Source organism: Mus musculus, chromosome 1 (assembly GCF_000001635.26).
Source record: "Mus musculus strain C57BL/6J chromosome 1, GRCm38.p6 C57BL/6J".
NCBI classification, from domain to species: domain Eukaryota; kingdom Metazoa; phylum Chordata; class Mammalia; order Rodentia; family Muridae; genus Mus; species Mus musculus.
This window is the reverse complement of record NC_000067.6, coordinates 117,769,614-117,841,702: the sequence shown is the minus strand read 5'-3', so window position 1 is coordinate 117,841,702 and position 72,089 is coordinate 117,769,614. Positions and strand designations below refer to the sequence as shown.

At 39.0% G+C, this 72,089-nt stretch overlaps 1 protein-coding gene across 1 annotated transcript; it reads right to left on the bottom strand.

Moving 5' to 3' along the window:
• Positions 1-38,343: 38,343 nt before the first annotated feature.
• Positions 38,344-60,568, bottom strand: B020011L13Rik (RIKEN cDNA B020011L13 gene). The gene is made up of 5 exons (NM_001372356.1): positions 60,473-60,568; positions 60,189-60,389; positions 58,696-58,822; positions 39,804-40,796; positions 38,344-39,635 (listed from the first exon to the last, which is right to left on the bottom strand). The coding sequence occupies exons 2-5, from the start codon at positions 60,201-60,203 to the stop codon at positions 39,292-39,294; spliced, it is 1,479 nt and encodes a 492-aa protein (NP_001359285.1). The 5' UTR covers positions 60,204-60,389; positions 60,473-60,568; the 3' UTR covers positions 38,344-39,291.
• Positions 60,569-72,089: the final 11,521 nt, after the last annotated feature.

Here is a 72,089-nt window from a genome sequence, read left to right as displayed (position 1 = left end):
AAGCAAGAAAATATGCCTTCTTCTCAGCACTTCATAGTGCCATCTCCAAAACTGAACATATAAATAGTCACAACACAGACCTCACAGATACATGAAGATTGAAATAATCCATGCACCTTATCAGATCACCAAAGACTAAAGATGATCTTAACAACAAAACCAACAGAAAGCACACATACACATGGAAATTGAACAATGCTCTACTCAATGATAACTTGGTCAAGGAAGAAATAAAGAATTAATGAAAATGAAGACACATCATTCCAATATTTATAGGACACAAGGAACGAAAAGGTAAGAGGAAAGCTCATAGCTCTAAATGCCTCCAAAAAGAAACTGAAGAGAGAGTGTACATGAAGCTTAACAGCACACATGAAAGCTCTAGAACAAAAAGAAGCAAATACACACAAGAGGAGTATAAGTCAGGATATAATCAAACTCAGAGGTGAAATCAACCAAGGATAAAAAAAAGAAGTATACAAAGAATCAACCATAACTGGAGCTTGTTCTCAGAGAAAGTCAACAACATAGATAAACCCTTAGCCAGACTAACCAGAGGGTACAGTGGCAGTATCAAAATTAATAAAATCAGAAATGGAAAGGGAGACATAACAACAGAAACAGTGGAAATTCAAAAAATGTCATCATCAGAATCTACTACAAATTTTATACTCAACTAAATTTGAAAATTTGGAAGATATAGAAAATTTTTTAGATACATACAAGGTGCCAATGTCAAAACAGGTTCAGATAAATCACCTAAACAGGCCCATGTCCCCTAAGAAATAGAAGCAGCCATTAATAGTCTCCCAACCCCCACCCCCCCAAAAAAAGCCCAGGACCAGATGAGTTTAGTGGAGGATTCTATGAGACTTTCAAAGAATACCTAATACCAATACTATTCAAACTATTACACAAAACAGAAATAGAAGGGACACTACCCAATTCATTGTATGAAGCCACAATTACGCTTATACCTAAACTACACAAAGAACAAATGAAAAAAGAGAAATTTAGGTAAATCTCTGTTATGAATATATATGCAGAAATACTCAATATAACTCTTGCTAACCTAATTCAAGAACATATAAAAAAGATCATTCACGGTGGTCTGATAGGATGCATGGGACAATTTCAATATTTTTGAATCTGTTGAGGCCTGTTATGTGACCAATTATATGGTGAGTTTTGAGGAAGGTACCATGAGGTGCTGAGAAGAAGATATATCCTTATGTTTTAGGATAAAATGTTCTGTAGATATTTGTTGAGTCAATTTGTTTTATAACTTCTGTTAGTTTCACTGTGTCCCTGTTTAGTTTCTGTTTCCACAACCATCCATTGATGAAAGTGGTGTGTTGAAGTCTCCCACTATTATTGTGTGAGGTGCAATGTGTGCTTTGAGCTCTACTAAAGTTTCTTTAATGAATGTGGCTACCCTTGCATTGGGAGCATAGATATTCAGAATTGAGAGTTCCTCTTGGAGGATGCTCTCATGCTCATGGTTTGGCAGGATTAACATTTTAAAAATGGCTATCTTGCCAAAAGCAATCTACAGATTCAATGGAATCCCCATCAAAATTCCAACTCAATTCTTCAACGAATTAGAAAGAGCAATCTGCAAATTCATATAGAATAACAAAAAACCTAGGATAGCAAAAAATCTTCTCAAGGATAATACACCCTCTGCTGGAATCACCATAGAGGAGAAAGTGGGGAAAGGCCTCGAAGATATGGGCACGGGGGAAAGATCAAAAATTCAGGTGACAGCAGATGCTGCTGAGGATGTGGAGAAAGAGGAACACTCCATTTTTGCTGGGATTGCAAGCTTGTACAAGCACTCTGGAAATCAGTCAGGCAGTTCCTCAGAAAATTGGACATAGTACTACCGGAGGATCCTGAAATACCTCTCCTAGGCATATATCCAGAAGATGTTGCAATTGGTAAGAAAGACACATGCTCCACTATGTTCATAGCAGCCTAATTTATAATAGCCAGAATCTGGAAAGAACCCAGATGCCCCTCAACAGAGGACTGGACACAAAAATGTGGTACATTTACACAATGGAGTACTACTCAGCTATTAAAAACAATGAATTTATGAAATTCCTAGACTAATGTTTGGACCTGGAGGGCATCATTCTGAGTGAGGTAACCCAATCACAAAAGAACTCAAATGATATGATCTCACTGATATGTGGATATTAGCCCAGAAACTTAGAATACCCAAGATATAAGATACAATTTGCAAAACACATGGAACTCAAGAAGAATGAAGACCAAAGTGTAGATACTTTGTTTCTTATAATTGGGAACAAAACACACATGGAAGGAGTTACAGAGTCAAAATTTGGAGATGAGACCAAAGGATGGACCATCTAGAGAGTGCCATATCCAGGGATCCATCCCATAATCAGCCTCCAAACGCTGACACCATTGCATACACTAGCAAGATTTTGCTGAAAGGACCCAGATATAGCTGTCTCTTGTGAGACTATGCTGGTGCCTAGCAAACACAGAAGTGGATGCTCACAATTCAGCTATTGGATGGATCACAGAGCCCCCAATGGAGGAGCTATATAAAGTACCCAAGGAGCTAAAGGGAACTGCAACCCTATAGGTGGAACAACAATATGAACTAACCAGAACCCCAGAGCTCTTGTCTCTAGCTGCATATGTATGAAAAGATGGCCTAGTCGGCCATTACTGGAAAGAGAGGCCCATTGGTCATACAAACTTTATATGCCCCAGTACAGGGGAATGCCAGTGCCAAAAATGGGAGTGGGTGTGTAGGGCAGTGGGGGGAGAGTATGGGGGACTTTTGGGATAGCATTGGAAATGTAAATGATGAAAATACCTAAAAAAAAAAAAGATCATTCACAATGATCAAGTAGGTTTCATTCCCAGGATTTAGGGATGGTTCAATATACAGAAATCCATCAATGTAAACAATATAAAGAAAAAAAATCACATGATTATTTCATTAGATGCTGAAAAAAGTATTTGACAAATTTAGCAAACCCCTCATGACAAAAGCCTTGGAAAGATCAGGAATTCAAGGACCATACCTAAACATAGTAAAAGCAATATATAGTAAACCAGTAGCCAACTACAACCTGAATGGAGAGAAATTTGAAGTAATCCCAAAAAATCAGGGACTAGATAAGTTTGTCCACTCTCTCTCTATCTATTCAACATAGTACTTGAAGTTCGAGTTAGGGCAATTAGACAACAAAAGGAAATCAATGGGATACAAATTGGAAAGGAAGATATAAAAATACCACTATTTGCAGGTGATATGATCTTAAGCTTAAGTGGCCCCCAAAATTCGTAAAGTTGATAAACAGGTTAAGCAAAGTGCCTGGGTATAAATTCAACTCAAAGAAACCAGCAGCCTTTCTCTACTCAAATGATAGAAAAGTTGAGAAAGAAATTAGGGAAATGGCACCCTTCACAATAGCCACAAATAATATTAAATATGTTGGTGTGACTCTAATCAAGGTAGTGACATCTTTATATGACAAGAACTTCAAGTCTCTGAAGAAAGAAATCAAAAAGATCTGAGAAGATGGAAAGATCTCCCATGCTCGATTTGGCAGAGTTAATATAGTAAAAATGGCCATCTTGCCAAAAGCAATCTACAGATTCAATGCAATCCCAATCAAAATTCCAAGGCAATTCTTCATAGATGTAGAAATAGTAGTTTACAAATTCATTTGAAATAACAGAAACCCTATGATAGTGTAAAGTATTTTCAACAATAAAAGAACATCTGGTGGAATCACCATCCCTGACCTCAAGCTGTTCTACAGAGCAATAGTGATAAAACCTGCATGGTATTGTTACAGAGACAGACAGGAAGAACAATGGAACAGAATGGAAGACCCAGAAGTGAACTCACACACCTATGGTCACTTGATCTTTGACAAAGGAACAAAAAGCATCCAATGGATTAAAAAAAATCCCAGCATTATATACAAATCATGGTGTTTCAACTGATGATCAGCATATAGAAGAATGCAAATCTGCCCATTATCTCCAGACAACCAAATAACCCTATTATAAACTTGGGGTACAAAGCTAAACAAGAATTTTTAACTGAGAAATATTGAATGGCTTGTAAGCACCTAAAGGAAAGTTCAACATTCTTTGTCATCATGGAAATGCAAATCAAATCAACCCAAAGATTCCCCCTAACACCAATGAGAATGGCAAAAACAAACAAACAAACAAACAAACCAAACAACCAAAAAAACCCAAAACAAAACAAAACTCAGGTGACATCAGACACTGGTGAGGTTGCGGAGAAAGGAGAACACTTTCCATTGCTTGTGGCATTGCAAGATGGCACAACCCCTCTGGAAATAAGTTTGGCAGTTCCTCAGAAAATTGGACATAGTATTACCTGAGGACACATCTGGGGGGAATTGCAGGCTGGTATTCAGTTTAGCTGAGGTCTGAACTCTGATGTTCATATTTCACCTGCATGACACAGTAGGCATTCTCTCATGCTCCTGGAACTCTGTCCCTTGCCTAAATTACCAGCTTCCAGAGCCCCCACATGAGAAGCATGGTCAGTAGTCACATGAGCAATGGCCCAAGCTTCTGCAATTCATGCTAAACTCCTCCCCAGTTACCTAGTAACAGTAAAGACTTTAAAAGGGACTGTTAGGCCCCCACCTTGCTCTCTTACTCCTTTCAATCTTCACCTCTCACTTCTCTCACTTCTCTCTCCTCTTCCCTTTTTCTTTGTCTTCTTCTTTCCTATCCCCCCTCTCTTCCCTCTTTCTCTGTCTTTCTCTCTAACCTTCTCTCTATGTCTCTGTCTCTTTCTCTGTCTCTGTCTGCCTGTCTCTGTCTCTCTCTCTGTCTCTCTGTCTCTCTCTCTTCTCTCTTTCCCCTGCATTTCTATAATAAATCTCTTAAACCATAGATAGTCTCTGCTCAATCTAGACCCGCTGATCAGTGTTGGGAACCTCTTCCCTTATCCGTGTCTCCTATAACTCCGGGGCTTTAGGAAGGTAGCTCCAGGGTCCCCAGTCAGGGCCTGCCCCTTCTCCACCACCTGCTAAGTGGGTTAATCCTTAGATCCTCACACAGGGCAGAGTTCAAAAGTGTCTGGCGGCTCTGCTTGAGTCCACCTGCCCAGAGTACAGGAACTCTGGCTGGAAGTTTGGCCCCTTTTCCTTCTGCTTCTCCCCCCCCCCTTTTTTTGTTCCCAACACCCATCTGTACCACTCCTAGGCCAATACACAAGAGATACTCCACCATGTAATAAAGACACATGCTCCAGTATGTTCAGAGCAGCCTTATTTATAATAACCAGTAGCTATTGTTATTCTATAAAAATTTAGCATTCAATATTAGATGTAGGTTCCTTATTTATGGAAAGTATTAAATGATATTTTTCAGGTATAAATGGATATGAATATAAAAGCTGAACAATTTTTTATGTATTAATTGGTTGTCAAAATACTCAATATTATTTAATATGTTTGATGTATAAATAGCACTGAAATAATAAAAGATTAAAAACGTAAATGTGTATTCATAGAAAGCAAGTATCCATCATCAAATAAAATAGAGAGACACTTAATGAAATTTTGCTAAAATCAGCAGCAAGGTAAGGCTGTCCACTCTCTTATTATCTTTTCAATATAATGCTTGAACTTATAGTTCAGCAGTAAGAACAGTAAGATATATAAAGGAGGTCAAGGAGACATAATTTGGAAATGAAGAACTTAAAACATTGCTATTGGAAGATGATATGATAGTATATGCAAATGACAACATGCCTCTATAAGAGAAGTTCTGGAGCTAAAAATGTGTTCAGTAAAATGGCTGCTTAAAAAATTACCTCAAAAAGATCAGTAGCCAACTTTTATTCAAATGATAAATGGGCTGAGAAAGAAATAAGGGAAATAACTCCAGTCACAATTGTCAGAAGTAAAGAAAATATCTTATTGAAACTCTAATCAAGCAAGGCAAATATCAGACATGACATGAAATTCAAGTCTCTGAAAAAAAAATTGAAGAAGTTTTTAGAAGATGGTCAGATCTTACATGTTCATGGATTGGTGTGATTAACATAGGAAAAAAGGTCATTTTACCAAAACCAATCTACAGATTCAATGCAATGCCTATCAAAATTCTGACCCAATTCCTGAAAGAAAAATTTGAATCTTCCTACATAAACAAAAAATCCCAGAATTGCAAAACTAATCCTGAACAGTTAAAGAACTTATGGAGAAATACCCATCCCTGACTTCAAGCTGTACTACAGAGCAATAGTAGTAAAATCTGCCTGGTATTGTTATAAAATGAAACAACTTGATAATAGAATCAAATGGAAGTCCCAGAAACGAATCCAAACAACTGTAGACACTTCACTTTCAAAAAGAAGTCAAAACCATGAGTGAAAATGAAAAATCATCATCATCACTCCTCCACTGCTGGTGGGATTGCAAACTGGTAGAACTGCTCTGGAAATCAATCTGAAGGTTCCTCTGAAAATTGCAAATAGATATACCTGAAAACCCAGCTATATACCACTCTTGGGCATATACCCAAAGGATGATCCACCATGCCATGGGGGCACATGCTCCAGTATGTTCAAAGAAGCCTTACATGTGATAGCCAGAACCTGGAAACAACCCAGATGTAGCACAATAGAAGAATGGATACAGAAAGCATGGTTCATTTACAGAATGGAATACAACTCAGCTATTAAGCACAAGAACATCTTGAATTTTTCAGACAAATGGATGGAACTAGAAAATATTATCCTGAGAGAGGTAACTCAGACCCAAAAGGACAAGCATGGCATATCCTCACAAATAAGTGGATATTAGCCAAAAAATACAGAATATCTAGTACACAATTCACAGACCTCAAGAAAGTTAATTAGCCAAAGGTCCAAATGAGGATGCCTTCGTACCACTTGGGAAGGAGAAGAAATCAATTTTGGGGGGCAGAGAGTGTGGGATTTGATTTGGAGAGAGGACAGGGAAGGGAAGGGGAAAACATGATCGGGTACTGGGGCAGGAACAGGACTGAATCCTTGAGGGCCAGCAGAAACAATGGAAACAGGCAACCCTGTGAGGTTGGAGGTGATGGGACCCTCTAGAATGCACCAGAGACCTTGGAGAAGAGAATTCCTCAGGACTCAAGGGGAGGGATATTGAATGTAATGCTCTATAGTGGGGAGAGAAAACTTGTAGAGTCCACCTCCCTTTGAGGGACAGGGCATCAAGTGGAGGGATACTAATGCCATGCCACAGTCAAAATCTCTGACCCAGAACTGTTCCTGTCTGAGGAACTGCAGGGACAAAAATGGAGAAGAGCCTAACAGAAAGGAGGTCCAGTGACAAGTGCAAACTGGGATCAAGTTCAAGGAGAGGCCCCCTAGGCCTGAAACTATTACTGATGCTGTGGTGTACTTGCAGATAGAAGCCAAGCATGGTTGCCCTTTGAGAGGTCCAACAAGCAGATCAAAGAGTCAGATATAGATACTAGCACCCACTGAATGTAGTGAAGCCAGGGATCCCCACGGTCCAATTTGAGAAAAGCTGGAAGAAGCTGAAGAGGAGGGTAGCCCCATGGGAAGACCAGGAATTTTTTTTAAAAAATTTATATTTTACTATAATCTTAGCATCATATTAATAAAAATTGGTAGTGAAATAACATAATTTTAATAACAATGGTTTTGTAGCTTACTAGGATTTTTAATCTTTCATAACTAAACAGAAATAAATTACCTATCTTATCATGTAGATATATCAAACATTATGTAGTTCAATTTCTAAGGATGTTCAGAGATGACTTTTAGGTATCATGATTTATTTTACTTAGGGTTCTACCACTTACCACGTAGCTCCACTGCTCCTGAATTGCATGGTTCTTCATATGATCATGTGTTGAAAGCTTGTCGAAGACACCTAGGTGTCTAATGTGAATTCATTTCTTTTTTTTATTAGATATTTTCTTCATTTACATTTCAAATGCTATCCCAAAAGTCCCCTACACCCTCCCCCGTCCTTCTCCCCTACCCACCCACTCCCATTTCTTGGCCCTGGTATTCCCTTGTACTGGGGCATATAAAGTTTGGTAGACCAAGGGGTCTCTCTTCCCAATAATGGCTGACTAGGCCATCTTCAGCTACATATGCAGCTAGAGACATGAGCTCTGGGGGTACTGGTTAGTTCATATTGTTGTTCCACCTATAGGGTTGCGAACCCTTAGGCTCTTGGGTACTTTTTCTAGCTCCTTCATTGGGGCCCCTGTGTTCCATCCTATAGATGACTGTGAGAATCCACTTCTGTATTTATCAGCCACTGGTAAAGCCTCACAGGAGGCAGCTATATCAGAGTCCTTTCAGCAAAATCTTGCTGCCTTATACAATGCTGTCTGGGTTTGGTGGCTGATTAACAGATGGATCCTGAGGTGGGGCAGTCTCTGGATGGTCCATTCTTTCGGAAGACCAGCAATCTTAACTGAACTAAACTGCCAAAATTTCCTAGACACTCAGCCACCAACCAGGTATGATACATCAGCTGATCTGAGGCCCCCATCATATATACAGCAAAGGACTTCCTGGTCTGGCCTCAGTGAAAGAAGATGTACCCAACCCATGAGACTTGAGGCCCCAGGGAGTGGGGAGTTCTGGTGGGGTAGGAATGGTAGGATAGGGACATCCTCTTGAAGATAGTTAGGGTGAGGGGAGGAGGTATGGTATGGGGAGCAGTCTACGAAGGGGATGAAGACTGGACTGTCCAAAAGGATTAAATTATTAAATAAAGAGAAAAAAAAAAAGAAAAATAGCAACCTCAATTAGAATATGAGATAATCATCTACTACTTTATAAAATATATATAATATGGTACATTTGAAATTTCCTCTATAAAATTAAAATGAAGCAAAATCATTTAGCATTCATGGTGTGGTAATCCTTTTATGCATTGTTCAAAAGAAACTTCTTAGAAAAAATTTACATTGAATAACTTTTCTAAGTACATTCAGGACTAAACTTCTCCCTGATTTAGAATCATCACATAACATGTTATTTCACTTCAGAGTACCTGGTGCTCTTCCTTCTGTCCCATTTCTATCAATAATCCATGCATCTTTGCTTTCTTTAAGGCAGGTAATTACCTCTGGTTTTGAAACACCAACACCTGTCCATTCAGACATACAGATTTGCCATTAATTGGAGCTGGGCACTAGCACATTATTGTGCCATGTAGGTGAGATGGAAAAGCATAAAAGATACATGAATGACTTTTTTTTTTCTGGTTTTGGTTTTTTTTGGTTTGGTCCGAACTGAGAAATCCCCTTGCCTCTGCCTCCCAAGTGCTGGGATTAAAGGTGTGTGCCACCACTGCCCAGCATGAATGAATTTTTTATAGTCACTTCCATCAGAATGTTTCAGAGTCTTTTTAAGTCAATCAACTTTAAAATTCTGAATTTCTTTTTAAAATGACATCATTAGAAAAAGAAGACTGTGTTAGTCACAGTGTATTCACATATAAATGCTACTGAATGCTTATTCCCAAAGCATATAAGACTGAAGGATCATTATGTTAAATGTAAAACCAAGATAGACGTATATAACATTTTAGCTATAAATAAGATAGTAACCAATAATTTTAAAAATTTAAGAGAGTGAGTCATTAATGGAAGTCAGACCAAAACACTAGTAAGAGTTTTAGACATCCGTAAGGCGAGTAGAAATTATGGAAGAAAAGTGTTCGTACCCACAGAAACCAGCTTGTTGTAATTCTCCAACATGACATCTCTGTACAAAGCTCTCTGAGCAGAATCCAGACGTTCCCACTCCTCCTTAGAGAACTCTAAAGCCACATCCATGAAGGTCAATAGAACCTGAAATTAAAATGAACAGTACCAAAAAAGAGAAGAAGGGGCGCTTCATACTCATCAAAGTTAAAATCTTTGACGATGCACTCTCAATTCTGAATATCTACGCTCCAAATGCAAGGGCAGCCACATTCATTAAGGAAACTTTAGTAAAGCTGAAAGCACATATTGCACCTCACACAATAATAGTGGGAGACTTCAAAACCCCACCTTCCTCATTGGACAGATCCTGGAAATAGAAACCAAACAGAGACACATTGAAACTAACAGAAGTTATGCTCGGAGTGATGTATTGAATGGAACACACGGCCCTAATTGGCCATCATTGGGAGGAGAGGCCCTTGCTCTTGCAAAGATTATATGCTACAATAGAGGGGAACACTAATGCCAGGAAGCAGTAGTGGGTGGGTAGGAGAGCAGGGTGGGGAAGCATATAAGAGACTTTTGGGATAGCATTTGAAATGTAAATGAAGAAAATAGCTAATAAAAATTTTTAAAAAGGAGAATTGGATAAGTACCATGCTAATTTGTGAAATAAATTCAGGGGGAACCTAGCATAAAACATGGTTTTAGTCTAAAAGTAAATAAATAAATAAATAAATAAATAAATAAACAGTCTTCCCTTGTGTCCATTGGCCAAGTTCTATAATTTACCCAAAGAATGATTTGTTTATTATAAAATTTGGTCTGCTATCAACAACTAGTATGTATTTCTGATAAATTATTTTCTGAATGAAAAGTGTTGTGACTTCTCTGCAAAGATTCAATATGACATAGTTCTCAACTTGTGGGTGATAACCTGTTTGGGAATGAAATGGCATGGTCCCCGAAATGATCTGATGGTAGTTGCCTAAGGCACCAGAAAGTAGAGATATTTACATTAGGCCTCATACAGTAGCAAAATAACAGATATGAAGTGTAAATAAAATAAAATTATAGTTGGGATCACCACAACTTGAGGAACTCAGTTGCAAGACTGCAGCAGTAGGAAAGCTGAGAATTACTGCAATAGGCACTCAGATGCAAGATTCAGTATACATGGACCTTTCTCACAGCCAAATAGTGACTCTACTGATTCTCTGTAGAAATCAACTATACATTCATCTTTGTTATGATATATATTCACCTTTGCTATCAGAAACTTTATAAGATTTTCAGATTATGTTTTCATTTATAAAAGTTATATTGAAAAAAAAACTAGACTGGAATAAGTAGAAAGATGTCTTAAGCACACCTAAGATTTGTAGAATTAATAATGCGAGTCATGTGACAAAATATTTCTGTAAATGTGAATCAGCATAGGGAAGGTTTGGAAGTTCTGACAATTGGGTTTTTCTGTAAGAACACTAAGCCATTCCCATAATCATGCACACCTTTACCTGACCCGAAGCCATCTTTCCTTTCTCCTTCAGAAGGGAATATCTCACCAAAGTTGGCCTTCCACATTCCAGAAATCAGTCTGTATTTACATGGAGCAGATTCTCCCTACTACTGAAGAGTAGAAAGCAGGAATCAAAACTGACCACACACTATGACTTGTCCCAGAAAAGAGATGCAGAAACAATGATCTTCTATAGGTAGAAAAATACAAAAGACTTTCGTTTTCTGCATTTAGGTGTTGTTTTTCCAGAAGATGGTGTATTTCTCTATAGACCTGGGTATGTGGCTGCAGTGAACTGCTAAATACATAGTATAGGCAGACTGGAGTTGTAAATGCAGGTTGAGCACAGCTTTCAGTTGAAATTGATATTCACCCTTTCTTTCCTTGCCTTTACCTGAGATGGTTTATCAAATCAGAATTGAGGCTTCTATTTGCAATAATTGCCAGAATCTGTGAGGTAACTGCAGCTGAAGGTATTCTGTGTAACCAATATAGTTGCCTTAGGCAAGAAAAACGAGGCAATCAGTGCCTGCTTCACCACTGAATCCACAGAAATCGTACTTTTGGACTCTACGTCCTGTTCTTTTTATTATTTTTTTTATTAGGTATTTTCCTCGTTTACATTTCCAATGCTATCCCAAACGTCCCCCATACCCATCCCCACAATCCCCTACCCACCCACTCCCCCTTTTTGTCCCTGGCGTTCCCCTGTACTGGGGCATCAAAGTTTGCAAGTCCAAAGGGCATCTCTTTCCAGTGATGGCTGACTAGGCCATCTTTTGATACATATGCAGCTAGAGACAAGAGCTCCGGGCTACTGGTTAGTTCATATTGTTGTCCACATATAGGGTTGCAGTTCCCTTTAGCTCCTTGGGTACTTTATATAGCTCCTCCATTGGGGGCCCTGTGACCCATCCAATAGCTGACTGTGAGCATCCACTTCTGTGTTTGCTAGGCCCCTGCCTAGTCTCACAAGAGACAGCTATATCTGGGTCCTTACAGCAAAATCTTGCTAGTGTATGCAATGGTGTCAGCATTTGGAAGCTGATTATGGGATGGATCCCTGCATATGGCAATCACTAGATGGTCCACCCTTTCGTCACAGCTCCAAATTTTGTCTCTGTAACTCCTTCCATGGGTGTTTTGTTCCCATTTCTAAGAAAGGGTAAAGTGTCCACACTTTGGTCTTCGTTCTTCTTGATTTTAATGAGTTTCACAAATTGTATCTTATATCTTGGGTATCCTAAGTTTCTGGGCTAATATCCACTTATCAGTGAGTACATATTGTGCGAGTTCCTTTGTGATTGGGTTACCTCACTCAGGATGATGCCCTCCAGGTCCATCCATCTGCCTAGGAATTTCATAAATACATTTTTTAATAGCTGAGTAGTATTCCATTGTGTAAATGTACCACATTTTCTGTATCCATTTCTCTGTTGAGGGGCATCTGGGTTCTTTCCAGCTTCTGGCTATTATAAACAAGGCTGCTATGAACATAGTGGAGCATGTGTCCTTCTTAGTGGTTGGGACATCTTTTGAATATATGCCCAGGAGAGGTATTGTGGGATCCTCTGGTAGTACTATGTCCAATTTTCTGAGGAATCGCCAGGCTGATTTCAGAGTGTTTATACAAGCTTGCAATGCCACCAACAATGGAGGAGTATTCCTCTTTCTCCACATCCTTGCCAGCATCTGCTGTCACCTGAGTTTTTTATCTTAGTCATTGTGACTGGCATGAGGTGGAATCTCAAGGTTGTTTTGATTTGCATTTCCCTGATGATTAAGGATGTTGAACATTTTTTCAGGTGCTTCTCTGCCATTCGGTATTCCTCAGGTGAGAATTCTTTTTTCAGCTCTGAGCCCCATTTTTTTAATGGGGTTATTCGATTTTATGGAGCCCATCTTCTTGAGTTCTTTATATATATTAGATATTAGTCCCCTATCTGATTTGGGATAGGTAAAGATCCTTTCCCAATCTGTTGGTGGTCTTATTGTCATATTGACAGTGTCTTTTACCTTGCAGAAGCTTTGCAAATTTATGAGGTCCCATTTATCGATTCTTGATCTTACAGCACAAGCCATTGCTGTTCTATTCAGGAATTTTCCCCCTGTACCCATATCTTGGAGGCTTTTCCCTACTTTCTCCTCTATAAGTTTCAGTGTCTCTGGTTTTATGTGGAGTTCCTTAATCCACTTATATTTGACCTTAGTTCAAGGAGATAGGAATGGACCAATTCTCATTCTTCTACATGATAACTGCCAGTTGTGCCAGCACCATTTGTTGTAAATGCTGTCTTTTTTCCACTGGATGGTTTTAGCTCCCTTGTCAAAGATCAAGTGACCATAGGTGTGTGGGTTTATCTCTGGGTCTTCTATTCTGTTCCATTGGTCTACTTGTCTGTCACTATACCAGTACCATGCAGTTTTTTATCACAATTGCTCTTTGGTAAACCTTTAGGTCAGGCATGGTGATTCCACCATAGGTTCTTTTATCCTTGAGAAGAGTTTTTGCTATCCTAGGATTTTTTTTATTCCAGATGATTCTTCTGATTGCCCTTTCTAATTCGCTGAAGAATTGAGTTGGAATTTTGATGGGGATTGCATTGAATCTGTAGATTGCTTTTGGCAAGATAGCCATTTTTACAATGTTGATTTTGCCAATCCATGAGCATAGGAGATCTTTCCATCTTCGGAGATCTTCTTTAATTTTTTTCTTCAGAGACTTGAAGTTCTTATCATACAGATCTTTCTTTTCCTTAGTTAGAGTCAGGCCAAGATATTTTATATTATTTGTGACTATTGAGAAGGTTGTTGTTTCCCTAATTTCTTTCTCAGCCTGTTTATCCCTTGTGTACAGAAAGGCCATTGACCTGCTTGAGTTAATTTTATATCCAGCTACTTCACCGAAGCTGTTTATCAGGTTTAGGAGTTCTCTGGTGGAACTTTTAGGGTCACTTATATATACTATATCTGCATAGAGTGATATTTTGACTTCTTCCTTTCCAATTGGTATCCCCTTGTTCTCCTTTTGTTGTCGAATTGCTCTGGCTAGGACTTCAAGTATAATGTTGAATAGGTAGGGAGAGTGGACAGCCTTGTCTAGTCCCTGATTTTAGTGGGATTGATTCAAGTTTCTCAACATTTACTTTGATGTTGGCTACTGGTTTGCTGTAGTTTGCTTTTATCATGTTTAGGTATGGACCTTGAATTCCTAATCTTTCCAAGACTTTTTATCATGAATGGGTGTTGGATTTGTCAAATGATTTCTCAGCATCTAACGAGATGATCATGTGGTTTTTGTCTTTGAGTTTGTTTATATACTGGATTACGTTGATGTATTTCCGTATATTGAACCATCCCTGCAACCCTGGGATGAAACCTACTTGGTCAGGATAGATGATTGTTTTAATGTGTTCTTGGATTCGGTCAGCAAGAACTTTATTGAGGATATTTGCATCGAAATTCATAAGGGAAATTGGTCTGAAGTACTCTATCTTTGTTGGGTCTTTTTGTGGTTTAGGTATCAGAGTAATTGTGGCTTCATAGAATGAGTTGGGTAGAGTACCTTCTGTTTCTATTTTGTGGAATAGTTTGTGAAGAACTGGGATTAGATCTTTGAAGGTCTGATAGAACTCTGCACTAAACCCATCTGGTCCTGGGTTTTTTTTGGTTGGGAGACTATTAATGAATGCTTCTATTTCTTTAGGGGATATAGGACTGTTTAGATCATTAACCTGATCTTGATTTAGCTTTGGTACCTGGTATCTGTCTAGAAACTTTTCCATTTCATCCAGATTTTCCAGTTTTGTTGAGTATAGCCTTTTGTAGAAGGATCTGACGGTGTTATGGATTTCTTCAGGATCTGTTGTTATGTTTCCCTTTTCATTTCTGATTTTGTTAATTAGGATGCTTTCCCTGTGTTCTCTAGTGGGTCTGGCTAAGGGTTTATCTATCTTGTTGATTTTCTCAAAGAACCAGCTCCTCGATTGGTTGATTTTTTGAATAGTTCTTCTTGTTTCCACTTGGTTGATTTCACCCCTTAGTTTGATTATTTCCTGCCTTCTATTCCTCTTGGGTGAATTTTCTTCCTTTTGTTCTAGAGCTTTTAGGTGTGTTGTCAGGCTGCTAATGTCTGCTCTCTCTAGTTTCTTTTTGGAGGCACTCAGAGCTATGAATTTTCCTCTTAGAAATACTTTCATTGTGTCCCAGAAGTTTGGGTATATTGTGGCTTCATTTTCATTAAACTCCAAAAAGTCCTTAATTTCTTTCTTTATTCCTTCCTTGACCGAGTTATCATTGAGAAGAGTGTTGTTCAGTTTCCACGTGAATGTTGGCTTTCTATCATTTATTTTGTTTTTGAAGATCAGCCTTAGTCCATGGTGATCTGATAGGATGCATGGGACAATTTCAATAATTTTGTATCAGTTGAGGCTTGTTTTGTGACCAATTATATGGTCAATTTTGGAGAAGGTCCCGTGAGGTGCTGAGAAGAAGGTATATTCTTTTTTTTTTAGGATAAAATGTTCTGTAGATATCTGTCAGGTCCATTTGTTTCATCACTTCTCTTATTTTCACTGTGTCCCTGTTCAGTTTCTGTTTCCAGGATCTGTCCATTGGTGAAAGTGGTGTGTTGAAGTCTCCCACTATTATTGTGTGAGGTGCAATGTGTGCTTTGAGCTTTACTAAAGTGTCTTTGTGGCTGCCCTTGTATTTGGAGCATAGATATTCAGAATTGATAGTTCCTCTTGGGAGATTTTACCTTTGATGAGTATGAAGTGCCCCTCCTTGTCTTTTTTCATTACTTTTGGTTGGAAGTTGATTTTGTTAGATATTAGAATGGCTACTCCAGCTTGTTTCTTCACACCATTTGCTTGGAAAGTTGTTTTCCAGCCTTTTACTCTGCGGTAGTGTCTGTCTTTCTCCCTGAGATGAGTTTCCTGTAGGCAGCAAAATGTTGGGTCTTGTTTGTGTAGCCAGTTTGTTAGTCTATATATTTTTATTGGGGAGTTTAGTCCATTGATATTCAGAGATATTAAGGAAAAGTAATTGTTGTTTCCCATTATTTTTGTTGTTTAAGTTGGCATTCTGTTCTTGTGGCTGTCTTCTTTTAGGTTTGTTGATGTATTATCTTCTTGCTTTTTCTAGGGCTTGGTTTCCGTCCTTGTATTGATTTTTTTTTCTGTTATTATCCTTTGAAGGGCTGGATTCGTGGAAAGGTAATGTGTGAATTTGGTTTTGTCATGGAATACTTTGCTTTCTCCATCTATGGTAATTGAGAGTTTGGCTGGGTATAGTAGCCTGGGCTGCCATTTGTGTTCTCTTGGTGTCTGTATAACATCTGTCCAGGCTCTTCTGGCTTTCATAGTCTCTGGTGAAAAATCTGGTGAAATTCTGATAGGCTTGCCTTTATATGTTACTTGACATTTTTCCCTGACTGCTTTTAGTATTCTATCTTTATTTAGTGCATTTGTTGTTCTGATTATTATGTGTCGGGAGGAATTTCTTTTCTGGTCCAGTCTATTTGTAGTTCTGTAGGCTTCTTGTATGTTCATGGGCATCTCTTTCTTTAGATTTGGGAAGTTTTCTTCTATAATTTTGTTTAAGATATTTGCTGGTTCTTTGAGTTGAAAATCTTCATTCTCATCCACTCCTATTATTTGTAGGTATGGTCTTCTCATTGTGTCCTGGATTTCCTGGATGTTTTGAGTTAGGATCTTTTTGCATTTTCCATTTTTTTTATTGCTGTGCCAATGTTCTCTATGGAATCTTCTGCACCTGAGATCCTCTCTTTCATCTCTTGTATCCTGTTGCTGATGCTCGCGTCTATGATTCCAGATTTCTTTCCTAGTGTTTCTATCTCCAGTGTTGCCTCACTTTGGGTTTTCTTTATTGTGTCTACTTCCCTTTTTAGGTCTAGTATGGTTGTGTTCATTTCCATCACCTGTTTGGATGTGTTTTCCTGTTTTTCTATAAGGACTTCTACCAGTTTGGTTGTGTTTTCCTGTTTTTGTTTAAGGACTTGTAACTCTTTAGCATTGTTCTCCTGTATTTCTTTAATGAGTTATTAAGGTCCTTCTTGATGTCCTCTACCATCATCATGAGATATGCTTTTAAATCTGGGTCTAGGTTTTCGGGTGTGTTGGGGTGCCCTGGACTGGGCGAAGTGGGAGTGCTGGGTTCTGATGATGGTAAATGGTCCTGGTTTCTGTTAGTAAGATTCTTGTTTACCTTTCGCCATCTGGTAATCTCTGCCTTTAGTTGTTATAGTTGTCTCTGTTTAGAGATTGTTCTTCTGGTCATTTTCTTACCCTCTATCAGCAGACCTAGGAGACTAGCTCTCTCCTCTGAGTTTCAGTGGTCAGAGCAGTCTCTGCAGGCAAGCTCTCCTCTTTCAGGGAAGGTGCACAGTTATCTAGCATTTGGACCTCCTCCTGGCTGAGGATGAAGGCCCAAAACAGGATCTTTCTGAGAAGCTGTGTTGCTTTGGCCTGTCACAAAAGCCATTGTTTCAGTAGTCCACACTCTCACCTGTGTAGACTACTTTCCGTGGAGTCCTGAAACCAAGATGGCTCCCTATGAACCTGTGCAGAAGCCTCCCAGGCTGGGTGGAGACCTGCCCTCTGGCCAGGAAGGTGGTCGGATGTCTGGAGCCAGAAAACTGCGCTACCCCAGAAGCTCTGTGGCTCTCGCCTGTCCCAGAAGCTGATAGCCTCTGTAGTCCACACTCTCACCTGTGCAGACTTCCTGCCATGGAGTTCTGGAACTGAGATGGCTACCGCGGAACCTGAGGCAGGAGCCACCTGGGCCGGGTGGACACCTGTCCTCTGGCCCCAAAGGTGGCTGGTTGTCTGGAGCCGAAAATTGCGCTGCCTCAGGAGCTCTGTGGCTCTCGCCTGTCCCAGAAGCTGCTAGCCTCTGTAGTCCACACTTTCACCTGCAGACTGCCCGCCGCGGAGTCCTGGAACAAAGGTGACTCCTGCGGAGCCTGAGGCAGAAGCCTCCCGGGCCGGGCGGTCTATGTCCTGTTCTAAAAGAACATGATTTTGTGGTTTTGAAGGAAGATCTGGGATTGTATTATGTCTTCAGTTTCCTTTTAATGGGGACTTTGCTTCTTTTGGATTCGTGATCAAATGCTCTAGCTATTCTTACCTAGATATGATACCTCTGCATCATTTTTAATGCCTTCAGCTGTCACTGAAGGCAGCTGAAAGTCATTCTCATACAGTATCTACCTTGTTGGGACTTTGCGCTGATAAGAGGCTGAAAATATAGTTATACTAAAGGTGGGTTTACCAACCAATGGCATTTAATTTCTACAAAGAATATGCTGTAAATCATAAGGAGACACATTCTTCTCTGCTTGTTAACTTGCCTTAATCCATTAACAGCAGTCTCTACAGGAAATACCAATACATACTCAAATTGTACTTCAAGGCTTAGTTGATATTTTCCATGTTTCTTTATCTTCTTTTCCTCTTTCATTCATTTTTTATTATTTTAACATTTTACAGCTGTATGTCAGGGATGTGATGATACAGATGTTTCAGGAATGCAAGATGTAGGTGTAGTCCAAAAGGAGATTTCCAATTTTATTTTGTACCTTTAAATCAACACAATCTTGTAATGAGACTTGTCTTAGCAAAGAATATTGTACCTAAGATTATCTAGACTCAAGGCACAATAAATGCAGATGAGAATACTCAGTACAATAGGCTTTCAGCTCATGGCAAATAGAAGGTACTATTTCTTAAAATGTATGGGATTGCATTGGAAACATTCTAAAACAATAACACATTGTTTTCGTAAATGAATACTATTTTTATATGCAATTGTCTCCAATAAATACTCACCACTGATTCTGCATGTGTTGACACATTCTGTTAACTTTCTCTCCTAGGAAGCAGAAGCAGGTAGGTATCTGTGGTAGTGAAGGACAAGTATCCCACTGTCTTATTCAGGGTTTTACTGCTGTGAAGAGACACCATGACCAAGACAAGTCTTATAAAAACAACATTTAATTGGGGCTGGCTTACAGGTTCAGAGGTTCAGTCCATTCTCATCAAGGTGGGAGCATGGCAGTATCCAGGCAGGCATGGCGCAGGAGGAACTGAGAGTTCTATGTCTTCATCCAAAGGCTGCTAGTGGAAGACTGACTTCCAGGCAACTAGGGTGAGGATCTTATACCCACACCCACAGTGACACACACATTCCAGCCAGGTCACACCTATTTCAACAAGGCCACATCTTCAGATGGTGCCACTCCCTGGTCCAAGGATATAAAAACCATCACAATCCACTCCCTGGTCCCCATAGTCTTGTTCAAAAACATGAGTCTATGGGGACCATACTTAAACATAGCTTAATGCAAAATGCATTTATTCCAACTTTCAAAGTCCTCATAGTCTATAGCAGTTGCAACAATGTTAAAAGTCCAAAGTTCAAGGTCTCTTCTGAGATTTATTCAACTTAATTAACTGTAATCCCCAAGGCAAGGCAGGAAACCAGCTGGGCAAACTCCAAACAATGCATCTCCATGGCTGATGTCAAAGCGGTCTTCAGATCTCCACTCCTTTTTCATATTTGTTGACTGCAACAAACTGCTTTCTCCTGGGCTGGTTCCCCTCCCTGTTAGCAGTTTTCCTTAGCATGTATCCCAAGGCTCTGGCATCTTTAAAATCTTTGAGTCTCCAAGGCAATTTCAATGTTACAGCTTCTTCTTTCAGTGTCTGGGATTCCACTTGATCTTTTGGAATCCTCTTAAGGGCTGGCATCACTTCTCCATCTCTGTCCTCTGTAGCACTCTATGCTCAGGTTGATCCACTCCACTACGGCTGCTGTTCTTGGTGATCATCCCATGGTACTGACATCTCCAATACACTGGGGTGTTCCACTCCAACTAGGCTTCACCAATAGCCTCTCATAGGCTCTCTTCAGGGTGCCAAGCCTCAATTCCTTTGCATGACCCCTTCAGTCCTGGGCCATCAACTACAGCTGAGGCTTCACCTTTTCCAATGGCCTTCCCTGGTCTCTCACAGTGTTAAGCCTCAGCTTCTCTACATTGTCCCTTCATTCCTTCACAAGCAGTACCACCTGAGTGACTCTTACACATTACCAAGTCCAGCTGTAGCATGAGGTACAACCTTGGGTATCTCTGGGCCACAGCTTCTTTGTGCTCCCAGAAAACAATTTCCAGAAGATTTCACCTTAGTGATGCTGGTCTCTGCTTAATCACTGCTAATACCTTAGCTCCAGCTAACCAGCATCAATTTTCCCAGTAGTTCCTTCAATTCTTAACTCTAGAGCCAGAGCCATATGCCTGAAGCTGCCGAGTTCTGCTGCTTACAGGAACTAGAACATGATCCCCTTGTCCTATTACATTATCACTAGCTTTATGTTTTCTAAATCCTTCACTGCCTAAGCTTGGCTATCCTGGTTCTTGCTCTGTAGATTGACCTTGAATGCAAAGATCAGCATGCCTGTCTCATGGGATTAAAGGTGTGTACCATCATGCCTGGATCTAATTAAGCTGGGTAGAATCTTGCCCCAAAGTCCCACTCCCTTAATCTTTATCTCCTATAACACAAGATTTTGCTCTATTTCACTTCCTGGTACTTCTTTAATACTCAAACCATATATGTTATATTTTATCCTTCCTAAGCTTGCTATGCTTGTTCAAACTTCTCTTCATAAGACTTAACCAGAGAACAAAGTGTCTGCTCGGTTTTTTTTGGAAACTTCTTTTCTCACTGAAATTAATCCAAGTCTCTTCACCTTAGCCTCAGGCAAACTTTTCAGACAAGGGCAAAAAGTAGCCACATTCTTCACCAAAATACCACAAAACCAGTCTTTATGCCACATTCTGAAATTCTTCTCCTTTGAAATCTCTTGGGCCAGGTCAACACAGTACAAATTACTGCCAGCAACTAAGTCTTCCATATTCCTACTAGGATGATCCATTAAGCCCCATTTAAAGCATTCCACTGCTTTCCAAATCCAAAGTCCCAAAATCTACATTCTTTCAAATAAAAACATGGTCAGGCCTATCACAGCAATACCCCACTCCTGGTACCAACTGCTGTCTTAGTTAGGGTTTTACTGCTGTGAACAGACACCATGACCAAGGCAAGTTTTATAAAAAATAACATTTAATTGGGGCTGGCTTACAGGTTCAGAGGTTCAGTCCATTATCATCAAGGTGGGAGCATGGCAGTATCAAGGCAGGCATGACACAGGAGGAGCTGAGAGTTCTGTCTTCATCCAAAGGCTGCTAGTGGAAGACTGACTTCCAGGCAACTAGGGTGAGGATCTTATACCCACACCCGTAGTGACACACCCATTCCAACCAGGCCACACCTATTTCAACAAGGCCACACCTTCAGATGGTGCCACTCCCTGGTCCAAGGATATACAAACTATCACACCCACTTATATATAAATGTGCTCCTGAATAATCACATTACTATAACTACAAAGGAATTTGAACACTTTTCATGCATTTTGGGTTGTCATGCCCTTCTCATTGATTATCCTCAACCTCCTGCTGCTGTTCATCTTTCTTTTTCATTTATGAGAATCAGTGTTTTTTATTTGATGCGTAGTAAATTTGTCTGAGTATCTTTGTATTGTACTTTTTCTATCTTTTATTTTCTATCCCACATACATTTTTAGGAATCTTATAACATTATATTTATTTTTAAATTTTTCATTAGATATTTTTTACTTACATTTCAAATGCTATTCCGAAAGTTCCCTATTACCCCTCCCCCCCCCCCGTACTGCTCCCCTACCCACCCACTCCTACTTCTTGGCCCTGGAGTTCCCCTGTACTGGGGCATATAACATTTGCAAGACTAAGGGGCCTCTCTTCCCAATGATGGCTGACTAGGCCCATCTTCTGCTACATATGCAGCTAGAGACATAAGCTCTGGGGGTACTGGTTGGTTCATATTGTTTTTCCATCTATAGGGTTGCAGACCCCTTCAGCTCCTTGTATACTTTCTCTAGGTCCTCCATTGGGGGCCCTGTGTTCCATCATATAGATGAGTATGAGCGTCCAATTCTGATTTTGCCAGGCACTGGCATAGCCACAAAAGAGACTGCTATATCAGGGTCCTTTCAGCAAAATCTTGTTGACATATGCAATAGTGTCTGTGTTTGGTGGCTGATTATGGGATGGATCCCTGTGTGTAGTAGTCTCTGGATGGTCTATCCTTTCACCTGGGCTCCAAACTTTCTCTCTTTCACTCCTTCCATGGGTATTTTCTTCCCTATTCTAAAAAAAAAATGAAGTAAGCCATGTTGGTGTTCCTTCTTCTTGATTTTCTTGTGTTTTGCAAATTGTATCTTGGGTATTTTAGGTTACTGGACTAATATTCACTTATCAGTGAGTTCATATCAAGTGACTTCTTTTGTGATTGGTTCACCTCAGTGATGATATCCTCCAGATAAATCCATTTGCCCAAGAATTTCATAAATTCATTGTTTTTAATTGCTGAGTAGTACTCCGTTGAGTAAATGTACCAAATTTTCTGTATCAATTCCTCTGATGTGGGACATCTGGGTTCTTTCCAGCTTCTGGTTATTAAAAATTAGGCTGCTATGAACATAGTCAAGCATGTGTCCTTATTACAAGTTGCAACATCTTCTGGGTATATGCCCAGGAGTGGTATTGGTGGATCTTCTGGTAGTACTATGTCCAATTTTCCGAGGAACCGCCAGACTGAATTCCAGAGTGGTTGGTTGTACAAGCTTGCAATCCCACCAACAATGGAGGAGTGTTCCTCTTTCTCCGCATCCTTGACAGCATCTGCTGTCACCTGAATTTTTGATCTTAGCCATTCTGACTGATGTGAGGTGGAATCTCAAGGTTGTTTTCATTTCCATTTCCCTGATGACTAAGGGTGTTGAACATTTTTTCAGGTGCTTCTCAACTATTTGGTATTCCTCATTTGAGAATTCTCTTTTTAAGTCTTTACCCCATTTAAAAAAATTTTTTTATTAGATATTTTCTTCATTTACATTTCACATGGTTTCTCTGGTGGAATATTTAGGGTCACTTATATATATATACTACTATATCATTTGAAATAGTGATATTTTGACTTCTTTCTTTGCAATTTAGATCACCTTGATCTCCCTTGTTTTCAAATTGCTTTGGCTAGGGCTTCCAGTGCTATATTGAATAGGTAGGGAGAAAGTGGGCAGCCTTGTCTAGTTTCTAATTTTAGTGGGATTGCTTCCAATTTCTCTCCATCTAGTTTGATGTTGGCTACTGGTTTTCTGTATACTGCTTTTCTTATGGGCCTTGAATTCCTGATCTTTCCATAACTTTTATCATGAATGTGTGTTAGATTTTTGTCCATTGCTTTCTTATCTTTAATAAGATGATCACGTTGTTCTTGAGTTTGTTTATATAGTGGATTATATTGATAGATTTCTGTGTATAGGACCTTCACTGCATTCCTTGGATGAATCCTACTTGATCATGATGGATGATCTTTTTGATGTGTTCTTGGATTCTGTTTGTGAGGATTTCATTGAGTATTTTTGCATTGATATTCTAAAGGGAAATTGCTCTGAAGTTCACTTTCTTTCTTTGGTCTTTGCGTGGTTTAGGTATAAGAGTAATTGTGGCTTCATAGAACCTTCTGTTTCTATTTTGCGGAATAGTTTGAGGAGAGTTGGAATTAGGTCTTCTTTGAAGGTCTCATAGAGCTCTGCACTAATCCCATGTGGTCCTAGGCTTTTTTTGATTGGGAGACTATTGATGAGTGTTTCAATTTCTTCAGGGGAATCCGGACTGTTTAGATAATTAATCTGATCCTGATTTAATTTTGGTACCTGTTATCTGTCTAGGAAGTTGTCCATTTCATGCAGGTTTTCCAGTTTTGTTGAGTCTAGCCTTTTGTAGTCGAATCTGATGATGTTTTGGATTTTCACAGGTTCTGTTGTCATGTCTCCATTATCATTTCTGATTTTGTTAATTAGAATACTGTCCCTGTGCCCTTTAGTTAGTCTGGCTAAGGGTTTTTCTATCTTGTTGATTTTCAAAGAACCAGCTCCTGGTTTGGTTGATTCTTTGAAAAGTTCTTTTGTTTCCACTTGGTTGATTTCAGTCCTGAGTTTGATCCTTTTCTGCTGTCTACTCCTCTTGGGTGAATATGCCTCCTTTTGTTCTAGAGCTTCTAGGTGTGCTTTGAGGCTGCTAGTGTATGCTCTCTCTAGTTTCTTTTTGCAGGCACTCATGGCTATGAGTTTTCCTCTTAGGACTGACTTCATTGTGTCCCATACATTTGGGCATGTTGTGTCTTCGTTTTCATTAAACTCTAAAAAGTCTTTAATTTCTTTCATTATTTCATCCTTGACCAAAGCATCATTGATTAGAGTGTAGTTCAATTTCCACGTGAATGGTGGCTTTTTATTACTTATGCTATTAGATTCTGTTGTAATGTTTCTCTTTCCCTTTATTGCCCCACACCAGGCTCAGTCAGCCTCTCTCAATCCGTGGGGAATCAGGTGTTCCAGCAGGTCTGCATGGATTCTTCGAGAACTGACAGGCAGACACAGACATACGAGTGTGTGCTATATCTGAATGTATTTTGTCCAAATAAACACCAGACTTTTAATACAGAAGAAAAACAAGAAAAGCCTGGTGAATACATCCGCCAATTTACATTGACACTAAACAAAAAGACTGCAAAATTAAAAAGATGGTGGAAGCTAGGCCTCCTTTACCAGTGAGAATAGGAACAACCCTTAATTAAAATGATCAGCTAATACACAGGAGCCAGGTGAATGCTGTGATGCAATGTTAGTCTATTGTTTAACCCACCACCAGGGGTTCTTTAGTAAACTCCTGATTATGCTATTCCTCTGGACCTAGTGAAAAAAACCTGCACTGGACCCACCTATTTTCTGGGCCATTGTGTATTCCTGTGTTTGGGTGTGATTTGGCTGTTGTCCTAAGTAATTACTATGCAGACTAGCCCTGAGCTTTTCTCCCCTTGTTCTTTGTAATGCCTAATTAGTTTCACTGTTTCTACTAGAAGTGAATTTGAATGTTACTGAATAGGCAACTTTCTTACTGAAGTCCAAGCTCAGGGTAGGCTTCAAGTATTTTCTAGAAACCTTTGGAATACTGGTGGAGGCTAGGCTATGTCAAAATCAATCCTTAAAGGCACTTATAATAAAACAATACTGAAAGAGGGTTCATGGATCCATACACCAGACTAATGTGGGGACAGGGTTTGAGTATATGGGCCATGAGAATGCCAAGTTTCCAGGAGGCTGTTTCTGTGAAACTCTTTGACTCGTGACTGCTTTCAGGACCTTAGGCCCACCAAGCAGACTACACTGGAGTGGATGTAGCACTTTATGATTTTTTAAATTAGGATACTCTCCCTGTGTCCTATACTTAGTCTGCCTAAGGGTGTATCTGTCTTTTTGATTTTCTAAAAAAAAAAAAAAAAAAAAACAACAACAAAACAGCTCCTGGTTTGGTTGATTCTTTTTGGTTTCAGTTGTTTGATTTCAGCCCTGAGTTTGATCATTTCCTGCCATCTCTTCCTCTTGGACGAATTTGCTTCCTTTTGTTTTAGAGTTTTTAAGTGTGTTGTCAAGCTGCTAATATATAATCTCTAGTTTCTTTTTGGAGGCACTCAGAGCTATGAGTTTTCCCCTTAGGACTGCTTTCATTGTGTCCCATAAGTTTGGGTATATTTTGACTTCATTTTCACTAAAATCTAAAAAGTCTTTAATTTCTTTCTTTCTTTTCTTCTTGAGCAAGTCATCATTGAGTAGAATGTTGTTTAGCTTCCACGTGTATGTGGGCTTTCTAGTATTTATGTTATTATTGAAGGTCAGCCTTAGTCCTTGGTGATCTGAAAGGGTGCGTAGGATAATTTCAATATTTTTATATCTCTTAAGGCCTGTTTAGTGACCAATTATACGGTCAGTTTTTGAGAAGGTACCATGAGGTTCTGAGAAAAAGTTATAGCCTTTTGTTTTAGGACAAAATGTTATGTCGATATCATTGAAATCCATATGTTTCATAACTTCTGTTAGTTTAACTGTGTCTCTGTTTAGTTACTGTTTCCAGCATATGTCCATTGATGAGAGTGGGGTGTTGAAGACTCCCACTATTATTGTGTGTGGTGCAATGTGTGCTTTGAGCTTTAGAAAGTTTCTTTAATGAATGTGGATGCCCTTGCATTTGGAGCATAGATATTTAGAATTGAGAGTTCATCTTGATAAATTTTACCTATGAAGTGTCCTCCTTATCTTTTTTGATAAAGTTAGGCAGAAATTCACTTTATTCTATATTAGAATGTCTAGTCCAGCTTGATACCTGGATTAACTTGTTTGGAAAATTATTTTCCAGTCTGTATCTCTGAGGTAGTAGCTGTCTTTGTTCCAGAGGTGGTTTTCCTGTATGCAGCAAACTGTTGGGTCCTGTTTACATAACCAGTCTCTTAGTTTATTTCCTTTTATTGGGGAATTGAGCCCACTGATATTAAGAGATATTAAGGAACAATCATTGTTGCTTCCTGTTATTTTTGTTGTTAGAATTGGAATTCTGTTCATGTAGCTATCTTCTATGTTTGTTGAAAGATTACGTTTTTGCATCTTCTGTAGTGTACTTTCCCTCCTTGTGTTGGAGTTTTCCCTTTATTATCTTTTGAAGGGCAGGATTTGTGGAAAGATATTGTGTGAATTTGGTTTGTCATGGAATACCTTGGTTTCTGCCTCTACGGGGATTGAGAGTTTGGCTGAGTTTGTCTGGAGTGGACTTCATGTTCTCTTAGGGTCTGTATGACCTCTGCCCAGGATCGACTGGCTTGCTTAGTCTCATGTAGTAAGTCTGGTATAATTTTAATAGGTCTGCCTTTTTATGTGACTTGACTTTTTCCACTTACTGCTTTAAATATTCTTTCTTTATTTAATGTATTTGGTGGTTTGATTATTATGTGATGGGAGGAATTTCTTATCTGGTCCAATTTAATTTGATTTCTGTAGGCTTATTTTATGTTCATGGGTATTTTTTCTTTAGGTTATGGAAGTTTTCTTCTATAATATTGGTGAAGATATTTACTGGCCTTTTACAATGGAAATATTCCTTCTTGTCTATACCTATTATCGTTAGGTTTGGTCTTCTCATTGTGTTCTGGGTTTCTTTGATATTTTGGGTTAGGATCTTTTTGCATCTTGCATTTCCTTTGATTGTTGTGTCCATGTTTTCTATGCTATCTTCAGCACCCAAGATTCTCTCTTCTATCTTGTATTCTGTTGGTGATGCTAACATCTATGGCTCCTGACTTCTTTCCTAGGTTTTCTGTCTCCAGAGTTGTCTCCCTTTGTGAATTCATTGTTTCTACTTCTATTTTTATCATGGATGGTTTTGTTCAATTCTTTCACCTATTTGACTATGTTTTTCTGTAATTATTTAAGGGACTTTTGTGTTTCCTTTTTAAGGGCTTGTACCTGTTTACCTGTGTTATCCTGTATTTGTTTTAGGGAGTTTTGTCCTTCTTCTTCCTATTTTTTTCTTTAAAAAGATTTATTTGTCATTATAAATACGTACACTGTAGCTGTCTTTAGATGCAGCAGAAGAGGGCATCAGATATCATTATGGGTGGTTGTGAGCCACCATGTGGTTTCTGGCATTTGAATTCAGGACCTTTGGAAGAGGAGTCAATGCTCTCTCCCAGTGAGCCATCTTACCAGCCCCATTCATGTCCTTCTCATAGTCCTCCATCATTATCATGAGTAATGACTTTACATCCATATCTTTCATTTCTAGTGTAAGGGTGTATCCAGGACTTGCTATGGTGGGAGAGTTGGGTTTTGATGTTGCCAATTAGCGTTGGTTTCTGTTGCTTCTGTTCTTATGCTTGCCTTCTACCCTCTGAACATCTCAAGTGCTCCCCGCCCTCAATATATCTGGTTAGAGTCTGTCCTTCCTGTAATCATGGTTGAGTCAGACCTCCTCAGAGTCTGTGATCCTGTGATTCCGGGATCCTGTGATCATGAGATTCTGGTTGTGTCAGAGTTCTTGGCATTCAAGTTTCCTTTGAGACACTGTGGTCCTGTAGCCAACATCAAAGTAAATGGAGAGAAATTGGAAGAAATCCCACTAAATTCAGGGATTAGACAAAGCTGCTCACTTTCTTTTTACCTATTCAATATAGTACTCAAAGTCCTAGCAATAGCAATTAGACAACAACAGGAGTTCAAAGAGACACAAATTGGAAAGGAAGAAGTCAAAATATCACTATTTGTAGATGATATGATAGTCTATATAAGTGACCCTAAAAATTCCACCAGACCACTGCTAAACCTGATAAACAGCTTCAGTGAAGTAGCTGGATATATATATCCAGAACGTGTGTGAGCTCTATTTTATTTATTTAATTTTTTCTTTTTTTCTTGGATATTTTCTTCATTTACATTTAAAATTGTTATCTTGAAAGTCTCCTATACCTACCCCTGCCCTGCTCCCCAACATATCCACTCCTGCTTCCTGGCCCTGCCATTTCCCTCTACTGGGGCATAGGATCTTCAGAAGACCAAGGGCCTCTCCTCCCACCGATGGCCGACTAAGCCATCCTCAGCTACATATGCAACTAGAGTCACAGCTCTGTGGGGTACTGGTTAGTTCATACTGTTGATCTTGCTATAGGGTTGCAGACCCCTTTACCTCCTTGGTTACTTTCTCTAGCTCTTTCTTCAGGGGCCCTGTATTCCATCCAATAGATGAATGTGAGCATCCATTTCTGTATTTGCCAGGCACTGGCATAGCCTCACAAGAAATGCTAAATCAGGGTCCTGTCAGCAAAACCTTGCTGGCATATGCAATATTGTCTAGGTTTTGTGGTTGTATATGGTATGGATCCCCGGTTGGAGCAGTCTTGGGCTGTCCTTTCTTCTGTCTCAGCTCTGAACTTTGTCTCTGTAACTCCTTCCATGGGTATTTTGTTCCCCATTCTAAGAAGGAATGAAGTATCCACATTTTGATCTTCCCTTTTCTTGAGTTTTATATGGTTTGCACATTGTATCTTCGGTAGTCTAGGTTACTGGGCTAATGTCCTCTTATCAGTGAGTACATATCATATGTCTTCTTTTGTTATTGTGTTTCCACAATCAGGATGATATCCTCCAGATCCATCCATTTGCCTAAGAATTTCATAAATTCATTGTTTGTCATTGCTGAGTAGTGCTCCATTGTGTACATGAACCACATTTTTTGTATCAATTTCTCTTTTGAGGAACATCTGGGTTCTTTCCAGCTTCTGCCTGTTATAAAGAAGGCTGCTATGAACATAGTGGAGCATGTGTCATTATTGCAAGTTGGAACATCTTCTGTGTATTTGCCCAGACGTAGTATTGCTGAGTCTTCTGGTAGTACTATGTCCAATTTTGTGAGGAACCAATAGACTGATTTCCAAAGTGGTTGTATCAGGTTGCAATCCCACCAACAATGGAGAAGTGTTCTTCTTTGTCCACATCCTTGCCAGCTTCTGTTGTCATTTGAATTTGTGATCTTTGCCATTTTGACTGGTGTGAGATGCAATATCAAGGTTGCTTCGGTTTACATTTCCCTGATGATTCAGGATGTTGAACTTTTTTTCAGGTGTTTCTCAGACCGTTGTTATTCCTCAGTTGAGAATTCTTTGTTTAGCTCTGTGTCCCATTTTTAAAAAGGTTTACTTGTTTTTCTGGAGTCCAGCTTCTTCAGTATCTTATATATACTGGATATTAGTCCTCTATCTAATTTAGGATTGGTAAAGATACTTTCCCAAGCTGTTGGTGCCTTTTTGTCTTATTGACAGTGTCTTTTGCCTTACAGAAGCTTTGCAACTTTATGAGGTCCCATTTGTCAATTCTTGATTTTACAGCACAAGCCATTGCTGTTCTGTTCAGGAATTTTTCCCCTGTGCTCATATTTTCCAGGCTTATCCCCACTTTCTCCTCTATAAGTTTTAGTGTCTCTGGTTTTATGTGGAGTTCCTTGATCCACTTAGGCTGGAGCTTTGTACAAGGAGAAATGAATGGATCAATTCTCATTCTTCTACATGATAACTGCCAGTTGCGCGAGCCCCATTTGTTGAAAATTTTGTCTTCTGTCCCACTGGATGGTTTTAGCTCCTTTGTCAAAGATCAAGTGAACATAGGTGTGTGGGTTCATTTCTGGATCTTCAATTCTACTCCATTGATCTACCTGTCTGTCTCTATACCAGTAAAATGGAGTTTTTTGTTGTTGTTGTTGTTGTTGTTGTTGTTGTTGTTGTTGTTGTTTCCACAGTTGCTCTGTGGTACAGCTTGAAGTGAGGCATGGAGTTTTCACCAGAGGTTCTTTTATTGTTGACAATAGTTTTTGCTATCCTAGGTTTTTTATTATTCCAGCTGAATTTGCAATTTACCCTTTCTATCTCAGTGAAGGTTTGAGTTGGAAATTTGATGGGGATTGCATTGAATCTGTAGATTGCTTTCGGCAGGATAGCCATTTTGACTATGTTAATACTGCCAATCCATAAGCATAGCAGATCTTTCCATCTTCAGAGATCTTCATTTTCATTCTTAAGAGACTTGAAGTTCTTATCATACAGATCTTTTATTCTTTGTTGGAGTGACACCAAGGTGTTTTATATTATGTGTGATTCTTGTGAAGGCTGTTGTTTCCTTGATTTCTTTCTCATCCGGTTTATACTCTGTGTAAAGAAAGGCCACTGATTTGTTTAAGTTAATTTTATATATAGCTACTTCACTGAAGCTGTTTATCAGGTTTATGAGTTCCCTGGTGGAATTTTTAGAGTCACTTATATATACTATCATATTATCTGTAAATAGTGATATTTTGACTTCATGTTTTCCAATTGTATCCCCTTGATCTCCTTTTGTTGTCAAATTGCTCTGGCTAGGACTTCATGTACTATGTTGAATAGGTAGGGAGAAAGTGGGCAGCATTGTCTAGTCCCTGATTTTAGTGGGATTGCTTCCAGCTTCTCACCATTTACTTTGATGTTGGCCACTTGTTTGCTCTAGATTGCTTTTATCATGTTTAGGTATGGGCTTCGAATTACTGATCTTTTCAAGACCTTTATCATGAATGGGTGTTGGATTTTGTCAAATGCTTTCTCCAACTCTAACGAGATGATCATGTGGATTTTGTCTTTGAGTTTGTATATAATGTATTTCATTGATGGATTTCTGTATATTAAACCATTCCTGCATCTCTGGATTGAAACCTACTTGGTCAGGATGGATGATTGTTTGATGTGTTCTTAGATTCGGTTAGCAAGAATTTTATTGAGTTTTTTTTGCACTTATTGAGTATATTTTGAGTATATTGAGTATATTTTGATTGTCTGTTCTCGTATCTGTCTTCTTTTGGTTTGTTGAAGGATTACTTTCTTGCTTTTTCTAGGGCGTAGTTGAGCCGTCTAGCAGGTCCTGTTAATCGAGAGTCACTTGGGGATCTTCTCCTAAGAGCCAAATGGGGGGTAGAGAGAGACTAGAACCTTGTGCATAGAACAACACAGAAAAGCAATCTGAGTAGCATCAAGGTCCGACTGTATTAGCAAGGCTCAAGGTTTAAATGGACAAGCAAAAGAGGAAGTACTTCTCAGCAGGAGGAATGGGGCAGTGGAAATGCACCTCAGCAGGATGGATGGGGCAGTGGAAATTTTTCTTTTGGCGACTACAAGGGGGAAGCAGGAACTTGGCGGTATCAGGGTACATCTTGTGGTCAGGACATCCGGTGCTGACTTAGGGCTGGAACAATCTGTGGTTGTTCTCAGAGCGGTGCTTTGGTGGCCCACTTTTGACCCCCTTTTCTTTTCAGGGGAAGAGGCCCAATTCAGAGATCAGGACAATTGTGTTGTCTTAATGGCTCCCAACATGTAGTTTCTGTCCTTGTATTGGTATTTTTTTTCTGTTATTATCCTTTGAAGGCCTGGATTTGTGGAAAGATAATGTGTGAATTTGGTTTTGTCATGGAATACTTTGGTTTCTCCGTCTATGGTAATTGAAAGTTTGACTGGGTATAGTAGCTTGGGCTGACCCTTGTGTTCTTTTAGTGTCTGTATAATATCTGTCCAGGATCTTCAGGCTTTCATAGTCTCTGGTGAAAAGACAGGTATAATTCTAATAGGCCTGCCTTTATATGTTACTTGACATTTTCCCCTTACTGCTTTTAATATTCTATTTTTATTTAGTGCATTTGTTGTTCTGATTATTATGTGTCGGGAGAAATTTCTTTTCTGGTCCAGTCTATTTGGAGCTTTGTAGGCTTCTTGTATGTTCATGGGCATCTCTTTCTTTAGGTTAGGGAAGTTTTCTTCTATAATTTTGTTGAAGATATTTGCTAGATCTTTTAGTTGAAAATCTTCATTCTCATCTACTCCTAATATCCATAGGTTTGGTCTTCTCTTTGTGTCCTGGATTTCCTGGATGTTTTGCTTTAGGATCTTTTTGCATTTTGCAATTTCTTTCATTGTTGTGCCCATGTTTTATATGGAATCTTCTGCACCTGAGTTTCTCTCTTCCATGTCTTGTATTCTGTTGCTGATGTTTACATCTGTGGTTCCAGATTTCTTTCCTAGGGTTTCTATCTTCCAGTGTTGCTTCACTTTGGGTTTTCTTTATTGTGTCTACTTCCCTTTTTAGGTCTTGCATGGTTTTGTTCAATTCCATCACCTGTTTGGTGGTGTTGTCCTGCTTTTCTTTAAGGACTTCTACCGGGTTGGTTGTGTTTTCCTATTTTTCTTTAAGGACTTGTAACTCTTTAGCAGTGTTATCCTGTATTTCTTTAAGTGAGTTATTAACTTTCTTCTTGATTTCCTCTATCATCATCATGAGATGTGCTTTTAAATCTGGGTCTAGCTTTTTGGGTGTGTTGGGGTGCCCAGGACTGGCTGAGGTGGGAGTGCTGGGTTCTGATGATAGTGAGTGGTCTTGGTTTCTGTTAATAAGATTCTTACGATTGCCTTTCCCCACCTGGTAATCTCTGGAGTTACTTGTTATAGTTGCCTTTGGTTAGAGCTTGTTCCTCCCATGATTCTGTTAGCCTCTATCAGCAGACATGGGAGACTAGCTCTCTTCTGAATTTCATTGGTCAGAGCACTTTCTCCAGGTAACCTCTCTTCTTGCCCGGAAGTGCACAGATATCTGGCGTTTGCACCTGCCTTCTTGCAGAAGATGAAATACTAAAACCAAGCCTTCCCAAAAGCTGGGTTGTTTCCCCCTGTCTCAGAGGCTGTGTAGCTTCTGTATTCAGCACTGTCACCTAAACAGACGAGTCTCTGATGGATCCTGGACCAGAGATGACTCCCCAGGTGCTCCAGCAAAGCCCTCATGAGTTGGGGGGAGACACCTCTCTTCTTCCAGGGAAGGTGCCCGGATGTCTGGAGCCCAAAACGGGTCTGCCTCAGAAGCTCTGTGATTTCTGCCTGTTCCAGAAGCTGTTAGCTTCTGTAGTCCACCCTCTCACCTGTGCAGACCAGTCTCAGGGGGATCTGGGAACCAAGATGCCTCCCCCAGATGCTGTGGCAAAGCCCTCTTGGCGGGGCAGACACCTCTCCTCTGTCAGGGAAGGTGCCCAGGTGTAGGGAGCCTAAAATGGGGTCTGCCTCAGAAGCTGTGTCACTTCTGCCTGTCCCAGAAGCTGTTAGCTTCTGTAGTCCACACTCTCACCTGTGCAGACTAATCTCAGAGGGATCCAGGAACCAAGATGGCTCCCCCAGGTTTTCTGGCCAGTTGGGAGACTATTGATGACGGCTTTTATTTCTTTGGGGGATATGGGACTATTTAGATCATTAATCTGATCCTGATTTAATTTTGGTACCTGGTATCTGTCTAGGAAGTTGTCCATTTCATACATGTTTTCCAGTTTTGTTGAGTATAGCCATTTGTGGTCGGATCTGATGATGTTTTGGATTTCCTTAGGTTCTGTTGTCATGTCTCCTTTTTCATTTCTGATTTGGTTTAGTAGGTAATGTCCTTGTACCCTCCAGTTTGTCTGGCTAAGGGTTTATCTATCTTGTTGATTTTGTCTAAGAACCAGTCCTGGTTTAGTTCATTCTTTGAATAGTTCTTTTTGTTTTCACTTGTTTTTTTTTTTTTTTCAGCACTGGATTTGATTATTCCCTTCAGTCTACTCCTATTTAGTGAATTTGCCTCCTTTTGTTATAGAGTTTTTAGGTGTGTTGTCACGCCTCTAGTGTTTGCTCTCTCTAGTTTCTTTTGGTAGGCACTGAGGGCTATATGTTTTCCTCTTATGAATGCCTTTTTGTGTCCCATACATTTGGGCATTTTATGGCTTCATTTTCATTAAACTTTAAAAATGTCTTTAATTTCTTTATTTATTTCTCCCTTGACCAAGGTATCACTGTGCAGAGTGTTGTCCAGATTCCTCATGAATGTTGGCTTTCTATTATTTATGGTGTTTTTGAAGATCAGCATTAGTCTGTGATGATCTAATAGGTTGTTTGTGAAATATCAATATTTTTGTATCTGTTGAGGCCTGTTTTGTGACTGTTTATATGGTCTATTTTGGAGGAGGTAAATTTGGTGCTGAGAAGAAGTATATCCTTTTGTTTTAGAATAAAATGTTCTATAAATATCTGTGTAATCCATTTGTTTCATAACTTCTGTTAGTTTCAATTAGTCTCTGTTAATTTTCTATTTCCAGGCACCATCAAAACAGCCTATGAGAGGCTATTGGTGAAGCCTAGTTGTAGAGGAAGACAGCAGTGTATTGGAGATGCCAGTAGCAAGAGATAAGCACCAAGAACAGCACCAGCATTGGAGTACAGGCAGCTGGAACCTAGAAGACAAGATGTGTGCTACAAAGGGCAGAGCTGGAGGAGTGACCCAAGTCCTTGGAGGATCCCACAAGACAGTGAGTGAATCTCAGATATTAGACAGTTAGAGTTGATAAGCTTTTGGTATTGATTGTGCTCTGATATATTTCCCTCTTTAAGTGAGAAAGTATTTTAGTGGAACCCACAGGAAAGTGACTTTGAATTGTTGAAAAAGGTTGAATTTCAAAATAGATTGGATAATAATGTAACAAGGGGTCAGTTTCAACAGATGCTGGGAAGGATGTGGAGAAAGAGGAATACTCCTCCATTGTTGGTGGGATTGCAAGTTGTACAACCACTCTGGAAATCAGTTTGGTGGTTCCTCAGAAAATTGGACATAGTACTACCAGAGGATACCACAATACCTCTCCTGGGCGTACATCCAGGTAATCATCCAACCAGTAAGAAGGACAAATGCTCCACTATGTTCATAGCAGCCTTATTTATAATAACCAGAAGCTGGAAAGATCACAGATGTCACTTAACAGAGGAATGGATACAGAAAATGTGGTACATTTACACAATGGAGTTCTACTCAGCTATTAAAAAGAAAGAATCCATGAAATTCCTAGGCAAATGGATGGACCTGGAGGGCATCATCCTGAGTGAGGTAACCCAATCATAAAAGAACTCAAATGATATGTACTCACTGATAAGTGGATATTAGCCCAGAAACTTCGTATACCTGAGATGTAAGATACAATTTGGAAAACACATGAAACTGAAGAGGAACGAAGACCAAAGTGTGGACTCCTTGCCCCTTCTTAGAATTAGGAACAAAACACCCATGGAAGGAGTTACAGAGACAAAGGTTGGAGCTGAGACGAAATGATGGACCATCTAGAGACTCCTATATCCAGGGATCCATCCCGTAATCAGCCTCCAAATGATGACACCATTGCATACATTAGCAAGATTTTCCTGAAAGGACCCTGATATAGCTGTCTCTTTTGAGACTAGCCCGGGGCCTAGCAAACACAGAAGTGGATGCTCACAGTCAGCTATCTGATGTATCACAGGGCCCACAATGTAGGAGCTAGAGAAAGTATCCAAGGAGCTAAAGAGATCTGCAACCCTGTAGGTGCAACAACAATATGAACTAACCAGTACCCGGGAGCTCTAGCTGCATATGTATCAAAAGATGGCCTAGTCGGCCATCACTGGAAAGAGAGGCCAATTGGACATGCAAACTTTTTATGCCCCAGTACAGGGGAACACCAGGGCCAAAAAGTGGGAATGTGTGGGTAGGGAAGTTGGGGGGGGTTATGGGGGACTTTTGGAATAGCATTGGAAATTTAACTAAGGAAAATACCTAATAAAAATATTTTAAAAAAAGAACTCACATTATATGTATTCACTGATAAGTGAATATTAGCCCAGAAACTTAGAATACCCAAGGTACAAAATACAGTTTGCAAAACACATAAAACTCAAGAAGAACAAAGACCCAAGTGTGGTTACTTTGCCCATTCTTAGAATTGGGAACAGTACACCCATGGAAGGAGTTACAGAGACAAAGTTTGGACTTGAGACAAAAGGACTGAATATCTAGAGACTGCCATTCCCAGGTATCCATCCCATAATCAGCCTCCAAATGCTCACACCATTTCATATGCTAGCAAGATTTTGCTGAAAGGACCCTGATATAGCTGTCTATTGTGAGGCTATGCTACACAGAAGTAGATGCTCACAGTCAGCTATTGGATGGATCACAGGGCCCACAGTGGAGGAGCTAGAGAAAATATCCAAGGAACTAAAGGGATCTGCAACCCTATTGGTGGAACAACAATATGAACTAACCAGTAACCCCCAGAGCTCATGTTTCTAGCTGCATATGTATCAGCAGTTGGCCTAGTCGGCCATCAATGAAAAGAGGCCCATAGGTATTGCAAACTTTATATGCCTCAGTAAAGGGGAATGCCAGGGCCTAGAAACGGAAGTTGGTGGCTAGGGGATTTGGGACGGGATGGTATGGGGGACTATTGAAAATGTAAATGAAGAAAATACCTAATTAGAAACATGATAGGATTGAGAAAAAAAGTAATGGGTAAGTTTTACTGGATAGTGCTTTGTGTCAACTTTTTGTCAACACAACTTTGTGTCTTGTGTAGTTATCACAGAGAAAGGAGCTTCCCTTGAGGAAATACCTCCATGAAATCCATTTTCTCAATTAGTATTCAAAGAAAGAGGGCCTAGCCTATTGTGGGAGATGCTCTGGGAACTTTAAAGGTAGCTTGGTCTCTGGTTGAGCTAAGGCTTGAAACCCAGGAAACACTTAAGTTTTGCCTGTTTCTGGGTACAAGGCTCCTGTCACTAGCTGAATCCCCCCATATATTTGTGGCCATTAGTCACATGAGAGCAATGTCCCAAGCATATCCTCAGGTAGAGGATATGACCTGTGGTCACATGGGCTCAAGACAGATCTCCATTTTAATGAGGTACCTTGAGGCCAGGTGGTCTTAGCTCAAAAGCTTTCCTTCCCAGACATTCCTTCCTGCAAAAGGTATATAATCTCAGGCCAATCCTGAAAAGTGGGATATGATTTTATACAACCACTTTCTGCCATGACAATAAATGCCTTAAAACTATAGACTGCCTCTTTTCATCGGGATCATTTGTGGGGAGTCATGGAGAAGTTCTTCACCTTTAAAGTTGCAGTTCTTTTCAGATCTTCCATGGCTTTCATAGGCATTGGGATGTCCAAGTGTCTGAAAACCAGAAGGCACAGCCTCATTCCCTGGGATCCTGGAGCCAGATCTGGCTGCCTCTGATTGCATGCAGTTTCCCATCCTGGGGCAGTATTCAGAGGTTTCCCTATTGTTCAACACCTCCCTGGTGACAGCATGGGGTAAGGGAGGTCAACTCATGTGTCCTGCCTTCCTGAGAAAGTGAGCCCTGTGTCACAGTGGATGCAGGACCTTTAACCCTGCATGGTGCTATCCCTGGGCTAGTAGTCCTGGGTTTTATAAGAAAGCAAGTGGAGCAAACCAGGGGAAGCAAGGCAATTAGCAACATCCTCCATGGCTACTGTGTCTACTCCTGCCTACCAGTTCCTGCCCTGTGTGAGTTTTTGTCTAGACTTCCTTTGATGATGAACAGCAATTTGGAAATGTAATCTATGAAAACTCTTTCCTTTCCAACTTGCTTGTTGGCCATGATGTTTTCTACGGGAATAGAAACTCTAAATAAGAAGCCATTCCAGCATAAAATTGATAGCAATCACACCAAGACTGTAGTAATAAAAGGCAGTTCCAACATATTTATTTATAAATGTGACAAAGAAAGGATTAGTTTGAAATTAAAATTTACTCAGTAAAAGCTCAAGGACTATCATCATAATAACATTCACTGAGATTATATCTCACAAATCCCAAAATTCTACCATACTAAAATATACAGAACATTAATCAACATGCTTATACAAAAATATTTATTAATATTATTTTGGTTTATAGGCTGACACATTAAAATATTATTTCTTTAGTGAGTTTGAAAATAAATTCTATACGATTACTCATCAGTGATATCAGATTATTGCTGGCTGAAAGATTATTTTCATATTGTATTGCTGATAAAATAATTTCATATGAATATAACAGTTACTTCAAATTGGTTTCCAATTACTACTATGTGTAATGCTACCTTGTAGGTATTCTCTGATGAGCAAGGTTTCACCACAGTTTAAATTCTTATAACTATATTTATCATTTAAAATAACATATTTCTATATAAATACTTAGAACATAATTACATATCAATTTAGTCTGGTGCATGAAACTATTTTATCTGATGTTTGAGATTTTGCTAAATGATTTGCTAAATTGTTTAGGTTTGTAAGGTTTCTCTCCAGTATGCATGCTGTGCTGTGTTTGAGATATCATACCTGTGAATAAATTTCCACGTGCTTTACATTAGGAATGTTTGTCTCCAAAATGAATTCTGTAATGACTTTTACGAGGGGTGTTGGGGGAACTGGCAAATTTTTTCCCACATTTACTGCACTTATAAGGCTGCTTTCCCATATGGATTTTTTGATGTACTTGGAGAGTTGAGGACAAGAAAAGAGACTTGCCAACTCTTTTTATTTGTGAAAATTACCTCCTATATGGATTCTGTAGTGAACTTGAAAATTTAAGGACTGGGTAAATGATATTTCATATTGATTATATTAGTAATGTTCGTTTACAGTATGGATTTGGTAGTGAAATTTAAGATCTGAGGACTGAGTAAAGATTTGCCACATTTAATACATTTTAAAGATATATCTCTAGAATGGATTCTGTTGTAAACTTGAAGAGATGAGGAATCTGTAAATGATTTACAACACTTATTACATTTGTAAGATTTGTTTTTATTATGGATTTTGTGGTGAACATTAAGTTGGGAAGACTGGGTAAACGATTTTCCATACTTATTACATTCATAAGTTTTTTCCCCCATATGGATTCTCTGGTGAACTTCAAGATTTGAGGACTTTGTAAAAGATTTCCCATAATCATTACATTTGCAAGGTTTGTCTCCAGTATGTAATCTGTGGTGAATTTTAAGATGTGAGTACTGGAAGAAAGATTTCTCACATTTATTACATTTTTAAGGTTTGTCTCCTGTATGGATTCTCTGGTGAACTTTAAGATATGATACCTGGGTAAAAGATTTTCCACATTCATTACATTTGTAACGTTTGTCTCCAGTATGTAATCTGTGGTGAACTTTAAGATTTGAGGACTTGGTAAAAGATTTGCCACATTCATTACATTTGTAAGGTTTGTATCCAGTATGCAATCTATGGTGAATTTTAACACTTGACAAATGTTTAAAAGATTTTCCATATTCATTACATTTGTATGGTTTGTCTCCAGTATGTAATCTCTGGTGAACTTTAAGACTTGATAACTTTGTATAAGATTCCCCACAATCATTACATTTGCAAGGTTTGTCCCCAGTATGTATTCTCTGGTGAACTTTAAGATTTGAGGACTTTGTAAAAGATTTCCCACAATCATTACATTTGTAAGGTTTGTCCCCAGTATGGATTCTCTGGTGAACTTTAAGATCTGAATACTGTGCAAAAGATTTTCCACATTCATTACATTTGTAAGGTTTTTCTCCAGTATGTAATCTGTGGTGAATTTTAAGATGTGAGTACCTGGTAAATGATTTCTCACATTCATTACATTTGTAAGGTTTGTCTCCTGTATGGATTCTCTGGTGAACTTTAAGATCTGAATACTGTGTAAAAGATTTTCCACATTCATTACATTTGTAAGGTTTGTCTCCAGTATGTAATCTGTGGTGAATTTTAAGATGTGAGTACTGGAAGAATGATTTCTCACATTCATTACATTTGTAAGGTTTGTCTCCTGTATGGATTCTCTTGTGAACTTTAAGATATGATACCTGGGTAAAAAATTTTCCACATTCATTATATTTGTAAGGTTTGTCTCCAGTATGTAATCTGTGGTGAACTTTAAGATTTGAGGACTTGGTAAAATATTTGCCACATTCATTACATTTGTATGGTTTGTCTCCAGTATGTAATCTCTGGTGAACTTTAAGACTTGATAACTTCGTATAAGATTTCCCACATTCAATGCATTTGTAAGATGTCACGTGAGTAGAAAGTCTGCAGTGAGCCTTAGGGTTTGGGGACTGAGTTCTCTCAGGAAGAGTATCTGGAGCTTCCTGATCTGTTTCAGGAATGAAACAAATGTGTTTTACAAACAGAACACTTCCATGAAAACACATTTCACACTCTTCACTACCAGCAGTATATTCCCTGAATTTTTTCTATATAGCACTTAAAGGTATTACATGCAAATCTTTCTGTTATTTCATCCTGAACATAATCCTGTGCCTTTGAAATAGTTTCTTCATATGATCACAAGACAGAGGAAATATTAATGAGTACATGTCATTATATGTCATTTTATAATTGGTTGAAAATAATATACATGCATAATTCTTGAAATAGCACCAATTTGAGGATCATGGAAAAGCATACAACACCGAATTGCAACAACTTTCTTCAAAAGAAATTAATGTTATAAACATAATATATGTTAGAAGATATTCATAAAATACATGATATATTTTCATAGGTATGAACTTCATCATAATTATACAGAATAAGAGATAACAAAACACAATATTTGCAGCTAGCATGCATTAATAAAAGAAAATCTCCATACTATGAGACTCAATGACCAATATGAACCCAAATCATCTATCCAATGACAGAATGATGAAAAGGAGGTACTAGAATACCTTTTCAATAATGGGATACTAGTGTGAAATTAAACATTAGATTTAAAATCAGTGAGAATATTTATTTAAAAACAAAATAGGTATTTATGCCTGGAGTTGACCCTGTGCCACAGGTCTCCATAATCAAATTTTATTGGGAGGGAACTGGACTCTCAAGAGTGCTGACACACCTGATAGCACAGGTAAGAACACCACTACTGCTCAAATTCTTGGCCCAAGAGGGACCTACACAGATCCACCAGGACCCAGAAACAAGGAAAAGTCAGGGATGGACATGATCCATCCTGTTTTTTTTCCATGTCACAGAGCTCTGCCATAGGTCTGCATACCCAAATTCTTCCTGGAGAGAACTGGTCTCCTAGGAGAGCTGATATACAAGCTCACAGAAGGGAAAAGCCACAGTGGAGACAGTAGGACTGGCTAACACCAGAGATAAGCAGATATGACAGACAAGAGCAAGAACATAAGCGACAGAATCAGGGCTACTTGGCCTCATCAGAACTCAGTTTTCCCACCAAAGTAAGCCCTGAATAACCCCAAATTCCTGAAAAGCAAGCCTCTGATTTAAAATTTTGAGCTGGATGTAGTGGCACACACCTTTAATCCCAGCAATTGGGAGGCAGAGGAAGGTGAATTTCTCAGTTTGAGGCCAGCCTGGTGTAAAGAATGAGTTCCAGGACAGCCAAGGCTACACAGAAATATTCTGTCTTGAATAACAAAAAAAAAAAAAAAAAAAAGGTCAGGAGCCATACATGCACGCATCCACAACACAATATACTAGATAGAAGAGAGAATCTCAAGTTCAGAAGATACCATATTAAACACTGATACAGCAGTCAAAGAAAGAGCAAAAAGGAAAAAGATCCTAATCCAAAACATCCAGGAAATACAGAACACAATGAGAATGCCAAACAGTTATAGAAGAGAGCAAAGATTCCAAAATTAAAGGTCCAATAAATATCTTCAACAAAATTTTAGAAGACCACTTCCCCAACCTAAAGAAAGATATGTCCATGAATGTACAAAAGCCTACAAAATTCTAAATAGACTGGACCAGAAAAGAAATTCCTCTAATTATTCATTAGTGAAAACATGAAATGCAAAAAATAAAGAAAGAATATTAAAAGCAGTAAGGGAAACAGGTCAGGTAACATATAAAGCAGACCTATCAGAATTATACCAGAATTCTCACCAGAGACTTGGGAGACATCATACAGACCCTGAGACAACACAAATGACAGCCAAGTTTACTATACCCATCAAAACTCTCAATTACCATAGACGGAGAAAGAAAGGTATTTCATGAGAAAAATAAACTTACATAATATATTTCTACAATTCTACAATTCCAGCCCTTTAAAGGATAATAAATTGAAAACTCCAACATAAGGAGGAAACTGTGCCCTAGAAAAAGCAGGAAATTAATCTTTCAACAAACCTAAAAGAGGAGAGCCACATGAACAGAATTCCAAATCTAATAACAAATAACAGAAAGCAACAATTACCGTCCCTTATTATCTCCTAATATCAATGGAATAAATTCCCCAATAAAAAAACCCCACAGATTAGCAAGTACCTGACTGAGAGAGATGCAGCAAATTATTTCAACTCAAAGGACTTAAGTTGGAAATCCCTCTTGTTAATTTGGAGAACTTTGAATGGAAGAAGCTGAGGAGGATGACCCCATGAGAAGACCAGAAGTTTTAACTAATCCAGACCCCTAAGATCTCTCAGACACTTAGCCATCATAAACTAGCTCATATCAGGTCCCCAATAGATATATAGCAGGGGACTGCCTGGCCTGGCCTTAGTGAGAGAAGAGGTGCCTAACTCTCATGAGTCTTGAGGCCCCAAAGAGTGTAGAGGGCTGGCAGGTGGTGTGGTGGTGGTGGAGGCATCTTCTTCAAGACAGGGGGAGGACTAATGGCATGAGGAATAGTCAGAGGGCACATTGGGAGGGGGATAATAACTTGACTAAAAAGTAAGATTAAAGATATGGAGAGGAAGAAAAGGAGGAGTAGGAGGAAGAGGATGAGGAAGAAGAGGAAGGGGAGGAATAAAATGCTAATAAAAAGAAATATTCAAAGTCCTTAGTCATCAGGGAAGTATAAATTAAAGCTTCATTTAGATTCCACAGTGGAAGCTGTTCAGACCCTCTAGAATTACCAGAGTCCAGGGAGGGGAAAGATTCTTACCAATCAATGGGGGTGACCTTAGACAAAATGCCCACCAAGGGAGAGAAGGACAGCATAAAAAGACAAAATCTAAAAATAATATGTATAGGAGAAGAAGATTCCCAGCTCAAAGAACCAGAAAATATGTTTAACCAAATCATAGAAAAAAATGTAATCTAAAGAAAAAAATTGTTTAATTGTACAAGAAGGTTGCATAATACCAAATAGATTGGAGTAAAAGAGGAAACTCTTTCATGCAAATAATAGCCAAAGCATTAAATATATAGAACAACAAGAATATTGAAAGCTTCAAGATCTGAAGGACAAGAAATATATAAATACAATCATATCAGACTTTCAACTGATTTCTCAACAGAGAATCTAAAAGTCACAAGCATAGAAGTGGATGCTCACAGTCGGCTATTGGATGGATCACATGGCCCCCAATGAAGGAGCTAGAGAAAGTACCAAAGAAGCTAAAGGGATCTGCAACACTATAGGTGGAACAACATTATGAACTAACCAGTACCCCGGAGCTCTTGACTCTAGCTGCATATGCATCAAAAGATGGCCTAGTCGGCCATCACTGGAAAGAGAGGCCCATTGGACACGCAAACTTTATATGCCCCAGTACAGGGGAACGCCAGGGCCGTAAAAGGGGAGTGGGTGGGTAGGGGAGAGGGGGTGGGTGGCTATGGGGGACTTTTGGTATAGCATTGCAAATGTAAATGAGCGAAATACCTAATAAAAAATGGAAAAAAAAAAAAAAAAAAAAAGAAAACACATATAAAAAAAAAAAAAAAAAAAAAAAAAAAAAAAAAAAAAGAGTCTGGGCAGAGGTCTTGTAAACCATTAGTGACACAGATGTCAGGCCAGAAGCAATGTTCATCAAAACACTGAATAACCATTAATGGAAATAAAAAAATATTCCTTTATAAAACCAACCATAGGCTTTGCCTACGTATATGCGGGAGATATCTTGGTTCTGTGACTCCACAGGTGAGAGTGTGGACTACAAAAGGTAACAGCCTCGGGACAAGCAGGAGCCACAGAGCTTCTGAGGCAGCCCCCTTTTCAGGATTCAGACAACCGGGCACCTTCCCTGCCAGAGGATAGGTGATCACCCGGCCCAAAAGGGCTTTGCAGGAGGACCTGGGGGAACCATCTTGATTCCCGGATCCCTCTGAAACTAGTCTGTGCAGGTTAGAGTGTGGACTACAGAATCAAACAGCATCTGTGACAGGCCGAAGCAACACAGCTTCTGGGACAGGTCCTGTTTTGGGCCTTCATCTTTGGCCAGGAGGGAGGTCTGAATGCCAGCTATCTGTGCACCTTCCCTGTAAGAGGAGAGCTTGCCTTCAGAGAGTGCTCTGACCATTGAAATTCAGAGGAGAGAACTAGTCTCCCAGGTCTGCTAATAGAGGCTAACAGAATAACCAGAGGAACAATCTCTAACCAGAGAAAACTATAACAACTAACTCCTGAGATTACCAGATGGCAAAAGGCAAACTTAAGAATCTTACTAACAGAAACCAAGACCACTCACCATCATCAGAACCCAAAACTCCCACCTTGCCCACCCCAACACACCTGAAAAGCTAGACCGGGATTTAAAAGCATATCTCATGATGATGTTAGAGGACATCAAAAAGGACTTTAATGGCTCACTTAAAGAAATTCAGGAGAACACTGCTAAACAGGTAGAAAACCTTAAAAGGAAGCATAAAAATCCCTTAAAGAATTGCAGGAAAACACGACCAAACAGGTGATGGAATTGAATAAAACCATCCAAGACCTAAAAAGGGAAGTAGACACAATAAAGAAAACACAAAGTGAGGCAACACTGGAGATAGAAACCCTAGGAAAGAAATCTGGAACCATAGATGCGAGAATCAGCAACAGAATACAAGAGATGGAAGAGAGAATCTCATGTGCAGAAGATTCCATAGAAAACATCACCACAACAATCAAAGAAAATGGAAAATGCAAAAAGATCCTAAAGCAAAACATCCAGGAAATCTAGGACACAATGACAAGACAAAACCTATGGATAATAGGAGTACATGAGAATGAAGATTTTCAACTCAATGGCCAGAAAATATCTTCAACAAAATTATAGAAGAAAATTTCCCAAAACTAAAGAAATAGATGCCCATAAACATACAAGAAGCCTACAGAACACCAAATAGACTGGACCAGAAAAGAAATTCCTCCTGACACATGAAAATCAGAACAACAAATGTACTAAATAAAGATAGAATATTGAAAGCAGTAAGGGAAAAAGTCAAGTAACATATAAAGGCAAGCCTATCAGAATTACACCAGATTTTTCACCAGAGACTATGGAAGCCAGAAGCCTGGACAGATGTTATACAGACACTAAGAGAACACAAATGCCAGCCTAGGCTACTATACCCAGCCAAACTTTCAATTACCTTAGATGGAGAAACAAAAGTATTCCATGAAAGAACCAAATTCATACATAATCTTTCCACGAATCCTGCCCTTCAAAAAATAATAACAGAAAAATCACAATACAAGGAAGTAATCCATGTCCTAGAAAAAGCAAGAAGGTAATCCCTCAACAAACCTAAAAGAAATCAGTCACAAGAACAGAATGCCAACTTTAACAACAAAAATAATAGGAAGCAACAATTACTTTTCCTTAAAAATCTCTTAATATCAACGGACTCAACTCCCCAATAAAGACAGACTAACAGAAGCTACACAAACAGGACCCAACATTTTGCTGCTTACAGGAAATACATCTCAGGGAAAAATACAGACAGTTCATCAGAATGAAAGGATGGAAAAAAAAATTTCCAAGCAAATGGTCTGAAGAAACAAGCTGGACTTGCCATTCTACATGTAATAAAATCTACTTCAAACTCAAAGTCATTAAAAAAGACAAGGAGGGACACTTCATACTCATCAAAGGTAAAATCTTCCAAGAGGAACTCTCAATTCTGAATATCTATGCTCCAAATACAAGGGCGGACACGTTCATTAAAGAAACGTTAGTGAAGCTCAAAGCACATATTGCACCTCACACAATAATAGTGGGAGACTTCAACACACCACTTTCAAAATGGAGAGATCATGGACACAGAAACTAAACCGGGACACAGTGAAACTATCAGAAGTGATGAAACAAATGGATTTAACATATATCTACAAAACATTTTATCCTAAAACAAAAGGATATATCTTCTTCTTAGCACCTCATGGGATATTCTCCAAAATTGACCACATAATTGGTCACAAAACAAGCCTCAACAGATACAAAAACATTGAAATCTTCCCATGCATTTTATCAGATCACCATGGACTAAGGCTGATCTTCAAAAACAAAATAAATAATAGAAAGCCAACATTCATGTGGAAAGTGAACAGCAGTCTTCTCAATGATACCTAGGTCAAGGAAGGAATAAAGAAATAAATTAAGGACTTTTTGGAGTTTAATGAAAATGAAGCCACAACATACCCAAACTTCTGGGACACAATGAAAGTATTTCTAAGAGGAAAATTCATAGCTCTGAGAGTCTCCAAAAAAAAAAAAAAAATAGAGAGAGCACATATTAGCAGACTGACAACACACCTAAAAGCTCTAGAACAAAAGGAAGCAAATTCACCCAAGACAAGTAGACAGCAGGAAATTATCAAACTCAGGGGTGAAATCAACCAAGTGGAAACAAGAAGTATTCAAAGAATCAAACAAATGAGGAGCTGGTTGTTTGATAAAATCAACAAGATAGATAAACCCTTAGCCAGACTCACTAAAGGGCACAGGGAAAGCATCCTAATTAACAAAATCAGAAAAGAAAAGGGAGAAATAACAACAGATCTTGAAGAAATCCAAAACACCTTCAGATCCTTCTATAAAAGGCTATACTCAACAAAACTTGTGAACCTGGATGAAATGGACAAGTTTCTAGACAGAAACTAGGTACCAAAGTTAAATCAGGATCAGGTTAATGATCTAAACAGTCCTATATCCCCTAAAGAAATAGAAGCAGACTTTAATAATCTCCCAACCAAAAAAAAAACCAAAACCCAAAACAAACAAAAAACAAAAAAAACGAGGACCAGATGAGTTTAGTGCAGAGTTCTGTCCACAAAATAGAAGCAAAAGGTACTCTACCCAACTCATTCTATGAAGCCACAATCACTCTGATACCTAAATCCCAAAAAGACAGTACAAAGATAGAGAACTTCAGACCAATTACCCTTATGAATATCAATGCAAAAATACTCAATAAAATTCTTACTAACCTAATTCAAGAACAGAGCAAAATAATCATCCATCCTGACCAAGTAGGTTTCATCCCAGGGATGCAGAGATGGTTCAATATACAGAAATCCATCAACGTAATCCAGTATATAAACAAACTCAAAGACAAAACCCACATGATCATCTCCCTAGATGCAGAGAAAGCATTTGACAAAATACAACACCCATTCGTGATAAAAGTCTTGTAAAGATAAGGAATTCAAGGCCTATAACTAAACATGATAAAAGCAATCTACAGCAAACCAGTAGCCAACATCAAAGTAAATGTTGAGAAGCTGGAAGCAATCCCACTAAAATCAGGGACTAGACAAGGCTGCCCACTTTCTCCCTACCTATTCAACATAGTACTTGAAGTATTAGCCAGAGCAATTCGACAACAAAAGGAGATCAAGGGGATACAAATTAGAAAGGAAGAAGTCAAAATATCACTTTTTGCAGATGATATGATAGTATATATAAGTGATCATAAAATTCTACCAGAGAACTCCTAAGCCTGATAAAAAGCTTCAGTGAAGTAGCTGGATATAAAATTAACTCAAAGAAGTCAATGTTTGTCTCTATACAATGTTTTCTGTACACAAAGGACAAACAGGCTGAGAGAGAAATTAGGGAAACAATACCCTTCTCAATAGTCACAAATAATATAAAATACCTTGGTGTGACTCTAAATAAGGAAGTGAAAGATCTGTATGATAAGAACTTCAAGTCTCTAAAGAAAGAATTTAAAGAAGATCTCAGAAGACGGAAAGATATCCCATGCTCATGGATTGGCAGGATCAATATAGTAAAAATGGCTATCCTGCCAAAAGCAATCTACAGTTTCAATGCAATCCCCATCAAAATTCCAACTCAATTCTTTAAGGAATTAGAAAGGGCAATCTGCAGATTCATCTGGAATAACAAAAAACCTAGGATAGCAAAAACTCTTCTCAAGGATAAAAGAACCTCTGATGGAATTACCATGCCTGATCTAAAGCTGTACTACAGAGCAATTGTGATAAAAACAGCATGGTACTGGTATATCGACAGACAAGTAGACCAATGGAATAGAATTGAAGATCCAGAAATGAACCCACACAACTATGGTCACTTGATCTTTGACATGGGAGCAAAAACCATCCAATAGAAAAAAGACAGCATTTTCAACAAATGGTGCTGGCACAATTGGCAGTTTTCATGTAGAAGAATGCGAATTGATCCATTCTGATCTGCTTGTACTAAGGTCAAATCTAAGTGTATTAAGGAACTCCACATAAAACCAGAGACACTGAAACTTATAGAGGAGAAAGTGGGGAAAAGCCTCAAAGACATGGGCACAGGGGAAAAATTCCTGAATAGAACAGCAATGGCTTCTGCTGTAAGATCGAGAATCGACAAATTGGACCTCATAAAATTGCAAAGCTCCTGTAAGGAAAAAGACACTGTCAATAAGACAAAAAGGCCACCAACAGATTGGGAAAGGATCTTAACTATCCTAAATCAGATAGGGGATTAATATCCAATATATATAAAGAGCTCAACAAGGTGGACTCCAGAAAATCAAATAACCCCATTAAAAAATGGGGCTCAGAGCTAAACAAAGAATTCTCACCTGAGGAATACCCAATGGCTGAGAAGCACCTGAAAAAATGTTCAACATCCTTAATCATCATGGAAATGCCAATCAAAACAACCCTGGGATTCCACCTCACACCAGTCAGAACGGCTAAGATCAAAAATTCAGGTGACAGCAGATGTTGGTGAGGATGTGGAGAAAGAGGAACACTCCTCCATTGATGGTGGGATTCCAAGCTTGTGCAACCACTCTGGAAACCAGTCTTGTAGTTCCTCAGAAAATTGGACATAGTACTACCAGAGGATCTAGCAATACCTCTCCTGGGCATACATCCAGAAGATGTTCCAACCAGTACGAAGGACACATGCTCCACTATGTTCATAGCAACCTTATTTATAATAGCCAGAAGCTGGAAAGAACCCAGATGTCACTTAACAGAGGAATGGATATAGAAAATGTGATACATTTACCCAATGGAATACTACTCAGATATTAAAAAGAGTGAATTTATGAAATTCCTAGGCATATGGATGAGTGAGTTAACCGAATCACAAAAGAACTCACACGATATGTACTCACTGATAAGTGGATATTAGCCCAGAAACTTAGAATACCGAAGATATAAGATACAAATTGTGAAACACATGAAACTCAAGAAGAACGAAGATCAAAGTGTGGATACTTTGACCCTTCTTAGAATTGGGAACAGATCACCCAAGGAAGGAGTTACAGAGACATTGTTTGGACCTGAGAGGAAAGGATGGACAATCTAGAGACTGCCATACCTGGAGATCCATCCTATAATCAGCCTCCAAATGCTGACACCATTGTTCTGTATAGGTGGGACAACAATATGAACTAACCTGTACTCCCCGGAGCTCGTGTCTCTAGCTGCATATGTATCAGAAGATAGCCTAGTCGGCCATCAGTGGAAAAAGAGGCCCATTGGTCGTGCAAACTCTATATGCCTCAGTACAGGGGAACATCAGGGCCAAGAGGTGGGGGTGGGAGGGTGGGGGAGTAGGTGGGAGAGCATGTGGAGGACTTTTGGGATAGCATTGGAAATGTAAATGAAATAAATACCTAATTTAAAAAAAACAACCATAAATGAAGGAGGGTAACTAAGAAAAGACATGAAGTGTATAATTTCACACCAGTAAAATGAAAAAAAGAGAAATTTCTCGCACACACATGCATACTACCACTACCAATATTAAAATAACGGGAATAAGAATCATTGGTCATTACAATCCTGCAACTTAAATAGACTCAACTGCTCCAGTTAAAAGACACAGGCTACCACAGTGCAAGTGAGATTAGGACACATCATTTTTCTGCACAAACCAATCATACCTCAGAAAAAAGATAAGCACTAAATCAGAGAAAATTATTGGAAAAGGTTTTCTAAGCAAACGGACTCATGAAATAAGTTGGAGTATTCATCCCAATATCAAATAAAATTGAAATTCAATAAAAACTAATAAAAAAATAGAAAAGGACCCTTTATATTTTATGAAAAGAAAAAGCCACGAAAGTCACATCACAGTACTGAATATATATGCCAAAATGCTGGAGAAACCACATTTATAAAATAACATTACTAAAGCTTAAATCACATTCCAAGCCAACATTTTAAGAGTGGGAGATTACAACACACACTATCACCAGTGCTGATGTGATCGAAAGAAATACCAAACAGTAGAATAATGAAAATAATATGCATAAGGAATCAAGTGGACCTAACATATGTCTACAGAATATTTCACCCAAATAAATTATACACACATACACTGCATTCAGAAGCTCACAGAACCTTCCCCCAAACTTATCATGAACTCAGTAACAACGGAAGCAGTAAGAGACAGAAGAAGATTGATTTAACACCTAGCATCTTTTCAGAGCCTCGTGCATTCAAAATGGAATTTAATAAGATTCAGGCATCATAATGCCTACAAACTCAAAGGAATCGAATAATTATCTACTCAATGACCATGGGTCAAAGATGAAAGAAAGAAAGAGGAAAGAAAGAAAGAAAGAAAGAAAGAAAGAAAGGAAGGAAGGAAGGAAGGAAGAAAGAGAAAGAGAAGAAAGGAAGAAGTTAAAGACTTTGTAATTCATTGACAAAAAGGAAGGCAAACCATGCCCAAACTTATGGGATACAATGAAAGCACTGCTAAGAGAAAAGTCATGCCTCTAAATGCTGTCTTAAAGAAAAGGGATACATCTTATACTAGCAATTTAACAGCATACTTGAAACCTCCAGAACACAAGATATAAACATACCAAAGGGGAGTAGATGGCAAGAAATGTACAGACTCAGGGGAATAAACCAATTAATTGGAAAAAAGCGAATACCACAAAAAATCAACAAAACGAAGACTTGGAGCATTTGAAAAATCAAAGGATATACAAACCCTTAGCAAAGTAAATGAAAACGAGGGAATCCATACCTCAAAAGAAGAAAATCAGAAAATGAAAATGGGGCATAACAATAGACACTGAGGAAATCCAAACACTATTTGGGTCTTATTACAAAAGCCTCTATTACACAAAACTGGAAAATCTAAACGAAATGAACAAATTTCCACATTGATTCCAATTACCAAAATGAAACTAAGATCAGGTAAGCAATCTAAAAAGACCCATAACTCCTTAGGAAATAAAGATAGCCACACAAACATATTTCTACTTCTAATAACAAAAATAGCAGGAAGTAATAATCACTTTTCCTTAAAAATCAATGGGTTCAACTCTCCAATAAAAATACATACTGACAGACTGGATACATAAGCAGAACTCAGCGTTTTACTGCACACAGGAAACACAATTCAGGGACAAAGGCAGACACTGCCTAAGAGTAAAGGGTTGAAAACAATTTTCGAAGCAAATAGTCCCAAGAAACAAGCTGGAGTAGCCATTCTATTATCAAATAAAATCCATTTTAACCAAAAGTTATCAAAAAAGATAAGGAAGGACACTTTATACTGGTCAAAGAAAAAATCTATCAAGATAAACTCTCAATTCTGAATATTTTTGCTTCAAATGCAAGGGCACCCACATTCTTTTTTTAAATTTTTTAATTTTAATTTTAATTTTTTTTATTACGTACTTTCCTCAATTACATTTCCAATGCTATCCAAAAAGTCCCCCATACCCACCCACCCCCACTACCCTACCCACCCACTCCCCCTTTTTGGCCCTGGCATTCCCCTGTACTGGGGCATATAAAGTTTGCCTGTCCAATGGGCATCTCTTTCCAGTGATGGCCGACTAGGCCATCTTTTGATACATATGCAGCTAGAGTCAAGAGCTCCAGGGTACTGGTTAGTTCATAATGTTGCACCTACATGGTTGCAGATATCGTTAGCTCCTTGGATACTTTCTCTAGCTCCTCAATTGGGGGCCCTGTGATCCATCCAATAGTTGACTGTAAGCAACCACTTCTGTGTTTGCTAGGCCCCGGCATAGTCTCACAAGACACAGCTATATCACGGTCCTTGCAACAAACGCTTGCTAGTGTATGCAATGGTGTCATCGTTTGGAGGCTGATTATGGGATGGATCCCTGGATATGGCACTCTCTAGATGGTCCAACCTTTTTTCTCAGCTCCAAACTTTGTCTCTGTAACTCCTTCCATGGGTGATTGTTTCCAATTCTAAGAAGGGGCAAAGTGTCCACACTTTGGTCTTCGTTCTTACTGAGTTTCATGTGTTTCACAATTTGTATCTCATATCTTGGGTATTATATGTTTCTGGACTAATATCCACTTATCAGTGAGTACATATCATTTGAGTTCTTTTGTAATTGTGTTACCTCACTTAGGATGATGCCCTCCAGGTCCACCATTTGCCTAGGAATTTCACAAATTCATTCTTTTTAATAGCTGAGTAGTACTCCATTGTGTAAATGTACCACATTTTTTGTATCCATTCCTCTGTTGAGGGGCATCTGGGTTCTTTCCAGCTTTTGGCTATTATAAATAAGGCTACAATGAACATAGTGGAGCATGTGTCCTTCTTACCCGTTGGGACCTCTATTGGATATATGCCCAGGAGAGGTAGTGCGGGATCCTCCAGTAGTACTATGTCTAATTTTCTGAGGAACCGCCAGACTGATTTCCAGAGTGGTTGTACAAGCTTGCAATCCCACCAACAAAGGAGGAGTGCTCCTCTTTCTCCACATCTTCGCTAGCATCTGCTGTCACCTGAAATTTTGATCTTAGCCATTCTGACTGGTGTGTGATGGAATCTCAGGGTTGTTTTGATTTTCATTTCTCTGATGATTAAGGATGTTGAACATTTTTTCAGGTGCTTCTCAGCCATTGGGTATTCCTTGGGTGAGAATTCTTTGTTTACCTCTGAGCCCCATCTTTTAAGGGGGTTATTTGATTTTCTGGAGTCCACCCTCTTGAGTTCTTTATATATATTGGATATTAGTCCCCTATCTGATTTAAGATAGGTAAAGATATTTTCCCAATTTGTTGGTGGCCTTTTTGTCTTATTGACGGTGTCTTTTGCATTGCAGAAGATTTGCAGTTTCATGAGGTCCCATTTGTAAATCCCCGATCTTACAGCACAAGCCATTGCTGTTCTACTCAGGAATTTTTGCCCTGTGCCCATATCATCGAGGCTTTTCCCCACTTTCTCCTCTATAAGTTCCAGTGTCTCTGGTTTTATGTGAAGTTCCTTGATCCACTTAGATTTGACTTTAGTACAAGGAGATAGGAATGGATCAATTCGCATTCTTCTACATGTTAACAACCAGTTGTGCCAGCACCATTTGTTGAAAATGCTGTCTTTCTTCCACTGGATGGTTTTAGCTCCCTTGTCGAAGATCAAGTGACCATAGGTGTGTGGGTTCATTTCTGGGTCTTCAATTCTATTCCATTGGTCTACTTGTCTGTCACTATACCAGTACCATGTAGTTTTTTATCACAATTGCTCTGTAGTAAAGCTTTAGGTCAGGCATGGTGATTCCACCAGAGGTACTTTTATCCTTGAGAAGAGTTTTTGCTATCCTAGGTTTCTTGTTATTCCAGATGAATCTGCAGATTGCCCTTTCTAATTCCTTAAAGAATTAAGTTGGAATTTTGATGGAGATTGCCTTGAATCTGTAGATTGCTTTTGGCAAGATAGCCATTTTTACAATGTTGATCCTGCCAATCCATGAGCATGGGATATCTTTCCGTCTTCTGAGATCTTCTTTAAGATATATAAAGGAAATCAAGGAGATATAATTTGGAAATGAAGAACTTAAAATATTGCTATTGGAAGATTATGTGATAGTATATGTAAATGATAACATGCCTCTATCAGAGAATTTCTAGAGCTAAAAATGTGTTCAGTAAAATGGCTGCTTAAAAAATTACCTCAAAAATATCAGTAGCCAACTTTTATTCAAAGATAAATGGGCTGAGAAGAAATAAGGGAAACAACTTCTGTCACCACTATAGTCAGAAGTAAAGAAAATATCTTATTGCAACTCTAATCAAGCAAGGCAAAATTCTGATATGACATGAACTTCAAGTCTCTGAAAAAAGATTGAAAAAGTTATTAGAAGATGGTCATATCTTACATGTTCATGGATAGGTGCGATTAAAATAGCAAAAAATATCATTTTACCAAAACCAATCTACAGATTCAATGCAATGCCCATCAAAATTCTGACACAATTCCTGAAAGAAAAATTCTAAACTTCCTAAGTAAACAAAATATCCCCGAATTGCAAAACTAATCCTGAACAGTTAAAGATCTTATGGAAAAATAACCATCCCTGACTTCAAGCTGTACTACAGAGCAATAGTAGTAAAATCTGCCTGGTATTGGTATAAAATGAATCAAGTTGATAATGGAATCGAATGGAAATCACAGAAATGAATCCAAACAACTCTAGACCCTTCAGTTTGAAAAAGAAGTCAAAACCATAAGTGAAAATGAAAAATCATCATCATCACTCCTCCACTGCTGGTGGGATTGCAAACTGGCACAACCGCTCTGGAAATCAATCTGAAGGTTCCTCTGAAAATTGCAAATATATCTACCTGACGACCCACCTATATATCAGTCTTGGGCATATGCCCAAAGGATGCTCCACCATGCCACGGGGGCACATGCTCCAGTATCTTCATAGAGGCCTTTCACGTGATAGCCAGAAACTGGAAACAACACAGATGTAGCACAATAGAAGAATGGATACAGAAAATGTGGTTCATTTACAGAATGGAATACAACTCAGCCATTAAGCACAAGAACATCTTGGATTTTTCAGACAATTGGATGGAACTAGAAAATATCATCCTGAGAAAGGTAACTTAGAATCAAAGGATAAGCATGGCATATCCTCACAAATAAGTGGATATTATCCAAAAAGTACAGAATATCCAGTATATAATTCAAAGACCTCAAGAAGGTTAATTAGTCAAAGGGCCAAATGAGGATGCCTCAATACCAATTGGAAAGGAGAAGAAAGCAATCTGGGGGGTTCAGAGAGGGTGGGCTTGATTTGGAGAGGGGACAGGGAAGGGAAGGGGGAAACATGATCAAGTATTGGGGCAGGAACAGGACTGAATTCTTGAGGGCCAGCAGCAAGAATGGAAACAGGCAACTCTGGGAGGTTGGAGGTGGTGGGACCCTCTAGAATGCACCAGAGACCTTGGAGGTGAGAAGCTCTCAGGACTCAAGGGGAGGGACATTGAATGAAATGCCCTACAGTGGGGAGAAGGAACTTGTAGAGTCCACCTCCCATCGAGGGACAGGACACCAAGTGGAGGGATGGGATGGCCATGCCACAGTCAAAATCTCTGACCTAGAACTGTTCCTTTCTGAAGGAACTGCTGGGACAAAAATGGAAAAAAGCCTGAGAGAAAGGAGGTCCAGTGACAAGTGAAAACTGGGATCAAGAACAAGGAGAGGTCCCTGGGCCTGACACTATTACTGACGCTGTGGTGTACTTTCAGACAGAAGCCAAGCATGGTTGCCCTCTGCAAGTCCTAACATGCAGATCAAAGAGTCAGATACAGATACTAGCACCCAATCAATGGAGTGAAGCCAGGGACTCCCATGGTCCAATTTAAGAAAAGCTGGGAGAAGCTGAAGAGGAGGGTAGACCGGTAGGAAGACCAGTAATTTTTTTTTTAATTTTTATTTTTTACTATAATCTTAGCACCATATTAATAAACATTGGTAGTGAAGTAACATAATTTTAATAACAATGGTTTTGTAGCTTACTAAGATTTTAAATTTTTCACAACTAAAGCTGAAATAAATTACCTATCTTATCATGCAGCTATATCAAACATTGTATATTTCAATGTCTAAGGATGTTCAGAGATGACCCTTAGGCATCATGATTTATTTTACTTAGGGTTCTACCACCTACCACGCAGCTCCACTGCTCCTGACCTGCATGGTTCTTCATATGATCTTGTGTTCTAAAGCTTGTCAAAGAATCTTAGGTGTCTAATGTGAATTCATTTCTTTTTTTATTAGATGTTTTCTTCATTTACATTTCAAATGCTATCCTAAAAGTACCCTAAAGCCTCCCCCACCCTGCTCCCCTACACACCCAGTCCCACTTCTTGACCCTCGCATTCCCAGGGTATATGTTCCTTGATACTGGGGCATATAAAGTTTGCTAGACCAAGGGGCTTCTCTTCCCACTGATGGCCAACTAGGCCATCTTCAGCTACATATAGAGCTAGAGATATGAGCTCTGGGAGTACTGGTTAGCTCATATTGTTGTTCCACCTATAGGGTTGCAGACCCCTTAAGCTCTTGGGTACTTTTTCTAGCTCCTTCATCGGGGGTCCTGTGTTCCAACCTATAGATGATTTTGAACATCCACTTCTGTATTTGCCAGGCACTTGCAAAGCCTTACAGGAGACAGCTATATCAGAGTCCATTCAGCAAAATCTTTTTGGCATATGCAATAGTGTCTGCCTTTGGTGGCTGATTATGGGATTGACCCCCAGGTGGGGCAGTCTCTGTATGGTCCATTCTTTCAGAGACCAGCGATCTTAACTAAACTAAACCGCCAAAATCTCTCAGACACTCAGCCACCAACCAGGTATGATACATCAGCTGATGTGAGGCCCCCATCATATGTACAGCAAAGGACTGCCTGGTCTGGCCTGAGTGAAAGAAGATGCACCCAACCCATGAAACTGAAGGTTCCAGGAAGTGGGCAGCTCTGGTGAGGCAGGAGTGGTGGAGTAGGGACATCCTCTTGAGGATAGTTAGGATGAGGGGAGGATTCTGGGAAGGTAATGAAGACTGGACTGTCCAAAAGGATTAAAGAATTAAATAAAGAGAAAGAAAAAAGAAATATACCGACCTCAATTCGAATATGATATAATCTTCTAGTACTTTATAAAATATATACAATATGCTTCATTTGAAATTTCCTCTATAAAGTTAAAATAAAGCAAAAAATCATTTAGCATCCATGGTGTGCTAATCCTTTTATGCATTGTTCAAAAGAAACTTCTTAAATTTTTTTTCATTGAATAGCTTTTCTAAGTACATTCAGGACTAAACTTCTCCCTGATTTAGCATCATCACATAACATGTAATTTCACTTCAGATTACCTAGTGCTTTTCTTTCTGTCCCATTCCTATCAACAATCCATGGATCTTTGTTTTCTTCAAGGAAGGTAATTATCTCTGGTTTTGAAACTGCAACACCTGTCCATTCAGACATAGAGATTTGCCATTAATTGTAGCTGGGCACTAGCCCAGTATTGTGCCATGGAGGTAAGATGGAAAAGCATAAAAGTTACATGAATGACTTTTTTTTTTTTTTGGTTTTTTGAGACAGGGTTTCTCAGTGTAGCTCTGCTTGTCCTGGAACTCACTCTGTAAAACAGGCTGGCCCAAACTGAGAAATCCACCTCTGCCTCCCAAGTGCTGGGATTAAAGGAGTGTGCCACCACTGCCCAGCATGAATGTCGTTATTATAGTCACTTCCATCAGAATGTTTCAGAGTCTTTTTAAGTCAATCAATTTTAAAATTCTGAATTTCTTTTTAAAATGACATCATTAGAAAAAGAAGACTGTTAGTCACAGTATATTCACATATAAATGCTGCTGAATGCTTATTCCCAAATAGTATAAGACTGAAGGATCATTATGTTAAATGTAAAACCAAGATCGAGGTATATAACATGTGAGCTATAAATAAGATAGTAGCCAATAATTTTAAAAATTTAAGAGAGTGAATCATTAATGGAAGTCAGACCAAAACACTAGTAAGAGTTTTAGACATCCCTAATGTGAGTAGAAACTATGGACGAAAAATATCCGTACCCACAGAAACCAGGTTGTTGTAATTCTCCAACATGACATCTCTGTACAGAGCCCTCTGAGCAGAATCCAGACATTCCCACTCCTCCTTAGAGAACTCTAAAGCCACATCCATGAAGGTCAATAGAACCTGAAATTAAATGAAAATTATCAAAAAAGAGAAGGAGGGGCACTTCATACTCATCAACGGTAAAATCTTCCAAGATGCACTCTCAATTCTGAATATCTATGCTCCAAATGCAAGGGCAGCCACATTCATTAAGGAAACTTTAGTAAAGCTCAAAGCACACATTGCACCTCACACAATAATAGTGGGAGACTTCAACACCCCACTTTCCTAATTGAACAGGTCCTGGAAACAGAAACTAAACAGAGACACATTGAAACTAACAGAAGTTATGCTCAGAGTCATCTATTTGATGGAATACAAGGCCCTAATTGGCCATCATTGGGAGGAGAGGACCTTGTTCTTGCAAGGATTATATGCCCCAATACAGGGGAACTCCAGGGCCAGGAAGCAGGAGTGGGTTGGTAGGAGAGCAGGGTGTGAGGAGGATATAAGTGACTTTTGGGATAGCATTTGAAATGTAAATGAAGAAAATATCTAATAAAAAATTTTTAAAAAGGAGAAGTGGATAAGTACCATGATAATTTGCAAAAGAAATTCAGGGGAACCTACCATAAAACATGCTTTTAGTCTAATTATAAATAAATAAATAAATAAATAAAATGAACAGTATCCCCTTGTGTCCATTGGCCAAGTTCTATATTTCACCCAAAGAAATATTCTTAATTATAAATCATGGTCTGCTCTCAACAACTAGTTTGTATTTCTGATAAATTATTTTTTGAATAAAACAATGTTGTGACTTCTCTGCAAAGACTCAATATGACATCAGTTCTCAACCTGTGGGTGATAACCCATTTGGTAATCAAATGACTTGGTCTCCTAAATGATCTCATGGTAGTTCCTTAAGACACCAGAAGGTAGATATATTTACATTAGGCCACATACAGTAGCAAAATTACAGATATGACTTGTCAATAAAATAAAATTATTGTTGGGATCACCACAACATGTGGCACTCAGTTACAAGCCTGCAGCAGTAGGGAAGCTGAGAATTACTGCAATAGGCACTAAGATGCAAGATTCACTAGACATGAACCTTTCTTCACAGCCAAATAGTGACCAAAGTGATTCCAACTACACATTCATCTTTGTCATAATATATATTCACCTTTGCCACCAGAAACTTTATAAGATTTTCAGATTACGTTTTCATTTATAGAAGTTATATTGAAAAAAAAATTGACTGGATTAAGTAAGAACCTGTCTTAAGCACACCAGTAACCTAAGTTTGAAGAGTTAATACTGCGAGTCATGGGACAAAACAGTTCTGTAAATGTGAATCAGCATAGGGAAGGTTTGGAAGTTCTGACAATGTAGTATTTTTTTAAGAACACTCAGCCATTCTCATAATCATGCACACCTTTACCTGACAAGAAGCCATCTTTCCTTTCTCCTCCAGAAGGGAATATCTCACTAAAGTTGGCCTTCCACATTCCAGAAGTCAGTCTGTATTTACATGGAGCAGATCCTCCCTGTTCCTTGTAAAACTGAAGAGTAGAAAGCAGGAATCAAAACTGGCCACACACCATAACTCGTCTCAGAGAAGAGATGCAGAAACAATGATCTTCTATAGGAAGAAAAATACAAAAGACTTTCATTTTCTGCATTTAGGTGCTGTTTTTCCAGAAGATGGTGTATTTCTCTACAGACCTGGGTATGTCGCTGCAGTGAACTGCTATATACCTATTATAGGCAGCCTGGAGTTGTAAATGCACGTTGAGCACAGCTTTCAGTTGAAACTGATATTCACTCTCTCTTTCCTTGACTTTATCTGTTTTATCAAAACAGAATTGAGGCATCTATTTGCAATAATTGCCAGAATCTGTGAGGTAACCTCAGCTGAAGGTATTTCTGGGTAACTAATATAGTTGTCTGGGGCCAAGAAAAGCAAGACAAACCGTGCCTGCTTCACCACTGTATCCACAGAGATAGTACTTTTGGACTCTATGTCCAGTTCTAAAAGAACATGATTTTTGGTTTTGAAGGAAGATTTGGGATTGTAGTATGTCTTCATTTTCCTTTTAATGGGGACTTTGCTTCTTTTGGATTTGTGATCAAAAGCTCTAGCTATTCTTACCTAGATATAATACCTCTGCATCATTTTTAATGCCTTCAGCTGTGACTGAAGGCAGCTGAACTTCATTCTCCTACAATATCTTCCTTGTTGGGACTTGAATTGATAAGGGTTTGAAAATATAATAATATTAAAGGTGGCTTTACGAACCAATGGCATTTAATTTCTACAAAGAATATGCTGGAAAACATAAGGACACACATTCTTCACTGCTGGATAACTCATGTTAATGAATTAACAACAGTCTCTAGAGGAAATGCTAATACAATCTCAAATTGTGCTTCAAGGCTTAGTTGGTATTTTCCATGTTTCTTTATCTTCTTTCCCTCTTTCATTTCCTTATTATTTTAGCGTTTTACAGCTGCATACCATGGATGTGAGGATACAAATATTTCAGGAATGCAAGGTGTAGGTCTAGTCCAAAAGGAGATTTCAAAATTTATTGTGTACTTTTAAATCAACACAATCTTTTAATTAGACTTGTCTTAGGAAAGAATATCGTACCTAAGATTATCTAGACTCATGGCACAATAAATGGAGATGAAAATACTCAGGAGAATAGGCTTTCAGCTCATGGCAAATAGAAGGTACTATTTCTTAAAATGTATGGGAGTGTATTGGAAACATTCTAAATTAAAAACACATTGTTTTCGTAAATAAATACTATTTTTATATGCAATTGTCTCCAATAAATTCTCACCACTCATTCTGCATGTGTTGACACATTCGTTAAACTTTGGATCTTAGGAAGCAGAGGCAGGTAGATATCTGTAGTAGTGAAGGACAAGTATCCTACTTGTATATAAATGTGCTCCTGAATATTCACATTACTTTAACTACAAAGGAATTTGAACACTTTTCATGCATTTTGGGTTGTTCATGTCCTTCTCATTTATGATCTTCAGCCTCCTGCTACTGTTTGTCTTTCTTTTTCATTTATGAAAACAGTGTTTTGTATTTGATGCATAATAACTTTGTCTGAGTATCTTCGCATTCTACTTTTCTATCTTTTATGTTTCTAACCCACATACATTTTCAGGAATATTTTAACAGTATTATTTAAGCAGTATATTTCATTATTTTGCTTGTCATGAAACTAGAAACGCATCCCATATGGAAGCAACAAATACCTGAAATTAGTATTGATACACTGTTATGGGGGCAGACAGGAGCCTAGCATTACTGTCCTCTGAGAGGCTCTACCTAGCAGCTGACTGAAATAGGTGCATATACACAGAGCCAAAATTTGGACAGTGGTCAGTGATTCATTCTTTTTTTCTTTTTTTAATCTTAGCTCTAATATTTTGTTGTTGTTGTTATTGTTGTTTTGTTTTGTTTTCGAGACAGGGTTTCTCTGTATAGCCCTGGCTGTCCTTGAAATCACTCTGTAAACCAGGCTGGCTTCCAATTCAGAAATCTGCCTGCCTCTGCCTCCCAAATGCTGGGATTAAAGGTGTGTACCACCATGCCTGGCCAGCTATATTATTTCTTATTAGATATTTTCTTCAGTTACATTTCAAACGCTAACCCCTTTCCTAGTTTCCCCATCTGAAATTCCTACCCCCCCTAGCCATCTTGCTCCCCAACCCACCCACTCCCACTTCTTGGCCCTGGCATTGCCCTGTACTGGGACATATAATCTTCACAAGACTCTCATCCCGTTGATGGCCGATTTGGCCATCCTCTGCTACATATGCAACCAGAGACACAAGCTCTGGGGAATACTGGTTAGTTCATATTTTTGTTCCACCTATAGGGTTGCAGAACCTTTTAACTCCTTGGGCACTTTCTCTAGCTCGTTCTTTAGGGGACCTGTGTTCCATCCAATGGATTCCTGTGAGCATCCACTTCTGTATTTGTCATGCACTCACATAGCCTCACAAGAGATAGCAATATCAGGGTCCTGTCAGCAAAATCTTTCCTGCATATGCAATAATGTCTGGGTTTCCTGGTTGTTTAAGGGGTGGTTCCCTGGGTGGGGCAGACTCTGGATGGTCCTTCCTTCCATTTCGGCTCCCAATTTTTTCTCTGTAACTCCTCCCTTGGGTATTTTGTTCCATGTTCTAAGAAGGAACAACGTATTCACATTTTGGTTTTCTTTCTTCTTGACTTTCATGTGATTTGCAAATTGTATCTTGGATATTCTACGATTCTGGGCTAATATCCACTTATCAGTGAGTACATATCAGGTAGTTCTTTTGAGATTGGGTTACCTCACTCAGGATGATAAACTCCAAATCCATCCATTTGCATAATAATTTCATAAATTTATTGTTTCTAATAGATGTGTAGTACTCCATTGCATAAATGTACCACATTTTCTGTATCCATTCCTCTAGTTAGGGACATCTGGGTTCTTTCCAGCTTCTAGCTATTATAAATAAGGCTGCTATGAACATAGTGGAGCATGTGTCCTTATGAGAAGTTGGAATTTCTTCTGAGTATATGCCCAGGAGAAGAATTTCTGGGTCTTTCTGTAGTACTATGTCCAATTTTCTGAGGAACTGCCAGATTGATTTCCAGAGTTGTTGTACTACCTTGCAATCCCACCAGCAATGGAGGTGTGTTCCTCTTTCTCCACATCCTTGCCATCACCTGCTGTCTCCTGAATTTTTGACCTTAGCCATTCTGACTGGTATGAGATGAAATCTCAGGGTTGTTTTTATTTGCATTTCCCTGATGATTAATGATGTTGAATATTTTTTTTCAGATGTTCCTCAGCCATTCAGTATTCCCCAGTTGCCAATTTGTTGTTTAGATCTGTACCCCATTTTTTTATTATGTATTTTCTTCAATTACATTTCTAATGATACCCCAAAAGTCCCCGCCCCCGCCAACTCCCCTACCCACCCATTCCCATTTTTTGGCCCTGGTATTCCCCTGTACTGGGGCATATAACGTTTGGCTGACCAATGGGCCTCTCTTTCCAGTGATGGCCGACTAGGTCATCTTTTGATACATATGCAGCTAGAGTCAAGAGCTCTGAGGTACTGGTTAGTTCATAACGTTGTTCCTCCGATAGGGTTGCAGATCTCTTTAGCTCCTTGGATACTTTCTCTAGCTCCTCAATTGGGGGCCCTGTGATCCATCCAATAGTTGACTGTGAGCATCCACTTCTGTGTTTGCTAGGCCCCGGCCTAGTCTCACAAGGGACAGCTATATCTCCGTCCTTGCAACAAAGGCTTGCTAGTGTAGGCAATGGTGTCATCGCTTGGAGGCTAATTATGGGATGGATCCCTGGATATGGCAGTCTCTAGATGGACCATCCTTTTGTCTCAGCTCCAAATTTTGTCTCTGTAACTCTTTCCATGGGTGATTGTTTCCAATTCTAACAATGAGCAAAGTGTCCACAATTTGGTCTTTCTTCTTCTTCAGTTTCATATGTTTTACATATTGTACCTTATATCTAGCTATACTAAGTTTCTGGGTTAATATCCACTTATCAGTGAGTACATTTCATTGGAGTTCTTTTGTGATTGGGTTACCTCACTCAGGATGATGCCCTCCAGGTCCAACCATTTGCCTAGGAATTTCGTGATTTCATTCTTTTTAATAGCTGAGTAGTACTCCATTGTGTAAATGTACCACATTTTTTGCATCCATTCCTCTGTTGAGGGACATGTGGGTTTTTTCCAGCTCCTGGCTATTATAAATAAGGCTGTTATGAACATAGTGGAGCATGTGTCCTTCTTATCGGTTGGGACATCTTCTGGATATATGCCGAGGAGAGGTATTGCGGGATCCTCTGGTAGTACTATGTCCAATTTTCTGAGGAACTACCAGAATGATTTCCAGAGTGGTTGTACAAGCTTGCAATCCCACCAACAATGCAGGAGTGTTCCTCTTTCTCCACATCCTCGCTAGCATCTGCTGTCACCTGAATTTTTCATCTTAGCCATTCTGACTGGTGAGAGATGGAATCTCAGGGTTGTTTTGATTTGCATTTCTCTGATGATTAAGGATGTTGTACATTTTTTCAGGTCTTTCTCAGCCTTTTGGTATTCCTCGGGTGAGAATTCTTTGCTCAGCACTGAGACCCATCTTTTAAGGTGGCTATTTGATTTTCTGGAGTCCACCCTCTTGAATTCTTTATATATATTGGATATTAGTCCCCTATCTGATTTAAGATAGGTAAAGATCCTTTCCCAATCTGTTGGTGGTCTTTTTGTCTTATTGACGGTGTCTTTTGCCTTGCAGACGCTTTGCAGTTTCATGAGGTCCCATTTGTCAATCCTCGATCTTAAAGCAAAAGCCATTGCTGTTCTAGTCAGGAATTTTTTCCCTGTGCCCATATCTTCAAGACTTTTCTCCACTTTCTCCTCTATAAGTTTCAGTGTCTCTGGTTTTATGTGAAGTTCCTTGATCCACTTAGATTTGACCTTAGTACAAGGAGAGAGGAATGGGTCGGGTCGATTCGCATTCTTCTACTTGATAACAACCAGTTATGCCAGCACCAGTTGTTGAAAATGCTGTCTTTTTTCCACTGGATGGTTTTAGCTCCCTTGTCAAAGATCAAGTGACCATAGGTGTGTGGGTTCATTTCTGGGTCTTCAATTCTATTCCACTGGTCTACTTGTCTGTCACTATTCCAGTACAATGCAGTTTTTATCACAATTGCTCTGTAGTAAAGCTTTAGGTCAGGCATGGTGATTACACCAGAGGTACTTTGATCCTTGAGAAGAGATTTTGCTATCCTAGGTTTTTTGTTATTCCAGATGAATTTGCAGATTGCTCTTTCTAATTCGTTGAAGAATTGAGTTGGAATTTTGATGGGGATTGCATTGAATCTGTAGATTGCTTTTGGCAAGATCACCATTTTTACAATGTTGATCCTGCCAATCCATGAGCATGGGAGATCTTTCCATCTTCTGAGATCTTCTTTAATTTCTTTCTTCAGAGACTTTAAGTTTTTATCATACAGATCTTTCACTTCCTTAGTTAGAGTCACTCCGAGATATTTTATATTATTTGTGACTATTGAGAAGGGTGTTGTTTCCCTAATTTCTTTCTCAGCCTGTTTATTCTTTGTGTAGAGAAAGGCCATTGACTTGTTTGAGTTAATTTTATATCCAGCTACTTCACTGAAGCTGTTTATCAGGTTTAGGAGTTCTCTGGTGGAATTTTTAGGGACACTTATATATACTATCATATCATCTGCAAAAAGTGATATTTTGACTTCATCTTTTCCAATTTGTATCCCCTTGATCTCCTTTTGTTGTCGAATTGCTCTGGCTAGAACTTCAAGTACTATGTTGAAGAGGTAGGGAGAAAGTGGGCAGCCTTGTCTAGTCCCTGATTTTAGTAGGATTGCTTCCAGCTTCTCAACATTTACCTTGATGTTGGCTACTGGTTTGCTGTAGATTGCTTTTATCATGTTTAGGTATGGGCCTTGAATTCCTGATCTTTCCAAGACTTTTATCATGAATGGGTGTTGGATCTTGTCGAATGCTTTTTCCGCATCTAACGAGATGATCATGTGGTTTTTGTCTTTGAGTTTGTTTATATAATGGATTACATTGATGGATTTTCGTATATGAAACCATCCCTGCATCCCTGGAATAAAACCAACTTGGTCAGGATGGATGATTGCTTAAAGTGTTCTTGGATTCGGTTAGCAAGAATTTTATTGAGTATTTTTGTATCGATATTCATAAGGGAAATTGGTCTGAAGTTCTCTATCTTTGTTGGATCTTTCTGTGGTTTAGGTATAAGAGTAATTGTGGCTTCATAGAATGAGTTGGGTAGAGTTCCCTCTACTTCTATTTTGTGGAATAGTTTGTGCAGAACTGGGATTAGAACTTCTTTGAAGGTCTGGTAGAACTCTGCACTAAACCCATCTGCTCGTGGGCTTTTTTTGGTTGGGAGACTATTAATGACTGCTTCTCTTTCCTTAGGGGATATGGGACTGTTTAGATCTTAAACGTGATCCTGATTTAACTTTGGTACCTGTTATCTGTCTAGAAATTTGTCCATTTCATCCAGGTTTTCCAGTTTTGTTGAGTATAGCATTTCGTAGAAGAATCTGATGGTATTTTGGATTTCTTCAGGATCTGTTGTTATGTCTCCCTTTTCATTTCTGATTTTGTTAATTAGGATGTTGCCCCTGTGCCCTCTAGTGAGTCTAGCTAAGGGTTTATCTATCTTGTTGATTTTCTCAAAGAACCAACTCCTCATTTGGTTAATTCTTTGAATAGTTCTTCTTATTTCCACTTGGTTGATTTCACTCCTGAGTTTGATTATTTCCTGCCATCTACTCATTTTGGGTGAATTTTCTTCCTTTTTTTTCTAGAGCTTTTAGATGTGTTGTCAAGCTGCTAGTATGTGCTCTCTCCTGTTTCTTCTTGGAGGAACTCAGAGCTATGAGTTTCCCTCTTAGAAATGCTTTCATTGTGTCGAATAGGTTTGGGTATGTTGTGGCTTCATTTTCATTAAACTCTAAAAAGTCTTTAATTTCTTTCTTTATTCCTTCCTTGACCAAGGTATCATTGAGAAGAGTGTTGTTCAGTTTCCACGTGAATGTTGGCTTTCCATTATTATGTTTACCAGATTACCTTGGGTGCAGAGTCTGAAGACTCCTGCAAGGTTCCCACAGGACCCTACATTAGATCTTGAGATCTCTGGTGAGTGGAACACAACTTCTGCCAGGGGGCAAATTTGAACGCCAGATATCTGTGCACCTTCCCTGCAAGAGGAGAGCTTGCCTGTAGAGAGTACTCTGAACACTGAAACTCAGGAGAGAACTAGTCCCCCAGGTCTGCTGATAGAGACTAACATAATCACCTGAGGAACAAGATCTAACCAGAGACAACTATAACAAGTAACTCCAGTGATTATCAGATGGCGAAAGACAAACATAAGAATCTTACTAACAGAAACCAAGACCACTCACCATCATTAGAACGCAGCACTCCCACCCCACCCAATCCTGGGCACCCCAAAACACCCTAAAAGCTAGACCCAGATTTAAAAGCAAATCTCATGATGATGGTAGAGGACATCAAGAAAAACTTTAATTACTCACTTGAAGAAATACAGGAGAACACTGCTAAACAGGTAGAAGATCTTAAAGAGGAAGCACAAAAATCCCTTAAAGAATTGCAGGAAAACACGACCAAACAGGTGGTAGAATTGAATAAAACCATCCAAGACCTAAAAAGGGAAGTAGACACAATAAAGAAAACACAAAGTGTGGCAACGCTGGAGATAGAAACCCTAGAAAAGAAATCTGGAACCATAGATGCTATCATCAGCAACAGAATACAATAGATGGAAGAGAGAAACTCAGGTGAAGAAGATTCCATAGAGAAAATTGGCACAACAATCAAAGAAAATGCAAAATGCAAAAAGATCCTAACTCAAAACATCCAGGAAATCCAGGACACAATGAGAAGACCAAACCTACGGATAATAGGAGTAGATGAGAATGAAGATATTCAACTTAAAAGGCCAGCAAATATATTCAACAAAATTATAGAAGAAAACTTCCCAAACCTAAAGAAAGACATGCCCATGAACATACAAGAAGCCTACAGAACTCCAAATAGACTGGACCAGAAAAGAAATTCCTCCCAACACATAATAATCAGAACAACAAATGCACTAAACGAAGATAGAATAAGTAAATAATGCATTAATACATTTTGGGGCCCATAAAGAGTTCAAGTAGTCTGACTGTGAACCAGGTTAGATGAAAATGTCCTCTTGCAAATGGGGAAACTTTCTATTTTCTCCATCACTGTGTGTGATGCAGGTATGATTATAATATGCCTGATTTTGGGAGGAAGACTGTGACCATTCCCTCCTTGGTGACATACCTATCTCTATGATGCTGGAAATGCCATCACTACTGTCTACTAGATGAATGGTCTTGGTGTCATGTGCCAACTTGCCCAGGAAGTAGCCCCTAGACAGTGAAATGCTGATAGAGCAACAGAGAACAGGATTGTCCTGTTGAGAAACCCCTCTGCCATGAGGTTTTGGTCCCAGATGAGACAAAGAAAATCTCAGATACAACGTAATAGCATTTTCAGATCTTGGGCACATCTCATGGAATTTGTTGAGGGAGTCTCTCCTGCACTAGCCAGGAATTTACCATGAATGCTGGAAAGGCTGTCCCATGAGCCCCAAGAATCCACATGACTGTGCTGGGATTACAAGTATGCACAACCCCAGAAAGAATGATGCCACTAGTTCTATGAATTCAACTCCTGCAATCAAGGAAAGGACTTCACGAATTGATTTATCTGCTTCATCTCGAGATTCATATGTGTGTGTGTGTGTGTGTGTGTGTGTGTGTGTGTGTATACAAACATATACATGTATATGTGTGTTTATACACATATATACATGTGTGTGTGTGTGTATGGGTACATATTTGTATGTATATATGTACACATAAATTTGACTCAAATATACATATATATTATATTATGGAAAAATATTTCCTTAGGAGGAAAAGAAACTGTTCCTTCCAAATGGATACACTCCACTGAAATGATATCAACTCATTCATAGTGATTGAGGCTCCTCACTTTAATCTGTTTATCTGTCTCTGCCTTTGTCTCTAAGTTTCAATGTATCTGGTTTCTCTCTCTTTCTTTTCTTTCTTTCTTTATTTCTCTATTTTCGTTAGCTTTTTTTGTGTGTGTATCTTTATGAACATGTGTTTTGCAAACTTATGGAGGCCAGAGGACAAGGAGCAGAAATACATATTTTTCCCACTGTGTGGTCTTGGGAAGAAACTTAGGTCTTCAGTCTTGGTGAAAGGCACTATTTTTGGAATGCCATCTGTTCAGTAGAAACTTCCTCTTCTAATTATACAGTCACACTTTTACAACATCAATACTGCCATTGAGTGGACCATGAACCACTGAGAAACATGTCACCTCCAAACTAAAGCACTTGGATCATAATTAATTACGTTTTCAACATTCTCCATATATCCACAGTGTTATACATAAGCACCCCTCCACACACACAATTACAACAATAATTTAAAATATAGTAAGAAGTAACTTAAAGAAAGATGGGTTTGTCCTGACTCACAGTTTAAAGTATCAATATATCATAATAAGTAAAATATGGCACTCTATGGGAAGAGATGGAGACAAAGGAGAAAGATCAGATGGTCTCAGTCTTCTTCAGTGAGGAAGTAGATTTGTGTATAAAACCTATTTAGGCATGTCTGTATGTCACTCTTGCTCTCCATTTTCTATCTTAATTCCACATTTGGTTATACATCTCGAGAAAGAAAGAACACATCACTATTCTTCCATCCCTTAAAGCTCTCAGCCCACTGCCTTGTAATGGTTTGTATTCAACCTATATTCCCTGCTACATTGGCTGAGCGTCCTTGCAGAGCTCATTTTAAATTAGTCCACCTTCAAGTCAACCTCATTTTGCTGATGTTCCCTTTTCCTGTTCAACCTCACTGTCCAGTCAACAGAGTTCCACCCATGTTTTATTCCTTTCCTTGCTGATTGTATTCCATCTTTTCTCTTAAATGACATTTTCCACTTAACTTTGTATTTCTCTCTTAGCTTTTTTCTTTTTTATTATTTATTAGCTTCTTTCTTTATTTACATTTCAGATATTATCCCATTTCCTAGTTTCCCCTCCAAAAACCCCCTATACTCTTCCCACTCCCCAAGCTCCCAACCCACCCACTCCTGCTTCCTGGCCCTAGCCTTTTCCCATACTAGGGCATAGAACCTTCACAGGATCAAGGGCCTCTCCTCCCATTGATGTCCAACTAAGCCATCCTCTGCAACATATGCAGCTAGAGCCACGAGTCCCTCCATGTGTTTTCTTAGATTGGTGGTTTAGTCCTAGGGAGCTCTGCGAGTACTGGTTAATACATATTGTTGTTCCTCCTACGGGGCTACAAGCCCCTTCAACTCATTGGGCTCTCTTACTTTTATTCCAGTTTCTGTATTTATATTTCATAACAAACATTTCAAACTTGATATATCAGCACTTTTTTTTCTTCCATACAGAATGTAATGTAGCATTAACTGGCCTTTGAAAGTACCTAATGTAGTGATGGCTGGCATAGACCTTCTGATCCACATGCATCAAATTTCCTAAGTACTGACATAGTCGCATGTGTCACCTTGTTTTATAAGTTGTTAGGACTTAACCAGAACTTTGCACACACTAACAAAGGATCCTGCCATCTGAAATACTTTTGGGGGGGGGGTAGAGGGGGTGAGACAGGGTTTCACTGTATAGCCTTACCTTTCCTGGAACTCACTTTGTAGATCAGACTGGCCTGGAACTCAGAAATCTGCCTGCCTCTGCCTCCCAAGTGCTGGGATTAAAGGCATGTGCCCTGCTGAACTACTTTTCTTGGTACTTAAAGATTTCATTTACCATTTCCTGCTTCTGTTATTGTTGGATTATCTTTATCCATCATTTTCCATATTATATTGTGTTTCTTAAACTCTTTTACTGGTTATTTTATTTATTGACAGTTTAAAGGTTATCATTCTCTTAGGTTTCCACTACTAAATACACGCTATCCTATTTCCCATCCCCTTGCTACTTTGAGGGTGCTCTGCTACCCACCTACCATCTCCTGCCTTACAGCAATAACATTCTAATATGCTGAGATATCAATCCTTCACAGTACCAAAGGCCTCCCCTAGCCATTGATGCCACATCAGGAAATCCTCTGCTACATATGCTGCTGGAGCCATGGGTCATTTCATGTGGACTTTTGGTTGGTGGTTTACTACTTGGGAGCTCTGGGAGGTCTGGATGGTTAATATTGTTGTTCTTCCTATGGGTTGCAAACTCATTTAGCTCTTTAGTCCTCCTCTTCCTCTTCCATTTGGATTCCCATGCTGTGTCTGAGGGTTGACTGTAAGCAACTGTATCTGTATTGTTAAGGCTCTGGCATAGTCTCTCGGAAGACAGCTATATCAGGCTTTTCTCAGCAAGCACTTCTTGGCATCAGCAATAGTGTCTGTGTGTGGTGGCTGCATATGGGATGGACCCCAATGTGGGGCATTTTCTGGATGCCCTTTTTCTTCAGTCTCTGCTCCACTCTTTGTCCCTGTATTTCCTTTAGATGGGAGCAATTGTAGGTTAATATTTGTGAGATGCATGTGTGTCCCCATCCCTCAACCCGGGATGTACCTAACCTCTGGACATGGTCACAACAAGTTCTTTCTCCCCTTTGTTATGTATTTC

What these genes read in the sequence shown, in the direction of transcription:
- B020011L13Rik (NM_001372356.1), bottom strand. An exon ending in CAACAACCTGGTTTCTGTGG is followed by an intron (nt 40,797 to 58,695) that starts GTACGGATATTT and finishes TTCCTGAAACAG; the next exon opens with ATCAGGAAGCTCCAGATACT. An exon ending in TAAAGTTCACCACAGATTAC is followed by an intron (nt 39,636 to 39,803) that starts ATACTGGAGACA and finishes ACCACAGATTAC; the next exon opens with ATACTGGAGACAAACCTTGC.